At 57.9% G+C, this 68,201-nt stretch overlaps 3 protein-coding genes across 4 annotated transcripts; 2 read left to right on the forward strand and 1 right to left on the reverse strand.

Moving 5' to 3' along the window:
* Positions 1-4,717: 4,717 nt before the first annotated feature.
* Positions 4,718-11,493, reverse strand: tcp11l2 (t-complex 11, testis-specific-like 2). The gene is made up of 9 exons (XM_030113248.1): positions 11,355-11,493; positions 8,910-9,204; positions 8,459-8,579; positions 8,010-8,248; positions 7,798-7,934; positions 7,506-7,681; positions 6,575-6,756; positions 6,275-6,447; positions 4,718-6,197 (listed from the first exon to the last, which is right to left on the reverse strand). The coding sequence occupies exons 2-9, from the start codon at positions 9,191-9,193 to the stop codon at positions 5,824-5,826; spliced, it is 1,686 nt and encodes a 561-aa protein (XP_029969108.1). The 5' UTR covers positions 9,194-9,204; positions 11,355-11,493; the 3' UTR covers positions 4,718-5,823.
* Positions 11,494-20,822: 9,329 nt separating this feature from the next.
* Positions 20,823-26,529, forward strand: LOC115404602 (basic salivary proline-rich protein 2-like). The gene is made up of 11 exons (XM_030114010.1): positions 20,823-20,903; positions 21,860-22,058; positions 22,489-22,696; positions 22,834-22,907; positions 23,018-23,216; positions 23,277-23,475; positions 23,926-24,113; positions 24,945-25,052; positions 25,473-25,679; positions 25,791-25,938; positions 26,353-26,529. Exons 1-11 carry the CDS (start codon positions 20,823-20,825, stop codon positions 26,527-26,529), a joined length of 1,788 nt encoding a protein of 595 aa, XP_029969870.1.
* A 2,921-nt stretch (positions 26,530-29,450) lies between these two features.
* On the forward strand, positions 29,451-59,696 carry bltp3b (bridge-like lipid transfer protein family member 3B). Of its 2 annotated transcripts, XM_030113244.1 has the most exons (23): positions 29,451-29,831; positions 35,162-35,324; positions 35,584-35,622; positions 35,738-35,829; positions 38,677-38,866; positions 38,944-39,084; positions 39,326-39,493; positions 40,371-40,551; positions 40,697-40,780; positions 41,243-41,404; positions 41,990-42,105; positions 42,171-42,312; positions 42,460-42,653; positions 43,259-43,987; positions 44,065-44,702; positions 53,333-53,416; positions 56,572-56,729; positions 56,958-57,103; positions 57,230-57,380; positions 58,236-58,495; positions 58,563-58,671; positions 59,145-59,290; positions 59,351-59,696. In XM_030113244.1, the coding sequence occupies exons 1-23, from the start codon at positions 29,788-29,790 to the stop codon at positions 59,480-59,482; spliced, it is 4,269 nt and encodes a 1,422-aa protein (XP_029969104.1). In that variant the 5' UTR covers positions 29,451-29,787; the 3' UTR covers positions 59,483-59,696. The 2 variants fall into 2 exon arrangements, with proteins under 2 accessions (XP_029969104.1, XP_029969105.1); XM_030113245.1 differs by lacking the exon at positions 53,333-53,416 and having other exon boundaries at positions 29,452-29,831.
* The last annotated feature ends 8,505 nt before the right edge of the window (positions 59,697-68,201 follow it).

Genomic DNA, 68,201 nt, shown 5'->3' on the forward strand with positions numbered 1-68,201 from the left:
GCTCTGTTCTGGTTCAGAGTCTGTTCTGGTTCAGAGTCTGTTCTGGTTCAGAGTCTGTTCTGGTTCAGAGTGCGGCTCTGAGGCTCTGTTCTGGTTCAGAGTCTGTTCTGGTTCAGAGTCTGTTCTGGTTCAGAGTCTGTTCTGGTTCAGAGTCTGTTCTGGTTCAGAGTGCGGCTCTGAGGCTCTGTTCTGGTTCAGAGTCTGTTCTGGTTCAGAGTCTGTTCTGGTTCAGAGTGCGGCTCTGAGGCTCTGTTCTGGTTCAGAGTCTGTTCTGGTTTAGAGTCTGTTCTGGTTCAGAGTCTGTTCTGGTTCAGAGTGCGGCTCTGAGGCTCTGTTCTGGTTCAGAGTCTGTTCTGGTTCAGAGTCTGTTCTGGTTCAGAGTGCGGCTCTGAGGCTCTGTTCTGGTTCAGAGTCTGTTCTGGTTCAGAGTCTGTTCTGGTTCAGAGTCTGTTCTGGTTCAGAGTCTGTTCTGGTTCAGAGTCTGTTCTGGTTCAGAGTGCGGCTCTGAGGCTCTGTTCTGGTTCAGAGTCTGTTCTGGTTCAGAGTCTGTTCTGGTTCAGAGTGCGGCTCTGAGGCTCTGTTCTGGGCTTTGAGGTGGTCTCCAGTGTGTGGCTGCAGGTGGAAGTCGGGGAAATGCCGTTTGAGCTCCGGCGTCTGCGGCTGACTTTAGTGTTTTATGCTCATTTCTCCGGACGTCAGGACGACCATCCAGCTGATCTCGGACCAACATGGGAGAACTCGGAGGTCAAGAGAGAGACCTGTGGTCTCGGGGACTAGCAACAGCAGTTGAAGCCGGTGTTAGCAGTTTACAGTCTAGTCCGTCGATCTTGTGTCAGCCGGGGTTGTTCCAGCTCCGGAGGTTGAGTCTTCTTCACACGGGAAAGTTAAGAGTTTTAAGGGCCACAGTGGCCAATTAGCAATGAGATGTATAAATATTAACTGATGGCTCAAACGGCCGAGTCCGGGGCTGCTGCAGCACGTGGAACACCAGAGTCTGACATCAGGGTTTCTGCAGGTGTCTGACTTTGTATCTGTGATACCTCTGAGCTGGCAGAGGTTATTATGGGATTACGATGGCTGCAGCAGGTGAAACCGCTCAGAGCAACAGTCTGCACTGACTGGATGTCAGCATGAGAAACCTGTAAACCAGGTCATGCAGTGGAAGATGTGACCTTACTGGTGAAACACTGGTCCTTCTGCAGTCTGTTCAAAGCTCAGGGACTCACGTCAGACCGGTTTGGCTCCAGCTGTTTGGGCCTGACAGGATGAGCTGGAGGATGGGCGGGCTTCAGGACGAAGCCGTCTGTCCACTGGGAACTGTCTACATCAGAGGTCAAGTCAATGATTAAAAAACACTTCAGGACAGACGGGATGGAGAGTCCAGGGAGGCCTTATTACCGTCTGAATCCAAAGGCTGGTTTGGGACGTCAGAAGTAATATTCACAAGACTGCGAATGGAGAAGGACAGACCGGTCTGCACAGAGCGCTGCAGCTGATGAGGACACGGCGGTGGACGCTGTGACGAGTGTCCTGAAGCAGGAACCACGGAGCCGCTCTGATTGGGTGCAGAAGAGTTTTTCAAAGCCAGGCTGAGGACGGAGTGTGACCTTCAGGGTGAAGGAGATTTCAGACGAGCCGTCAGACCATGCAGCTCAGCATTGATTCGAATATCTCAGGAGGATTAAGGAGATTATCTCAGGAGATTAAGGAATAGAATCTAGTTTTTTCTGTAGCTTGCAAGCTGCAGATTTCATTGTTCGATCTGTGACTCGAACTGAGAGGTCATCCCTCAGACCGGTGATCAGGAGGGTGGCGGCAAAGCGCTTTGTAGTCCGCGTCTGCCGTACAGCTACCAACGAAGAAGAAGAAGCGACAGAGTGAGGTTCGGAGGACATGGTTTTAGAACTGGAGACGGTCTGGAGGGTCTCCTGGTTCAGCTGGAAGAACTGCTGCTGGGGGGCGACTGGACAGACCGCGTCCAGGGACCAAACCGGGACCTGTTGGGACGAGCAGGAGACGCCACAGCGTGACGGGCATGAGGAGAGACAGTAGATCTGAGCGGTCCAGCTTCGGTGTAGCGGTCTAACGGTGTAGCGGTCTAACGGTGTAGCAGTCTAAAGGTGTAGCAGTCTAACGTTGTAGCGGTCTAACAGTGTAGCGGTCTAACGGTGTAGCAGTCTAACGGTGTAGTAGTCTAACGGTGTAGCAGTCTAACGTTGTAGCGGTCTAACAGTGTAGCGGTCTAACGGTGTAGCAGTCTAACGGTGTAGTAGTCTAAAGGTGTAGCAGTCTAACGTTGTAGCGGTCTAACAGTGTAGCGGTCTAACGGTGTAGCAGTCTAACGGTGTAGTAGTCTAACGGTGTAGCAGTCTAACGTTGTAGCGGTCTAACAGTGTAGCGGTCTAACGGTGTAGCGGTCTAACGGTGTAGTAGTCTAACGGTGTAGCAGTCTAACGGTGTAGCAGTCTAACGGTGTAGTAGTCTAACGGTGTAGCAGTCTAACGGTGTAGTAGTCTAACGGTGTAGCAGTCTAACGGTGTAGTAGTCTAACGGTGTAGCAGTCTAACGGTGTAGCAGTCTAACGGTGTAGTAGTCTAACGGTGTAGCAGTCTAACGGTGTAGCAGTCTAAAGGTGTAGCAGTCTAACGTTGTAGCGGTCTAACAGTGTAGCGGTCTAACGGTGTAGCAGTCTAACGGTGTAGTAGTCTAACGGTGTAGCAGTCTAACGTTGTAGCGGTCTAACAGTGTAGCGGTCTAACGGTGTAGCAGTCTAACGGTGTAGTAGTCTAACGGTGTAGCAGTCTAACGTTGTAGCGGTCTAACAGTGTAGCGGTCTAACGGTGTAGCAGTCTAACGGTGTAGTAGTCTAACGGTGTAGCAGTCTAACGTTGTAGCGGTCTAACAGTGTAGCGGTCTAACGGTGTAGCAGTCTAACGGTGTAGTAGTCTAACGGTGTAGCAGTCTAACGGTGTAGTAGTCTAACGGTGTAGCAGTCTAACGTTGTAGTGGTGTAACGGTGTAGCAGTCTAATGGTGTAGCGGTCTAACGGTGTAACGGTGTAGCGGTCTAACGGTGTAACAGTTTAGCGGTCTAACGGTGTAACAGTGTAACGTGTAGCGGTCTAACGGTGTAACAGTGTAATGGTGTAGCGGTCTAACGGTCCGTCCTGTTTAAACCTGTCTCTGTCTGCTGGGAGCTGCTCTGGAGGAACTGAGATCCCAGCGTCTGCTGACAGGAGGACTCTTCCTTCCTGGCTGGGTCCAGACTGGTCTCAGGCCCAGACTGGTCTCAGGCCCAGACTGGTCTCAGGCCCAGACTGGTCTCAGGTCCAGACTGGTCTCAGGCCCGGTCTGCTCCCATTGAAGGACTTTCTCCTTATGGTCTGACTCCATGTGTCCCCAGGACTCCTCCTGGCTCGTCCGGCCTGCTGGTTCCTCCTACAGGAAGCCGGGCTGGGGAGGAACCGTCCCAGAGACCAGAGACCAGAGACCAGATCCACCAGAGACCAGATCCACAGTTGAGCTGAGACACGCCTGCAGCCCGAGGCCTCAGGGAGGAACCGGGTTCCTCTTCAGACGGATCTGGGGACGTCAGCCCGTCCTGACAGCTCTGGGACAGGGGGACAGGGGGACAGCAGCGGTGAGCAGCATGATGAGCGCCGGGCGGTTCCGTCACCACGGACACCAGAACTCTCTGGTCCCTCCAGGGGGGCCTGGATCCTGGACCAGGCAGTCTGGACCCTCCTGCTCTCAGACCAGCTCCAGGTCAGTCAGGGTCACTGGTTGGAGCCTGGGACGGTCCAGGGGTCCACCGGTCCTCAGGTGGGGGTTCTGGGACGTCCACAGCGTTGTACTGCTTCCTCTGCAGGACGTCTGCAGAGACCTGATCTGAGACGTCTGGACGTGGGAGCTGTTGCTGTGTTGGTGTGGGGGACAGCAGAGGGACAGCAGGGGGACAGCAGAGGGACAGCAGGGGGACAGCAGGGGGACAGCAGAGGGACAGCAGGCGGACAGCAGAGGGACAGCAGAGGGACAGCAGGGGGACAGCAGAGGGACAGCAGAGGGACAGCAGGGGGACAGCAGGCGGACAGCAGAGGGACAGCAGAGGGACAGCAGGCGGACAGCAGGCGGACAGCAGGGGGACAGCAGAGGGACAGCCGAGGGACAGCAGGGGGACAGCAGGCGGACAGCAGGCGGACAGCAGAGGGACAGCCGAGGGACAGCAGGGGGCGCTAGTCCTTCAAATCCCGCTGTCTTTCTGAGCGGTGAGCAGTGTCCTACATGGAGCGTCTCATGGAGCTGAAGACGCCTCTGGTGCAGCTGTCTCCGTGCACGTGTCCCTCTGTGGACGTGTCCCCCTGTACATTGACTCCCTCTGTGCATGTGTCCCTGTGCACATCTCTATTTGTGCACGTGTCCCTCTGTGGACGTGTCTGTCCCTCTGTACATTGCAGTGTGGAAGTGTCCCTCTGTATGTGCGTCCCACTGTGCACGTGTCCATGTGCACGTTTTCCTGTGTGCACATGTCCCTTTGTGGACGTGTCCCTCTTAGTTTGTCCCTCTGTGTGAATGTCAGGGTTCTAAAGGGTTCTAGAGAACCGTCCCTGTGTCCAGTGATGCTGAGTGTCCAGCGATTTGACCCCTGACCCCTGACCCCGTGCCGTGCTCAGAGCTCTGGGAGACGCTCCTCCTCAGTCAGTCACAAACTCGTCGCGTCTTTTACAGTTTTATTAAAGTCAACAGTTTAAACACAAACAAACGGTTTCAGGGAAACTTCTGGAAAACCAGGTTTCTGCTTTTTTCAGGGAAACAAACGTTTCTGTTCTTCCCGTCGGCGTTTCCGGAACCTGGCCCCGTTTCCACGGGAACCAGCACCAGACTGGAGCAGAGCGGATCGTAAACGGTTCATATGAACACCGAGAGGATCCGCCTCCCCACAGGCCTGATCCAGGTGGTCTACACTGATCCAGGTGGTCTACACTGATCCAGGTGGTCTACACTGATCCAGGTGGTCTACACTGATCCAGGTGGTCTACACTGATCCAGGTGGTCTACACTGATCCAGGTGGTCTACATGATCCATGATCTGCTCCGTGTCTCATAAACAGAACCTGACAGCCGAGCGGATTAAACGGGATTATTGGTTCTGCCAGGCGTTCCCTCGTACAGAGTGACATGACAGGAAACAGGAAGCAGGAAGTAGTAAACAGGAAACAGGAAGCAGGAAAGTCAGAAACCAGCAGAAGTGGACGGTTGTTGAGAAACTCTTTCTAATAAAAACCCAGACAGAACAAACCCTGGAGCAGAGGTGGAGCCGGGTGTTGAAAGAGCTCGGGGGTAGACTACCAGCGGACCGCCGCCCGGTGTGACGGGTTAACTGGTCGCCATGGTAACGAGTGACGGTTCCTGTAAACATGCTGGAAGCAGCAGATGTTAGAATCAGACTCACTAGAGACTCTGAACTGATGAATTTACTGGAACTGTAGAGAACCGGCGTCACTAGAACCTCGACAAGGCCACCAGTTAACACGGACACCAGTTCATCCGAAACACCGGCAGGCGTGGCGCCGGGCGGGGGAGGGGCTCTCTGAGCAGCTTCTGCTGCTGCAGAGACAAAGACCTGGAAGCTCCCGGAGAGACTCTGTCCTCATGTCACAGGACGCTGCATAATCCGCTTCACCAGGGTTCAGTGAACCAGGACTGGTCCTGGATCCTGGTCTGTCCTCCATGTAAACTCGGCTGTTTTCAGTCGGATTGAAAAACTCCATGGAAACGGGCCGGTGGAGCAGAAAATCCACTCAAGTCAAGTTTTTCCTCTGCAGCTTCAGCCGCTGGACTCGGCGTCTCCGGCGGGCTGGGCAGTGGACTGGGTGGCAGCGGCCCCGGTGGAGTGGGCGGCGGCCCCGGTGGAGTGGGCGGCGGCCCCGGTGGAGTGGGCGGCGGCCCCGGTGGAGTGGGCGGCGCCCCCGGTGGACGGCGTGCCGTGCGGCGGCTCCTGGCTGAACAGCAGCTTCCTGATGACGCTCATGTAGAACGGCGTGTAGACGGCCTTGTTGTAGCTGACGAGCGGCAGGAAGGCGGCGCCCAGCGCGGCGAGCTCCGCCCCGATGTCCGCCAGGCCGGACGGAACCTCCTGCAGCTTCACCCGGGGCTCCGAGCTGAAGACCAGCGTCTGGAAGTACTGCTGGACCCGGTCCTCTGGGGGGACACACGCTTTACACACTGGACACTCTGAGGACACCGAGGACACGCTGAACAGGGCTCTGGGTCCTCACCCACGAGGGTTCTGACGGGGTTCTCCGGCTGCGCCAGGCTGCAGATCTGGCCCCTCAGGGTGTCCTGCTGGGCGGGGCTTAGGGCCGGGTGGCCACGCCCCCTCAGCGAGTCGTTCAGCTCGCAGCAGACTTTGGCTCCGACGCCCTTCAGCGCCTCGTCAAGGTCGAAGCTCCTGCAGAGACACGAGCAGAGCTTAGCGCCACCGCCTGACGGAGGTAGGACGGAGACCCGGCGGAGACCCGGCGGAGACCCGCCAGACCCGCCAGACCCGCCTGGCTCTCGGGTGGAGGAGGACCTACGTCCGGTGCATCCCGTCCAGCAGCACCGCCACCATCCTCTTCAGGCGCTCCGTCAGGGCGGGCAGGTCCCGGACGGCGTCTCCGGCGCCGCTGGAGACCAGCAGCAGAACCTGGCACACGGCCCGGTTCTGCTGCAGCCGCCGCTGCAGGTCCTGCAGGCGCCGCTCCTCCGTCACCAGGGTCTGCAGAAAGACCAGCTCTGAGACTACGTCCCCGCAAGAGACCGTCCACACTGGCTTCAGACCGCTGCTCAGTCACTGGTTAGCTGGTCAGGTACTGGTTAGCTGGTTAGTTACTGGTTAGCTGGTCAGGTACTGGTTATCTGGTCAGTTACTAGTTAGCTGGTCAGGTACTGGTTAGGCTGGTTAGTTACTGGTTAGCTGGTCAGGTACTGCTTAGCTGGTCAGGTGCTGGTTAGCTGGTCAGGTGCTGGTTAGGCTGGTTAGTTACTGGTTAGCTGGTCAGGTACTGGTTAGCTGGTCAGGTACTGCTTAGCTGGTCAGGTGCTGGTTAGCTGGTCAGGTGCTGGTTAGGCTGGTTAGTTACTGGTTAGCTGGTCAGGTACTGGTTAGCTGGTCAGGTACTGGTTAGCTGGTCAGGTACTGGTTAGCGGGTCAGGTGCTGGTTAGCTGGTTAGTTACTGGTTAGCTGGTTAGTTACTGGTTAGCTGGTCAGGTGCTGGTTAGCTGGTCAGGTGCTGGTTAGCTGGTTAGTTACTGGTTAGCTGGTCAGGTACTGGTTAGCTGGTTAGTTACTGGTTAGCTGGTCAGGTACTGGTTAGCTGGTTAGTTACTGGTTAGCGGGTCAGGTGCTGGTTAGCTGGTTAGTTACTGGTTAGCTGGTTAGTTACTGGTTAGCTGGTCAGGTGCTGGTTAGCTGGTCAGTCTGTTACCCAGCGCTGTGCTGGGTCTGCTGCAGAACCCGGCCTCACCTCGGGCAGCGGGTTCCGGCTGTAGTCCCACCGGAGGAGCTGCAGGTAGGCGGTGTTGAGGATCTGGGCGGGTCCGGGCAGAGCCACCTGACCTTTGACCCCGTCGGACCCCCACCCGGACGGCAGCAGCTCCTCCATCGCCGAGCGGATCCAGGCGGTGGTCCGGTCCAGAGCGCCTGACCGGAGTCACAGAACCACCAGTGAGCAACACGGAGCCCAGAACCTTTCCGAGAACCCTCCTGGGGGGGGACGGGGACGGGGGGGACGGGGACGGGGGGGTGGGGGGACTCACTGGGGGTTCTCTCCAGAACCTTCTGGAACTTGTCCCTCTCGTAGGCGGCGCCGTGCTGCTGCAGGACTCGCCTCAGATCCATGATGGAGAAGTTGATCAGGTCCACCTTCATCATGTCCAGAACCCTGAAGATCTCCCTGGACACAGCAGAGGGGGGCGTGGTCACGGCAGCTCTCTGCCCTCTCATTGGCCGGCCGGGGTCGGGTGGTTACCTGAAAAGGGCGACGGCGTCGCTGGCGCCGGCGCGCTCCCTCAGCTTGCGGATCTCCGGGTCCCGGGCGGGGGCGCACAGCTGCCCCATGGCGTCCACGATGAAGACGGCCAGGCCCGGGATGTCCACGGCGCCGTGCTGCGCCTGCTGCCGGATCAGGTCCAGGTCCAGAACCTCCAGGATCTGGTCCTGCAGCGAGCGCATCTGACCTCCGCTCGGCTCCAGCAGCGACAGCAGCGCCTGTCAAAATAAAAGCCCCGGATTGTTTGAAAAGACCAAACAGGAGGGGGAGGGACGGAACAGCGACCAAAGACAACGGTCTGGAGGAACGGAGGATCCTGGATCCGGATCGGATCAGCTGGTCCGGGCTGGAACTCCAGCCTGAGACCGCTGAACCCACCGTCCCAGTTCTCTAGGTTCTAGCGGGTTCTGCGAGTCCTGCTCTCACACCTCTCGGATCTCCTGCAGCAAGCTGATGGCCTGTCCGTACTGAGGAGGGTCGTCGTTAAGCTCCGCCTCCAGGATGTCCCAGAATGCCTTGTGCAGGTTGTCTCTGACCGTCTTCCACAAACTGGAAAAAACAAAAGACTCCGAGAAGTTAACCTGCGCGACTCATCAGTCCCAGACTTCTGTCCAGTGCAGTGGAGTGTCCTGTGGGGTGTCCTGTGCAGTGGAGTGTCCTGTGGAGTGTCCTGTGCAGTGGAGTGTGCTGTGGAGTGTCCATGCAGTGGAGTGTCCTGTGGGGTGTCCTGTGCAGTGGAGTGTCCTGTGGGGTGTCCTGTGCAGTGGAGTGTCCTGTGGGGTGTCCTGTGCAGTGGAGTGTCCTGTGGGGTGTCCTGTGCAGTGGAGTGTCCTGTGGGGCGTCCTGTGCAGTGGAGTGTCCATGCAGTGGATGCTGTACCTGCCCTCAGGCAGAGGCTCCTCTGGTACTCTGAAGTGGCGGTCTGCCAGGATGTGGTGGGACAGGTGGAGGTTGAGCAGGTCTCTGGTGGAGTCCATCACCTGGTCCAGGGTCACGGCTCTGGGAGGACTGGAGGACGGCGAGCAGCTGCTGCTGGAGCTCTCGCTGGCGGAGGCGTCGCTGGCGGAGGCGTCGCTGGCGGAGGCGTCGCCGGCGGAGGCGTCGCCGGCGGAGGTTTCGTTGGCGCCGGGCGAGGAGGAGGGACGCTCGTCGTTCAGAGGCATCTCTGCTCCGGCTGCTCGTGAGAAGAAAGCCAGCTTCAGACACTCTGTGTCGCCACGGCAACAAACACACGGCAACACAAACAATCAACACAGCCCCCGTCACCGTGGTAACCGGCAGAGACACCGTGAGGCGGGCGGAGCTTCTCTGAGAGCGTCCACTGTGAGGCAGGAAGCTGCCAGCCAGGTGACAGGTCAGAGGTCAAAGGTTAGGTGACAGGTTACGGGTTAAAGGTTAGAGGTGATAGATGAGAGGTTAGGTTACAGGTTAAAGGTCAAAGGTTACATGTTAGAGGTTAAAGGTTAGGGGTTAGAGGTCAGCCAGCTGATTGATCTGACACGCTCTGGACAGCCTCCACCCCCTCCTCCGCCTCCACCCCCTCCTCCACCCCCTCCACCTCCACCCCCTCCTCCACCTCCTCCTCCTCCACCCCCTCCTCCTCCTCCACCCCCTCCTCTTCCTCCACCCCCTCCTCCTCCTCCACCCCCTCCTCCCCCTCCACCTCCACCCCCTCCTCCTCCTCCACCCCCTCCTCCCCCTCCACCTCCACCCCCTCCTCCTCCTCCACCCCCTCCTCCACCTCCACCCCCTCCTCCACCTCCTCCTCCACCCCCTCCTCCACCCCCTCCTCCTCCTCCACCCCCTCCTCCTCCCCCTCCTCCTCCTCCACCCCCTCCTCCTCCTCCACAGACCTGAAGCGGTTTGTTTTAACCTCTGGTGTCGGTCCGTCCTCACCCTGTCCAAACCCAAAGAGTCCACACTCTGCAGGTTAAAGATAGCTGCAGGGCCCCGTGTGTGTGTGTGTGTGTGTGTGTGTGTGTGTGTGTGTGTGTGTGTGTGTGCGTGCGTTCTTGTATTTCTATCCTTGTTGGGGCCAAATGTCCCCACAAGGATAGCAAAACGTGGAACGACGTGCCTTGTGGGACCTTTTTCCGGTCCTAAGTAGGAGAAACAGTGTTTTCTTGACCATGTTGTTGTTACTGAAAAAAGTAAAAGGTCAAAAACATTTCTTTAGGGTTAGGCTTTGTTGTGGTGTGGGTTAGGGTTAGGGTAAGGGTCAGGGTTAGGGGCTAGACATGAATGGGAGTCAATGGAAGGTCCCCACAAGGATAGAAATACAAGACTGTGCGTGTGTGTGTGTGTGTGTGTGTGTGTGTGTGTGTGTCCCATTCATCACACCCTGTCCTCCACTTGACAGCTGCTCACAGAAAAGCAGGACAGATAATCCCGAGTGACAGAGGAGGACCGGGGCCCCGGAACCTGAATAGGGACATTGAAATAGACCAGAACCAGATGGAACCAGATGGAACCAGGGGGAACCAGACAGAACCAGGTGGAACCTGAGGAAACCAGGGGAAACCAGGTGGAACCAGGGGAAACCCCCTGAGGCTGATCTGCAGACGTGGCTGGAGGTTCTCTGCAGCGTGGGAACCTTTCACCCGTCCAGGTTCCAGTTACACCGTTTTAAAGGAGAGGAGATGGAGTCAGTGAAACCCGAGCCTCCAGCTACACCCGAGCCTCCAGCTACACCCGAGCCCCCAGCTACACCCGAGCCTCCAGCTACACCCGAGCCTCCAGCTACACCCGAGCCTCCAGCTACACCCGAGCCTCCAGCTACACCCGAGCCCCCAGCTACACCCGAGCCCCCAGCTACACCCGAGCCTCCAGCTACACCCGAGCCCCCAGCTACACCCGAGCCTCCAGCTACACCCTCTCATCTCGGTGATGCGTTCAGGGTTTCCTGGGAGGAGGAAGAGTAACGAGATTACTGCTCAGAGACAAAGAGCTCCACAGCTGACTGCATGTCAACAGAGCCAGGGGCGGGGCCTCGGCCCAGCGGCGCTCCTGATTGGCCGAGCGGCCCGTCTGTCACCGAGGCACATGGATTAAAAACAGTCCCACACGTTCCGGGGCGAGTGACACGTGACCCGAGATGCAGCCCCAAACAGCAGCCCGAGCCCCGGAGGACACGAGCCCGACCTGGACACGTTAAAGACTCCAAACACGAGACACGCCAACCGGGGGACGCTGTCCAGAACGTCCTCTGAGAAAAACCCACTTTAACGGCCAACACGGCGTCCAGACGTGAGACATCAAAGCTCCGCTCCGACAGCCCGCAGAGGGACACCGAGCCGCGGGACACCCGGGGACAGACGGGCTTACCTCCAGCAGGTCTCCGGAGAGCGGACACGCGCTGGGAATGTCTCGGTCCTGAGGCGAAGACTGCTCCTGTCCCCCGTGTGTCTCACTTTGTCTTGAAATGTCCTTCTTCTCTGAGCTGCGATAAACAGCGGGACATACCACTTCACTTCGGGGTGGGGGGGGGGGGGGGGGGGGGGCAGAAGAACACCACCGGGAGGGGGGGGGGGGTCACTCCGCCTGCTGCTGGACACAGGGTTAGCTCTAAAGAACGACCCGGTTTCACACGAGAACCGAACTATCCAACAAGTTTAATATTATGACCGTGCGGAGAAGCGGGACACGTTCTCCCCCCGCACCGGAATGGTTCGGTCCGTCCGGGTTTGTTTACGGAAGTGACGTCAGCGAGGCCAGGACCGCGAGAACAGCGTTACGAACCGAATCACAGCAGCGGACCCGTTCAGCCTGCTCCCGAACCGGAACCAGCAGGCCTCCTGCAGGTCCGGACCTGAGCGGAACCGGCTGGTCCAGTCCGGTCCGCTCCGACAGGTTGGCGATTTGAATGAGATACATTTTTTTAAATACTGGTTAAAATGATCTTTATGACCCGATGGGAAACAATTCATAGCGTGTTCTTAAAGTAGTCTGGAAAATATCCGCTATCTACAGCAGGAGCAAAACGGGAAAAACAGCAACCAATCGTCTTGACGGGACACCTTTTTTTAAACCAATCAAATCCCTTCGCCGTTCGACCTGCCCCCTGCGCGTACATGTCAATGGCGTGCACTGACCCTGATTCAGTGCGCGTAGAAGGACGGAGCGTCGTTGCAGAATGGCGGAGAAGGATGTTTGGGGCTTTACTTACCGGTGAGTGCGCCATAACTTGGCTTAGTGCAAATAAAGAAAAACGAAGAAACGAAGCGCTGAGGACAGGTTACGCCAGGGACGCACTGGACGCGGAAGTGCTGCGCGCGCAACGTCTCTGCGTCTCCGCTCCCAACGGAGCTCCTCCAATGGGGTGGGAGCTGGGCGGAGCCTTGGGGAGATGCTACATTCGTGCTACATGCTAGTTTTCCAAGATCGCCAACCCTAGCTTTAATCTCTGCGTTTCACCAGGGGGAATCTAAAAACTTTACTTCATTCTTTAAGTAATTTCTGTTTGAGGTTTAATTTTATTTTTAGTTTCTTGAGTTAATTATGAACAAGAATTTTTTTTTACAATAATTATTTTTCACTCAGTCATTCAACAATTGAAATGTCACAAATAAAATTCTCCTTTTGCACAAAATTCTACCGTCTGCCACATTTTCTTTTTCTTTCTCCTTCTCTTCATCCCTGCTTAACAAACAACCAATCGAAGGTGTTTTCCTGCCATGGTACAGTCCTAGTTTCCTGATCCAGATGTCTCGGTTCTCTACAGGAGCTGACGTGCAGGAAACTCCTCTAAAGCTAAAGGTGAGCGTCTCCTTCTCATGGTTCCAGGACCAGACAGCTCATTTCTCTGAGACTTTATGGACGGGTTCATCCAGCCAGAGCTGCTGCTCTAACTGGAATTGTTACCTGTTAATTATCTTGAGTGAGTCTCAGTGAGTCAGAACGTCCCTGACTGTCTGTTGAAAAGCTGCAAAAAGCAACTCGGAGACAGAGCTGGGAACTTTCATTCATTAAAACTCTCCTGAGGAGGCGGGGCTTAATAGAGATTCCACCAATCACCAATTGGCAATGTCAACGACTGAGATGAAGGTTTGATGGCTGCCGGTTCAGAAACACCCGGGATGGAAGAGACCTTCCAGGCTCCCCTCACGGTGTCCAGGTTCTCTCTCTCCTCACCTGCACCTGGCTCGGCCAGCCTGCCAGCCAATCAGAGCCTCAGATGGGAGCTTGAGAGAACCAGAGGACCACAGTCTGATGTTCAGCTGTCATCTGTTGCCACTGTGTCTCTGATGAGAGAGAGACTCTAAGCCATGCTTTTGGACCAGGGCTGTCCTGGTCCCTGGTTCCTGGTCTCTGGTCTCTGGTCCCTTGTCCCTGGTTCCTGGTCTCTGGTCCCTGGTTCCTGGTCTCTGGTCCCTGGTCTCTGGTCTCTGGTCCCTTGTCCCTGGTTACTGGTCCCTGGTCTCTGGTCTCTGGTTCCTGGTCTCTGGTTCCTGGTCCCTGGTTCCTGGTTCCTGGTCTCTGGTTCCTGGTTTCTGTTTCCTGGTCTCTGGTTCCTGGTCTCTGGTCCCTGGTCTCTGGTTCCTGGTCTCTGGTCCCTGGTCTCTGGTCTCTGGTCCCTTGTCCCTGGTTACTGGTCCCTGGTCTCTGGTTCCTGGTCCCTGGTTCCTGGTCCCTGGTTCCTGGTCTCTGGTTCCTGGTCTCTGGTTCCTGGTCTCTGGTCCCTGGTCTCTGGTTCCTGGTCTCTGGTCCCTGGTCTCTGGTTCCTGGTCTCTGGTCCCTGGTCTCTGGTTCCTGGTTCCTGGTCTCTGGTTCCTGGTCTCTGGTTCCTGGTCTCTGGTTCCTGGTCCCTGGTCTCTGGTTCCTGGTCTCTGGTTCCTGGTCTCTGGTTCCTGGTCTCTGGTTCCTGGTTCCTGGTCTCTGGTCCCTGGTCTCTGGTTCCTGGTCTCTGGTTCCTGGTCTCTGGTTCCTGGTCCCTGGTTCCTGGTCTCTGGTTCCTGGTCTCTGGTTCCTGGTCCCTGGTCTCTGGTTCCTGGTCTCTGGTTCCTGGTCTCTGGTTCCTGGTCTCTGGTCTCTGGTTCCTGGTCTCTGGTTCCTGGTCTCTGGTTCCTGGTCTCTGGTTCCTGGTCCCTGGTCTCTGGTCTCTGGTTCCTGGTCCCTGGTCTCTGGTTCCTGGTCTCTGGTTCCTGGTCTCTGGTTCCTGGTCTCTGGTTCCTGGTTCCTGGTCTCTGGTCCCTGGTCTCTGGTCTCTGGTTCCTGGTCTCTGGTTCCTGGTCCCTGGTTCCTGGTCTCTGGTTCCTGGTCTCTGGTTCCTGGTCCCTGGTCTCTGGTTCCTGGTCTCTGGTCCCTGGTCTCTGGTTCCTGGTCTCTGGTCTCTGGTTCCTGGTCTCTGGTTCCTGGTCTCTGGTTCCTGGTCTCTGGTTCCTGGTCCCTGGTCTCTGGTCTCTGGTTCCTGGTTCCTGGTTCCTGGTCTCTGGTCCCTGGTCTCTGGTTCCTGGTCTCTGGTCCCTGGTCTCTGGTTCCTGGTCCCTGGTCTCTGGTTCCTGGTCTCTGGTCCCTGGTCTCTGGTTCCTGGTCTCTGGTCTCTGGTTCCTGGTCTCTGGTTCCTGGTCTCTGGTTCCTGGTCTCTGGTTCCTGGTCCCTGGTCTCTGGTCTCTGGTTCCTGGTTCCTGGTTCCTGGTCCCTGGTCTCTGGTCTCTGGTCCCTGGTCTCTGGTTCCTGGTCTCTGGTCCCTGGTCTCTGGTTCCTGGTCCCTGGTCTCTGGTTCCTGGTCTCTGGTTCCTGGTCTCTGGTTCCTGGTTCCTGGTTCCTGGTCTCTGGTTCCTGGTCCCTGGTCTCTGGTTCCTGGTCTCTGGTTGCCATCTGCAGCTGAATATGCTGATTGTCAGCTGATTGTTCCATGGTTTGTGTAGTTTTGTTGTGTGTTCGCTGCACGTGTGTTTTGCAGTTAATGGGGTTAACTGGACTTAATGTGGAGCGATGAGGCTTGTTGATCACGTGATCGCTGAGTTTTTCTGTGGTAGTTACTTCGGTGCACACTAGGTGGCAGCGATGGCCTTGTGCAGTCTAATGTTCAGGCGTCTGTTAGGTCCTTACTGAGTGTGTTATTGTATTGTGTGTGTGTTGTATCGTGTTATTGATCTGACATAATGTGGTAGAATAGGTTCGACTGATGCTCCTGTGTGTTCACACACACACACACACACACACACACACATCCATAAACCTGTCTCAGAGATCATCAGACAGCTGGAAATACAAGTGATTCTAACTTCCTGCGACCCGGTAATTCGGCACCAGCCTCCTGCGCACTGCGACACAGCTCCACTGCAGAACACACTCTTCTGCTTTCAGGCGCCAGAGACAGGAACACAGACCGTCTCCAGGAAGCTGGGCGGGACCGGGTCTGCTCCGGGACCGGAAGGACCTGAGAAGACGTCCATCAGGGAGGAGAGCTCTGCCTGGGGCTGGGCTCCAGGTCCAGGTTCCACTCGGTGGGATAAGATGCTGTGGCTCAAAGGTCTGTAACGTCCTGAACGTCCTCTCTGGGGTTCATCAAGAATTTAAAAGAAAAACGTATGGAACAAGTAGGAACTTGTGTTTGTTAGCATTGGTTCAGTTTTCTGGGACTTTTAAAGCGATACTTCAACATTTTGGCAAATTGGCCCATTTAGCGCAACTCCTCAGTCATTAGAACAGCAGACCGACTGTTTCTGTGAGGGCGAGCTGTTGTTTATTCAGACACGAGTCGGGGAAGGTTTTCGGGACGGACACAATGGAAGTGGATGGTATTTTTGTTCCCCCTCGTCAAACTCATCAAATACACAATCCAACAACCCCAAAACACTTTGGTGGACACGTTATAATCCACACATTCACTACGCTGTGGAACACCAACAAATAATATTGTAGCGTTACGACACTGAAGCAAATACTGGGAACTACTTTTTCTTTTGAAATCACTACGCCCAGACGCCATGTTTAGTAAGTAGTTCCGTCTTAACAATCTTCACATAAACAATTTAATCTGGTAATTTAGCATTAATATTTCACAGCGTAGTGAATGTGTGGATTATAACGTGTCCACCAAAGTGTTTTGGGGTTGTTGGATTGTGTATTTGATGAGTTTGACGAGGGGGAACAAAAATACCATCCACTTCCATTGTGTCCGTCCCGACGCCTTCCCCGACTCGCCTCTGAATAAACAACAGCTCGCCCTCACAATAAAACAGTCGGTCTGCTGTTCTAATGACTGAGGAATTGCGTTAAATAGGTCAATTTGCCAAAATGTTGAAGTATCCCTTTAATGCTGCGTTCACACCGGACGCGTCGCGGGCGTCGTCGACGCTTGGGACGCCTCGAAGCTGACGCTTGTGACGCTTCAAGCACGACGCTGACACCAGGTGGTCACAAAGCTCACGACGCTTGACGCGCGGGAGGCTGATTTCTGTTTCCAGCTATGGCGGATCGCATCAGGAGAGCGGCTCGGCTTTTTTTGTTAAATAAAGCTAGACCGTGTCGTCGTCGGAAAAGTGGCTGTTGGCTGCTCTGCTCCTCTCTGCTCTGCCTGCAGCAGGGGGCGCTGCTGAGACTGACCGCTTGTGAGAGCTTTGGGACGGGGGAGGGGCTCACGGCACCTGCTGCTCGTTGACGACAGCAGCGACACGTCCTGTCACGTCTCCACAGCACCAGAAAAGGTCGCTAGATTTGTAGCTAGTTGGTTTTGACAAAAAAAAAAAAGTCGCCAAGAGGCTTTGGAAAGTCGCCAGATTTAGCGAGAAAGTCGTCAAGTTGGTAACACTGGCTGGCCCGCATCGGTCCTCGGATCACTTGTAGTGGCGTAGCAGCGGAGGGATCGTCTCTGATTGGTTGACGCCCAGCGGCAGCGCGTCGAAAGTTCAGTTTTCCCAACTCTCAAAAAGCGACGCTCACGACGCTCCTGACGCCGGGGACGCGTGTCATGGGCGTCGACGCTTGAAACGCTCGAAATTCGACGCCCCTGACGCCCCTGATGCTCCTGACACGCCGCCCTGCCCTCCGCCGCTCCGCCCTCCGCCGCTCCGCCCTCCGCCGCTCCGCCCTCCGCCGCTCCGCAACGCTCGTCCACCATAGACTTTGCATAGAAAAGCGCCGCTCACGATGCCCGCGACGCGTCCGGTGTGAACGCACCATAAGAGTTTTAGTTTCTTTTTTATTGTATTTTAAATGTTGGCTCTGACAATAGAAACCAAGCAGCATTTCACCAAAGCAATGGAACATTCCAGTGTCTGTGTGTGTATGTATATAACCCCCCCAAATTCACTGTGACCTCTGACCTGAGATCAGCCATGACAATGAATCAGCAGTGTTTTCATCCAGTATGCATGGTTGAAGAAATGTCGTTTCTCAACAATAGAGAGATGAAATGTAAAAAATGTTTTTCACTGTCAGCGTGAGAAGCTTTTCATGGATTCATCCTGAGGTTTTCCTGTCTGTAGGATCATTCATATAGCGGGAAGCAGTTTGTAAAGATGTGTGAACTTTTTTAATTCGGGTGAGAAAATCTCTCTCCAAAATGCATTGGAGCGGATGGGAGAACGTTCTGCACTCTCCTCAAACAAATGCAGCTGGAGAGAGAACCGTTTGAGACAGAGACAAAATGAAAGCATTGTGAGAATCACAACAAAAATCCCTGCGTTTTGAGGGGTGGTTTGTTAATATTGAGCCAGAGGTGTGGCAACGACGGACGAGAGAAACACATTTTTGTTGTTTGAATGGAGGGTCTCTCTCACTCTAGCCTCTCCCATTATAAACTCCAGACACGGCTGAGATCCTCTCCTCACTTCAGAGCTCACAGCTTGAATTTGGTAGCAGATACTGAAATGAGGTTTTCAGCTGTGGATGGAGGACAAACACGGCTACGTCATGATATTTTAATGACATGTCTGTGTGAAAGTATGGCGAGACACGGTGGACTTGTTCGGGGAGGTTTTTCCCCCTGTTCTTCGCCCTGCTCCAGCTGTGTCCCTGGTTTCCATGGGAACCGATGACATCACAGCCACATGAGAGGCTGCTGATGACATCACCAGCTTCACAGGGGGTTTGGCGACAGGGAAGCAGAGCGGTCACAGTGAAACTTGCTTTCAGACAGACGCACAGCAGAGTTAGAGCAGAGCAGCAGATGGATTCCCGGGAGAAGGCGGAGCTAGCCAGGCTGCAGGAGGTGGCGCGCTTCATGGAGCGGGAGAACCACGCCGCTCGCATCCGGTTCCTGCAGCAGATCAAGAAGCAGCAGCACGAGATCGCACAGTTAGCCAGCAGGAAGGACACGCTGCTGGAGATCCAGCAGAAGAGGCAGCAGGACAGGGAGGCGATCCAGCGGATCACGGAGCAGCTGGAGCAGCTGGACGGTTTGAGGGAGGAGGTGAGGAAGCAGAGCCGGCGGGACGGCGAGCTGCAGGGGCAGGTGAGCAGGATGGAGGAGCAGGTGGCGCTGCTGAGAGGCAGCCTGAAGGCCGACCTACCCGACATCCAGCGGAGCCAGGCGGTCCTGCGCAAGTTGGAGGACAAGCTGCAGCTGGAGACCAGGCGCCTGAACGAGCTGCTGGGGAGGCGGAGCCAGCTGGCGGCGGTGGTGGAGGCGCTGCAGGCCGAGCGGGACGCCTTCCAGAAGGCCAAGGACCAGCTGAGCGCCGAGCTGCAGCAGCTGCAGGACCGCACCGCGGAGACCGTGTCCCGGTCCAACGCCGCCTTCAGCACGGGCAGCAGGATCCTGAGCGAGAGCAGCCAGGTGAGCGTCCGGGCGGAGCAGGAGGCGGAGCTCCACCAGGCCTACCTGCAGGAGCTGCAGCGAGCCGTGCAGCTGCACCAGGAGCGTCAGGCCGCCGCCGCCCGGCGCCACGAGGACCACGGCCCGGCGCCGGAGGAGGAGGAGGGGGAGGACCTGGACGCCGTGAGGAAGGCCCTGAGCAGCATGGCGGTGGCAGTGGCGGTGGCGGTGGCGGCGGCGGCGGCGGCGGTGGGCCGGCAGGACGGGACAGCCGTCCAGAGCGACCAGCTGTCCCAGCAGGTCTACCCTCTGGGTGCCGAGGCCTCGTACCTCAGAAGTCAGATCAGCCTGATCAGGGACCAGATGGACCGACTCCGAGTCCAGGACCGGGCCCACGAGCAGGACCTCCAGGACCGGCTGGCAGGCCTGGAGCGCCAGCTGCAGGAGGCCCGGGCCCGGACGGAGGAGGACGAGAAGCAGGCCGGCGTCCTGGGCGCCGTCCTGGACCACCTCGCCGGGGAGGTGAGCGGCGCTCTGTCCGGCCTGGAGGGGGACGGCCGGGCGCCGCCCCCCTCCGGGCGGGACGCGGCGGCTTGTCTGGGCGCCATGGAGGAGAAGACGGACCTGCTGCTCCGGGTGCGGGCCCTGCTGTTCGCCCGGGACGCAGCCGACGACGGCGCCGCCTCCCAGCTGGCCCACTTCCTGCTGGGCCAGGACGCCGCCGTCCTGGCACGCCAGCCGAGCGCCGCGGCTGACGGCGGCTTCCTGTTCAGGACCGAGTCCAACACCACCGAGGAGCAGCAGCAGCTGAGCCGGGAGGAGCTCCAGAGGATGTTCTCCACCCACCACTGAGACCACCGGGGGGAACCGCAGCCCAGAACCACAGAAACAGTGAGACCACCGTAGTGGAACCGCAGCCCAGAACCACAGAAACAGTGAGACCACCGTAGTGGAACCGCAGCCCAGAACCACAGAAACAGTGAGACCACCGGGGGGGGAACCGCATCCCAGAACCACAGAAACAGTGAGACCACCGGGGGGGGAACCGCATCCCAGAACCACAGAAACAGTGAGACCACCGGGGGGGGAACCGCATCCCAGAACCACAGAAACAGTGAGACCACCGGGGGGGGAACCGCATCCCAGAACCACAGAAACAGTGAGACCACCGGGGGGGGAACCGCATCCCAGAACCACAGAAACAGTGAGACCACCGGGGGGGGAACCGCATCCCAGAACCACAGAAACAGTGAGACCACCGGGGGGGGAACCGCATCCCAGAGGCCTGCAGGTTCTCCACGTTCTCTACGTTCTCTGCATTCTTCAGCACAGGTGGGTTGAATGAGGCTGGTTCTCAGCCGTTCTCAGGCTGGTGATGGACCCTTCCTGAGATTCAGCTGTGTTGGAGCAGGGAGAACATGGAGAACATCTGGAGCATGCTGTAGGGGGGGGGGGGGGGCAGTCAGACATAAAATGAAAAGAGAAAGGCCAATCAGTTAATTAACTCAACCAGAGGGAGGGAGCAACACAACAACACATAACAAAACACAAAGAGACACTTTGACAAGAACAAAATCACAAAGAGATTCACCTGACTGCAGTGCTGCTGCTGGGTGGGGGTGCATGTCCCAGACGACTACCCAGGGACCCCGGTGACCGCCCAGGGACCCTGACAGCCCCTCAGGGCCCCTACGGCCGCCCAGGACTCCCGACGGCCACCCAGGGACTCCAGTGACCGCCCAGGACCCCCAACGGCTGCCTGGGGCCCCCAACGGCCCTAATCCAGCATGTTCTAGCCCTCCCCCTGCTTCAACACACCTGGATCCAGTGATTCTGTCTTCACCAAGCACCTAACAGAACCCAGTGAGGAGCCGGTCGCTGCATCCAGGAGTTCTGAAGCAGGTAGAGAGCTAGAGCATTTTGGATAGGGACTCTGCAGGAACAGGACGCCAGGCCCCCGACAGCCGCCCAGGGCCCCTGATAGCCACTCATAGCCCCTGGTGACCGCCCAGGGTCTTCTGTGACTGCTCAGGGCCCCAGACGACTGCCCAGGGACCCTGGTGACTGCCCAGGGCCCCTGACAGTGCCTCATGGCCACCGACAACCACCCAGGACCCCCAACGGCCGCCTGGGGCCCCCTATGGCCGCCCAGGACCCCCGATGGCCGCCTAGTACCCCCGACGGCCACCCAGGGCAACCGATGACCGCCCGGGGCTCCCGACAACCGCTTAAGGCAAGGGTTTCCTAGTCCTATTCCTGCAGAGCCCCTAATCCAGCATGTTCAGCTCTCTCCCTGCTTCAACACACCTGATTCCAGTGATTCTGTCTTCACCAAGCACCTAACAGAACCCAGTGAGGAGCCGGTCGCTGCATCCAGAAGTGCTGGAGCAGGTAGAGAGCTAGAACATGCTGGATAGGGGCCCTGCTGGAACATGACTGGGAACCCCTGGCCTAGGGCAAGGCCCTGACGACCGCCCAGGGTCTTCTGTGACCGCCCAGGGCCCCAGACGACTGCCCAAGGACCCCGGTTACCGCCCAGGGTTCCCGACAGCCGCCCAGAGCCTCGAACGGCCACTCAGGGCCCTTAGAGACCACCTAAGGCTCCTGGTGATCACCCAAGGCGCGCGACAACCGCCCAGGGCTCCAAGCGACCGCCCAGGGCGCCCAGTGACTGCCCAGGGCTCCCCACGACCACCCAGGGCTACCGGTGAACGTCCTGGTTCGTTGGTGCCCGCCCAAAGCCATTGACGACTGCCTATGGCAAGGGGTTCCCAGTCCTGCTCCTGCAGAGCCCCTAATTCAGAATGTTCAGCTCTGTCGCTGCTTCAACACACCTGGATCCAGTGATTCTGTCTTCACCAAGCACCTAACAGAACCCAGTGAGGAGCCGGTCGCTGCATCCAGGAGTTCTGAAGCAGGTAGAGAGCTAGAGCATGTTGGATAGGGACTCTGCAGGAACAGGACGCCAGGCCCCCGACAGCCGCCCAGGGCCCCTGATAGCCACTCATAGCCCCTGGTGACCGCCCAGGGTCTTCTGTGACTGCTCAGGGCCCCAGACGACTGCCCAGGGACCCCAGTGACTGCCCAGGACCCCTGACAGCCTCTCAGGGCCCCGACGGTTGCCCAGGACGCCGACGGCCGCCTCGGGCCCCCAACGGCCGCCCAGGAACTCCGACGGCCACTCAGGAACCCCGACGGCCGCCCAGGGCCCCCGACGGCCGCCCAGGACCCCCAACGGCCGCCCAGGAACCCCGACGGCCACTCAGGAACCCCGACGGCCAACCAGGGCCCCCAACGGCCAACCAGGGCCCCAGACAACCGCCCAGGCAACCTGGTGACCACCAAGGGCCCCTGACAGCCATCCAGGGCCTCCAACAACCACCCAGGGCCCCAGACGACTGCCCAAGGACCCCGGTGACCGACCAGGGCTCCTGACAGCCATCCAGGGCCTCCAGTGACCGCCCAGGGCTCCCGACAACCGCTTAAGGCAGAGGTTTCCTAGTCCTATTCCTGCAGAGCCCCTAATCCAGCATGTTCTAGCTCTCTCCCTGCTTCAACACACCTGATTCCAGTGATTCTGTCTTCACCAAGCACCTAACAGAACCCAGTGAGGAGCCGGTCGCTGCATCCAGGAGTTCTGAAGCAGCGAGAGAGCTACAACATGCTGGATGGGGGCCCTGCAGGAACAGGACGCCAGGCCCCCGACAGCCGCCCAGGGCCCCTGATAGCCACTCATAGACCCTGGTGACCGCCCAGGGTCTTCTTTGACCGCCCAGGGCCCCAGACGACTGCCCAGGGACCCCGGTGACCGCCCAGGGCCCCTGACAGCCGCCCAGGGCCTCCAACAACCACCCAGGGCCCCAGACGACTGCCCAGGGACCCCGGTTACCGCCCAGGGCTCCCGACAGCCGCCCAGGGCGCCCAATGACTGCCCAGGGCCCCCCACGACCACCCAGGGCTACCGGTGAACGTCCTGGTTCCTTGGTGCCCGCCCAAGGCCATTGACGACTGCCTATGGCAAGGGGTTCCCAGTCCTGCTCCTGCAGAGCCCCTAATTCAGAATGTTCAGCTCTGTCGCTGCTTCAACACGCCTGGATCCAGTGATTCTGTCTTCACCAAGCACCTAACAGAACCCAGTGAGGAGCCGGTCGCTGCATCCAGGAGTTCTGAAGCAGGTAGAGAGCTAGAGCATGCTGGATAGGGACTCTGCAGGAACAGGACGCCAGGCCCCCGACAGCCGCCCAGGGCCCCTGATTGCCACTCATAGCCCCTGGTGACCGCCCAGGGTCTTCTGTGGCCGCCCAGGGCCCCAGACGACTGCCCAGGGACCCTGGTGACCACCCAGGACCCCTGACAGCCTCTCAGGGCCCCGACGGCCGCCCAGGACCCCCAACGGCCGCCCAGGAACCCCGACGGCCACTCAGGAACCCCGACGGCCGCCCAGGGCCCCCGACGGCCAACCAGGGCCCCAGACAACCGCCCAGGCAACCTGGTGACTGCCCAGGGCCCCTGACAGTGCCTCATGGCCACCGACAACCGCCCAGGACCCCCAACGGCCGCCTCGGGCCCCCGACGGCCACTCAGGACCCCCAACGGCCGCCTCGGGCCCCCGACGGCCGCCCAGGACCCCCAACGGCCGCCCAGGACCCCAACGGCCGCCCAGGAACCCCGACGGCCACTCAGGAACCCCGACGGCCGCCCAGGGCCCCCGACGGCCAACCAGGGCCCCAGACAACCGCCCAGGCAACCTGGTGACCACCAAGGGCCCCTGACAGCCACCCAGGGCCTCCAACAACCACCCAGGGCCCCAGACGACTGGCCAAGGACCCCGGTGACCGACCAGAGCTCCTGACAGCCATCCAGGGCCTCCAGTGACCGCCCAGGGCTCCCGACAACCGCTTAAGGCAAGGGTTTCCTAGTCCTATTCCTGCAGAGCCCCTAATCCAGCATGTTCTAGCTCTCTCCCTGCTTCAACACACCTGATTCCAGTGATTCTGTCTTCACCAAGCACCTAACAGAACCCAGTGAGGAGCCGGTCGCTGCATCCAGGAGTTCTGAAGCAGCGAGAGAGCTACAACATGCTGGATGGGGCCCCTGCAGGAACAGGACGCCAGGCCCCCGACAGCCGCCCAGGGCCCCTGATAGCCACTCATAGACCCTGGTGACCGCCCAGGGTCTTCTTTGACCGCCCAGGGCCCCAGACGACTGCCCAGGGACCCCGGTGACCGCCCAGGGCCCCTGACAGCCGCCCAGGGCCTCCAACAACCACCCAGGGCCCCAGACGACTGCCCAGGGACCCCGGTTACCGCCCAGGGCTCCCGACAGCCGCCCAGGGCGCCCAATGACTGCCCAGGGCCCCCCACGACCACCCAGGGCTACCGGTGAACGTCCTGGTTCCTTGGTGCCCGCCCAAGGCCATTGACGACTGCCTATGGCAAGGGGTTCCCAGTCCTGCTCCTGCAGAGCCCCTAATTCAGAATGTTCAGCTCTGTCGCTGCTTCAACACGCCTGGATCCAGTGATTCTGTCTTCACCAAGCACCTAACAGAACCCAGTGAGGAGCCGGTCGCTGCATCCAGGAGTTCTGAAGCAGGTAGAGAGCTAGAGCATGCTGGATAGGGACTCTGCAGGAACAGGACGCCAGGCCCCCCGACAGCCGCCCAGGGCCCCTGATAGCCACTCATAGCCCCTGGTGACCGCCCAGGGTCTTCTGTGGCCGCCCAGGGCCCCAGACGACTGCCCAGGGACCCTGGTGACTGCCCAGGGCCCCTGACAGTGCCTCATGGCCACCGACGACCGCCCAGGACCCCCAACGGCCGCCTAGGGCCCCCGACGGCCACTCAGGACCCCCAACGGCCGCCTGGGGCCCCCAACGGCCACCCAGGGCAACCGATGACCGCCCGGGGCTCCCGACAACCGCTTAAGGCAAGGGTTTCCTCGTCCTATTCCTGCAGAGCCCCTAATCCAGCATGTTCAGCTCTCTCCCTGCTTCAACACACCTGATTCCAGTGATTCTGTCTTCACCAAGCACCTAACAGAACCCAGTGAGGAGACGGTCGCTGCATCCAGGAGTTCTGAAGCAGGTAGAGAGCTAGAACATGCTGGATGGGGGCCCTGCAGGAACAGGACGCCAGGCCCCCGACAGCCGCCCAGGGCCCCTGATAGCCACTCATAGACCCTGGTGACCGCCCAGGGTCTTCTTTGACCGCCCAGGGCCCCAGACGACTGCCCAGGGACCCTGGTTATCGCCCAGGGCTCCCGACAGCCGCCCAGGGCGCCCAATGACTGCCCAGGGCCCCCCACGACCACCCAGGGCTACCGGTGAACGTCCTGGTTCCTTGGTGCCCGCCCAAGGCCACTGACGACTGCCTATGGCAAGGGGTTCCCAGTCCCGCTCCTGCAGAGGCCCTAATTCAGAATGTTCAGCTCTGTCGCTGCTTCAACACGCCTGGATCCAGTGATTCTGTCTTCACCAAGCACCTAACAGAACCCAGTGAGGAGCCGGTCGCTGCATCCAGGAGTTCTGAAGCAGGTAGAGAGCTAGAGCATGTTGGATAGGGACTCTGCAGGAACAGGACGCCAGGCCCCCGACAGCCGCCCAGGGCCCCTGATAGCCACTCATAGCCCCTGGTGACCGCCCAGGGTCTTCTGTGACTGCTCAGGGCCCAGACGACTGCCCCAGGGACCCCAGTGACTGCCCAGGACCCCTGACAGCCTCTCAGGGCCCCGACGGTTGCCCAGGACGCCGACGGCCGCCTCGGGCCCCCGACGGCCGCCCAGGACGCCGATGGCCGCCTCGGGCCCCCGACGGCCGCCCAGGACCCCCAACGGCCGCCAAGGCCCCTCAACGCCTGCACAGGAACCCCAACAGCCGCTCAGGAACCCCGACGGCCGCCCAGAGCCCCCGACGGCCAACTACGGGCCCCAGACGACTGCCCAAGGACCCCGGTGACCGCCCAGGACCCCTGACAGCCCCTCAGGGCCCCGACGGCCGCCCAGGACCCCCAGCGGCCGTCCAGGACCCTCAATGGCCGCCCAGGAACCCCAACGCCCACCCAGGGACCCCGACGGCCGCTCAGGAACCCCGACGGCCAACTGGGGCCCCAGACAACCGCCCAGGCAACCTGGTGACCGCCAAGGGCCCCTGACAGCCACCCAGGGCCTCCAACAACCACCCAGGGCCCCAGACGACTGCCCAAGGACCCCGGTGACCGCCCAGGGCTCCTGACAGCTGTCCAGGGCCTCCAGTGACCGCCCAGGGCTCCCGACAACCGCTTAAGGCATGGGTTTCCTAGTCCTATTCCTGCAGAGCCCCTAATCCAGCATGTTCTAGCTCTCTCCCTGCTTCAACACACCTGATTCCAGTGATTCTGTCTTCACCAAGCACCTAACAGAACCCAGTGAGGAGCCGGTCGCTGCATCCAGGAGTGCTGAAAGAGGTCGAGAGCCAGATCATGCTGGATGGGGGCCCTGCTGGAACAGGACGCCATTCCCCCGACAGCCGCCCAGGGCCCCTGATAGTCACTCATAGCCCCTGGTGACCGCCCAGGGTCTTCTGTGACCGCCCAGGGCCCCAGACGACTGCCCAGGGACACTGGTGACTGCCCAGGGCCCCTGACAGTGCCTCATGGCCACCAACGACCGCCCAGGACCCCCAACGGCCGCCTGGGGCCCTCGACGGCCGCCCAGGGCCCCCAACGGCTGTCTGGGTCCCCCAACGGCCGCCCAGGACCCCCGATGGCCGCCCAGGACCCCCGACGGCCACCCAGGGCAACCGATGACTGCCCAGGGCCCTTGACGACTGCCAAAGGGCCCGCAACGACCGCCCAGGGCCTCTGACAGCCACCCAGGGCCCCCGACAGCCATCCAGGGCCCCAGACAACTGCCCAGGGACCCCGGTGACCGCCCAGGGCTCCCGACAACCGCTTAAGGCAAGGGTTTTCCTTGTCCTATTCCTGCAGAGCCCCTAATCCAGCATGTTCTAGCTCTCCCCCTGCTTCAACACACCTGATTCCAGTGATTCTGTCTTCACCAAGCACCCAACAGAACCCAGTGAGGAGCCAGTCGCTGCATCCAGGAGTTCTGAAGCAGGTAGAGAGCTAGAACATGCTGGATGGGGACTCTGCAGGAAAATGACTGGGAAGCCCTGGCCTAGGGCAAGGCCCTGACGACAACCCTACCCCCCAGTGTCCGCCCAGGGCCCCCAATGACCGCCCAGGGCCCCCCAGTGACCGCCCAGGGCCCTCCACCACCACCCAGAGCTCCCAATGATCGTCCAGGGTCCCCAATGACCGCCCAGGGCCCCACACCACCACCCAGAGGCCCCAATGACCGCCCAGGGCCCCCCACGACCACCCTGGGCCACTGGCGACCATCCTGGTTCCTTGGTGACCGCCCAAGGCCATTGATGACTGCCCATGGCAAGGGGTTCCCAGTCCTGCTCCTGCAGAGCCCCTGTCCAGCATGTTCAGCTCTCTCCCTGCTTCAACACACCTGATTCCAGTGATTCTGTCTTCACCAAGCACCTAACAGAACCCAGTGAGGAGCCGGTCGCTGCATCCAGGAGTGCTAAAGCAGGTAGAGAGCTAGAACATGCGGGATGGGGGCCCTGCTGGAACAGGACTGAGCCCCCCTGGCCTACTGCCTGGCCCCGACGACCGCCCCGGGACCCAACATCTGGAGAATGCTGGATGCCCCCCTGGAGGAACGATGGTCAAGAAAAAGTTAATCCATGAACAAATGACAAAAAGAAAGCAATAAAATAAACTAAAAATAAAATATAAGCCCAAGTTCATTTGTAGACGATGTGTTGACATGGAGACGCTTCGAGACGAGCTGTCTCCAGGCTGATTACAGTTCTGAAAACACAGCACGAGGGAACCGACAGCGAAGCTGCAGTCAAGCCAACATTTCCTCACAGCAACGAACCTGCTGAGCCTCCAGACAGCAGGAGGCGGCGGCGAGTCCAGACCTGCTGCCGGCCCTCTCCGCTGGACAGCCAGAGGACAGGATGGACGTCTGGAGAGCAGCGGAGGAACGGTTCCACTGCTGGGAGGACTGCTAGTGGACGGAGCCCTGTTCGGTCTCCAGAGCAGGGCGTCACCGGGTTTTCAGTTGAGCATGTCGGCTGCAACGCACCAACGAACTAGTCCCTCCCACAGCTGTGGACCAATAGGAGCTCTGACCATCTCTACTCCTGTGATCAGTCTTTTGCCCTCGCTCTCGAGTAAAGGTTTGAGATGTTCCCCTGCTGCGGTGGAACCGGGACCTGCTGTGACCGGGTGGAACCGGGACCTGCTGTGACCGGGTGGAACCGGGACCTGCTGTGACCGGGTGGAACCGGGACCTGCTGTGACCGGGTGGAACCGGACCCTGCTGTGACCGGGTGGAACCGGACCCTGCTGTGACCGGGTGGAACCGGGACCTGCTGTGACCGGGTGGAACCGGACCCTGCTGTGACCGGGTGGAACCGGACCCTGCTGTGACCGGGTGGAACCGGACCCTGCTGTGACCAGCTGTGACTGGGACGAGGATCTCACTTTCCTTAATAAGATAATTATTGTATGTTGCTCGCTGACGAACATGAGCCCAAGCTGCTGAAATGAAGGCCTGTTAAGTGGAGCTATAAATGTCTGTGGTGTCCTTACCCACTATTTTTTAAATAAACACACTGAAATGTATTTCAGATGTTTGATTTTTTTGGGGGTGTTTATTGATATGAAGTGTCTCGTAACAAATGCAGCCTGCAGTCATAAATATATTCTGTCAAAATGAACAAAATGACCGTAGTGCAAACAAAATATAAACAATAATATTAAGAGGAGAAAATAAAGTTAATAATATAGAATAAATAGTAGTTTTTCAAAACTACATAAAAGGGCGTGTGTAAAACTTGCAAAATGTTTGACATGAAAAAAAATGTGCATATTAACACGTTATTTGTAAAAATACTATCAAAATGAACACAAACAACAGCAGTGCAAACAGAAAAATAGAATAAAAGGAGAAAATACAAATACAAAAGGAGAACATTTCTAAATATATCCTATAAACACAGCAAACAACACAAACGAAGAAAATACAGTAAGTTGATAGCTGTTCAAACGTTAATAACTGCGATTTTTTTTTTCAAGATGACGGCTCCTGGCTTCCTTATTAAGCAAAAGTTGATACATATAGACTCTTTTCGGCATTTCAGCATTTTTTCTTGCTTTCTGCAGCTCTGCTCGTCTGTCTTCTCCTGCTCCTGTCTGGTTTTGTTACGTGTTTGTTTACACTCGTGAGCGGTCAACATGTCCGCCACTCCCCACAATGCAAAGCGTGATCCCAAGCCCTATAACATATTCTGAATATGTTCTTCTCAGCGAGCCTGTTCTTTGGTGTATGTTACTCTAAACATTCTCTATTTTCTCTCTCTCTGGCATACGTTCTCACTCTTAGGTGATATTTTATGTGTGTGCTTTGCATACTGTCTTCTGCGTGTCAGAATTATTTGTGCAAATAGAATTTTAAAACTGTCACAAAACACCTGGAACAAAAACGCATTGAATGGCACCTCCACAAGATGGCCGCCGCGCGTGCACGTCGGCTTCTGTCCGCGGCAGCGTGAACGATGTCTGCGCTGCCGTTTCCCTGACAACCTCCACAAGATGGCGGTGCGCGGGCACGTCCCGCTCTGTCCGCGTGGCGTCGGCGGCTCCTCCCCGCCTGCAGACGTCGCTGCTCGCCGCCTCCGCTCCTCCCGCGCCCCGCCGTCCCGGCCAGGTGAGCTCAGGCTGAGATAACCGACGCTCGGGCCGCTTTCGGATCGTTTGCCCGTCGGTTCCGCCACGGAATGGCCTAACCGGAGCCGCTCCGCCTCGGACCCGCGGCCGTCACCCGGAGCCCGGCAGTGTGTGATGCTGTCAGCCGCCCCGTCCCTCCGTCTGTCAGCCGGACTGAAGCGGGAGCGCCGCTGAAATGAGGACCGAGCCGCGGCGGGTCTGAGCCGCTCGGCACCTCCAGTCTCCGGGGAAGCAGCTCGGCGGCGGCGGCTCGTCCTCGGACCGTCCCGGACATGGCGGGGCTCATCAAGAAGCAGATCCTCAAGCATCTCTCCAGGTCGGTGCTAGCTAGCTCCGGTCCGCCGGCTTCACGGTACCGGGACCCGCCCGGGCAGCGGGTGGCGCTGCGGGTGCGTGCGAGTCGTCTGCCGGGCCGCAGGGCCCGGCTCCGGTCCGGGACGGCTCCCCGGACCGGAGCCGTGGCTGGCGCGGCTAACACGCTAGCATGGGGCTAGCCGGGCTAATCCCGGAGCTCCGGGCAGGTCGGACCGGTCGAGTGGAGCAGCCAGATTATCAGCAGCAATCTCAGTCTGCCCTGGAGGCGGACCCGCCCGGGTTAGCCCGGACCGGCCCGGGTTGGCCCGGAACCGCCCGGGTTGGCCCGGAACCGCCCGGGTTAGTCCGGACCCGTCCGGGTCAGTCCGGACCGGCCCAGGTTCGCCCTGCTCGGGCACGGTACTCAGATTCCAGGTTTACTATCAGGGTCGGGGTGAAAGTCCAGCAGCAGGTGACACGTTGGTTCAGCCTGAGGCCGCCGGTCCCTCAGGACGACCTTATCTGAACCGTGTGAGGCCGTCTGACTGGAGGCTGCAGCTGGAGGGTTTCTGGAGGGTTTCTGTGGGGTAACCGTGGGGTGTCTGGGGACAGACCAGACCCAGTCCATGCTGCCGGGTGGAGCAGCAGCCGGGTGGAGCAGCAGGGTGGATCCTCCAGGAAGGCAGTGTGTCTACTGTTGGCGTTTAGATCTGGTGTCCTTCAGTGCTGTGTGTGTGTGTGTGTGTGTGTGTGTGTGTGTGTGTGTGAGTGTGTGTGAGAGTGAAGAGAAGCCACTCCACCTCCTCTGGACCCCATGTGATTGGAGCGGGTGCAGCAGGTGGAGCCGGGACTGCAGCTCTTGTCTCCACCCGCTGGCTGGTCCACACCAGGACCAGAGTCCTGGAGAGACCGGACTGGTTCACTGTCTGGGCTTTGAGTCAGGAGTCCATCATCCTGAAGTCCAGCTCCAAGGGGTCAGGTTCTGTCTGAATCTGGACCGGACCGGACCGGACCAGCTCCCCTGGACCGGACTGGACTGAACCCACATTTAAATGTCTCCATCAGCATTGAATTTTTAATTTTGAAAAACCTTTCCCAGTTGAATTGTCCCCCTCACAGTTCCCTGACCCCCCCCCACGCGGTTCCCTGATCTCCCCCCCTCGTTCCCTGACCCCCCTTACACCCCCCCTCATTCCCTGACACCCCCCCCCCCCGTTCCCTCACCCCCCTCACGCCCCCCTGACCCCCCCTCGTGGTCTGGATTGTCATTCTGTCGTTTCTTTATCTGCTGAAGCTGTAAATTTCCCGTTGTCCCTGAACGCCTCACAGCCCTGAAGGTCCTGGTCTGAGCTCAGCCCTGCTGCTCCGCTGTCTGGTCCCTCAGGTTCCAGTGGCTTCAGGGAACTAGATCCCTCCAGATCCTCTTGCCCCCCCCCCCCCCCCCCCCCCCGCCCCCCCCCCAGTGGAGGAGCCTTCCTGGACTGGTCTTCCTGGTCCTGGAAGGTGCACCGTCCGTCCGCCAGCCCCGGGAAGCTGCTGCCGTCCACCGCATGGGCGCACAGAGTGGAGGTCAGCTTTAGCTCCGCCTCCTGGGAGCAGCTGGAGGACCTGCGGCGGTGGACCTGGACTCGGCTCCAGTCTGGGTTTTTCCTGCTGCGGTCTGTTCTGGTCCTGAGCCGGTCCAGTAGGAGGAAACCAGATTACCTGAAGGTAACCCACACGTGCACAGGAGCAGCGTGCACAGGAGCAGCGTGCACAGGAGCAGCGTGCACAGGAGCAGCGTGCACAGGAGGAGCAGCAGTGGAGCAGAGGTCCTTCCTACAAGCCAGAGACCGACCACTGCCCCCCATCCCCCCAACCCCCCGGCCCCCCGGCCCCCCGGCCCCCAGGTCTGAGGTTTGAAACAGAGGACAGCAGCAGGACTGACACAGATCCTGGACCCAGACCTGGACCTGGTCCACTAAGCTTGGGCCTGCAGGCTGAGGTGTGGTGAGCAGAACTTCATCCCCTCAGCCTGGTTCTGCTTCAGCCGCCGCGTTCTGCCGCGTTCCGCCGCGTTCGGATCAGCTGATGACGGAGCTCCGTCTGGTTCCAGTCTTGGTTTATTGATGGGGACCGGAGGGGGCGGAGCCAAACAGCCGCTTGATACTTGATCAGCAGCTCCTGAATATTTCACTGACCAGACGCTGCTCCTCCTCCTCTTCCTCCTCCTCCTCTTCCTCCTCCTCCTCCTCCTCTTCCTCCTCCTCCTCCTCCTCCTCCTCCTCTTCCTCCTCCTCCTCTTCCTCCTCCTATTCCTCCTCCTCCTCCTCCTCCTCCTCCTCCTCCTCCTCCTCTTCCTCCTCCTCCTCCTCCTCCTCCTCCTCTTCCTCCTCTTCTTCCTCCTCCTCTTCCTCCTCCTCCTCCTCCTCCTCTTCCTCCTCCTCTTCCTCCTCCTCCTCCTCCTCCTCTTCCTCCTCCTCTTCCTCCTCCTCTTCCTCCTCCTCCTCCTCCTCTCCTCCTCCTCCTCCTCCTCCTCTTCCTCCTCCTCCTCCTCCTCTCCTCCTCCTCCTCCTCCTCTCCTCCTCCTCCTCCTCCTCTTCCTCCTCCTCTTCCTCCTCCTCCTCCTCCTCCTCCTTCTCCTCCTCTTCCTCCTCTTCCTCCTCCTCTTCCTCCTCCTCTTCCTCCTCCTATTCCTCCTCCTCCTCTTCCTCCTCCTCCTCTTCCTCCTCCTCTTCCTCCTCCTCTCTGTTTCCAGCTCAGCACCACAGAGAAGCCCTGAAGTCTGGATCAGTCCAGAATCAGTCTTCAGACCCCGTGGAGCCGGGGGTGGGGTGGGGGGTTGGGGTGGGTGGGGGTGGGGCAAATGGGGCTTTAAAAGGTTAAAACATTGACCACGTTGACATGCAGCTAATATCTGGGTTCTGAAACATCAGGAAAACCCCGTTTCCATGCCGTAGCAGACAGAGTTCCCCGTTTACAAGTCGGCGCATTCAGTCAGGATCTCCCTTTCCAAACCACGGCGCACGTCATGCTGTTCTCAAAACAAAAGCTCTGACCGGAGCGGCTCTGTGTTGCCAGGTTGGGTGGGGTTCAAACCAAAGCTAGCTTCTTTTTGAAGACGTTGGACGGGTTGATTAAATGATGATGTGTTCATGACGTGTTCTTTAATCATACAAATACGGTTTAACCTGCATTTTCAACCGAGATGGAGGTTTGGGCTGCTTCCTACGAGTTTCTGATGTTTTTACGGACTAGATCGACAGATCTGGCAACCTCCTCCACTGGCCTGCAGAGGCAGACGCTGCGGTGACTCCGTTCTGCTGACGGAACGCAGACAGAACGGTTGTTCTGCTGTTCATGATTTCTCTGCAGGCCGTACAAGTCGCCGACTTTCAGAAGGAAGCATGTGCGACGTGCGCGCTCAGAATAACAGTTCGTATCGTGCGTTACGGAAGCCTCACACGGACAAAAGTGAGGTGAGTTTGGCGCCTACTCGTTGCTGGACTCAAAAGACCATGATTCATTGCGGTGGGAGCATGCGCAGAACCAAAAACAACGTTCCTAACTCGTTATCTGTTCACACGGCGGCACTGCGGGGTGTGAAAAGGAGGAACCCAGCGGGCTTTATCGGGTTTTACAAATCTCGAAAATGAGCTTTTCCGGGTTTTGGCGGGTGTTTACACGGCCACGCGCTGCTGGCTTCCTGCCAACATTCCAGTGTGAAAAGAGTTTGAAAGAGTTATTGGCTGCATGGAAACGAGCTGAGTGGGTTCAGAGCCCGGAGAGCAGGTTCCAGCGGTGCACAGGTCAGGGTGGAATCACTGCCTCTGTTTGCTCAGATCAATAAAACTCAGAGAGCCGGGTCAGAGGTCACGGCACAGGCACTGGGTCAGGGGTCACGGCACAGGCACTGGGTAGGTCACGGCACAGGCACTGGGTCAGGGGTCACGGTAGAGGCACTGGGTCAGGGGTCACGGCCAGCCAAGGGTCAGAGGTCATGGCCAGCCGGGTCAGGGGTCACGGGGGCTGCAGGTTCAGACGGGCTCTACCAGATCAGACGCCGTCCGGGTGGTCCAGCTGATCCCTCTGGATCGGGATCTCACTTCAGAGTCCTGGCTCCTGGTCCCATCATGCATTGCGGGTCCGGAGCGCCACGTAGGGCTGCACGATTAACCGACACCTCGTCGAAATTGAGGTTTCAACTCCTGCGGTAACCAAACCGCACAGAGCTGAGGTTTTTCGAGGCATGTGAGTGACAGACCTATCCGCCAATCAAAGCGTTCGAGTCTCTCGTTCCGGGCCACCGGCCAATCAGAAATGACAACAGGAAGCAAGTATGTCTGCACTGCACCGCCGCAGCGTCAGGTTGCTAATAACAAACCCTGCGCTTGTGCTTTGCGGTGTCGTGAGGAGCAAAAAGTTTTCAGTGTGACTCGATGACGGTGTGAAAATGGCTGAGATGACAGCAGGAGAGGGGGCGGAGCCGCTTTTTAAAAGAGAATCGTAGTTCAGTTGTTTGGACTGACTTTGGGTTTGAAAAAAAACGACGTGAATCCAAATGTCCCAGATTGTGTCGCCGTGCAGCAGCCAGATCCAGAGGAAATACATGTAATTTGTACCGACACCTGAAGACTCGCCGCTACACGTTACAGAGACGTCGACAAGTCGCAGGTTATTCTCTCTCACCTGATCGCCCCACAGCTCAGCCTTCATCCAGCATGTGATGCTCTCTCTCTCTCCATGAAAACATGAAGCGCAGCCCAAGAATGAGAGGGAAGACGACCCCGAGTAGGATTACTAAACTGACTGTGATCTAAAAATATTACAGCAACAAGGATTCATTTTTTTACCCTTTATCTGTAGAGGCTGGCCAGTTCTTTTTTTTTTTCGAGTTGAAGTTGGTTTCACAGTGGCGCCTATTTGCGGTTCTTTTTTTTATTTCCATTTATTTCACGTTGAAAACTGTTGTCTAAGTAATTTTCTGTGAACCATGCAAGCAAGACCAGTATTGAATTCCAATTTCGACAGCATTGGGTTTTGACTCTTTTATTTCATTAAAACGACGCACTCTTTTTTTTTTTTCAAGCGTGACGCAGACAGCACGGCGGCGTCTCGCTGCCGCTGCCTGAAGCTTTGTCAAGTTAGTTTACATTCGGTTATTTTATGTGTCAACTTGAGCAAGACCGTGTAAAAGTAACAAGAATTTTTTTCGCCCATAATTTTGGCTGTTTTCTGCATTTGAAAGAATAAAATGTGACAATCGCAAATCGAATTGCAATCGCATTATTGGTCAGGAAAATCGCAATTAGGTTTTTTGTCAAAATCGTGCAGCCCTACCGCCACGGATCCTGACCCTCCGTTCTGTTGCAGGTTCGCCAAGAACCTTTCGCCCGACAAGATCAACCTGAGCACCCTGAAGGGCGAAGGTCAGCTGACCAACCTGGAGCTGGACGAGGACGTCCTGCAGAGCCTGCTGGACCTGCCCACCTGGCTCGCCATCCGCCGCGTGGAGTGCAACAAGGCCGCCATCCGGGTGAGTCCAGGACTTCCTCTTCCTGCTGGGTCCAGACCTCCGAGGGCCGTTTCCACGGCGACGCTGCTGGAAACGCAACGTTCATAAGACTGCTGAAGGACCGTCTGCCGGCGGAGGCTGGACCAGGATCCAGGACCTCGGGTTCACCTCAGGACCGGAGGTGTAACTGAACCCAGTCTGGTCCTCGGTGCTGCTGGTCCTCGGTCCAGACCCTGGTCCTCGGTCCAGACCCTGGTCTCACGTTGTCTCTCGTCCTCAGATCCCCTGGACCAAGCTGAAGACTCACCCCATCTCTCTGGTGAGTTCCGGGTCCCGCTCTCTGGTGGTTGGGGACCAGGTCCGGCCCTCGCCGCCGGTCCCGGCTGGTGGGCGGAGCCTGGTCCCGCTGAGTGACGGCGCCGCTCTGCTTTCAGACGCTGGACAAGGTGGTGATGGAGATGAGCACCTGTGACGAGCCTCGGCCGCCCAACGGCCCGTCCCCCCTGGCCACGCCGTCGGGTCAAAGGTCAGCTCCTCACTCCTCTCGTGTGATGTCAGTATGGGGCTGCAGTGCAACCAGCTCAACTAAATAAATCTTCGAATAATTACTTTTCAGTAACTTAAAGCGACTCTGAGGAACTTTCAGTTTTGGTTGATCTTGGCGGCGCCAGTGGACAAAGCGGTAGTGCTTTGCCTGAAGGAATACGACAGCTCCCATGAGGCCTAGCGCCTGGCGTGCTGCGGGACTGAACTCGCCTACAGGCTGACAGGGGGTCATTCAGCTGCTGGAGGTCGATGTATCGTCACTGAAGATATGGAAATGTTCTATTAAGGTTGAAAAGTTCCTTAGTGTCGTTTTGAAGTGCAGCAACAGTATTTTAGAAAATAAAAATTGAAAAATATTTACATAGAATTTAAACAGAACAATATAAAAGAGGCGTGCAGCGACAAGTTATATGTTGTGTTTTTAAATTAAAATGCAGACTCAATATTCAAAGTGAAGGCATTTAGATAAAACAGTATAAATAACAGTAACTAAATAAACATAAAGGTACAAACATAATGAACAGAAAATAAAAAAAACAAACTTCAGCAGCAACTTTACAGATTTCTTTCTAAATGTTCGGGTCCAACACCAACCTGTAAAGTTTCACTCAGAACCAGAACTCCAGCCAGCAGAAGCTGCTCAGTGAACAGAGTCCAGGCTTGTTGAGGCGCTGAGCGTCTGTCGCCTGATCAGCAGCAGGAGCCGTCACAGCGACCGGCCAGCAGGGGGCGGCAAAGCAAGCTGCCTCAAAACATCGCAGAAGAAGAAGTGTTGGAGCTAACAGAGCTAGCGGAGCTAATGGAGCTAACAGAGCTAGCAGAGCTAATGGAGCTAACAGAGCTAGCGGCGCTAACAGAGCTTACGGAGCTAGCAGCGCTAACAGAACTAGCAGAGCTAATAGAGCTAATGGAGCTAACAGAGCTAGCGGAGCTAACAGAGCTAACGAAGGTGATGGAGCTAACGGAGCTAGCAGAGCTAACGGAGCTAGCAGAGCTAATGGAGCTAACAGAGCTAGCAGCGCTAACAGAGCTAATGGAGCTTATGGAGCTAATGGAGCTAACAGAGCTAATGGAGCTAACTGAGCTCATGGGACTAACGGAGCTAACAGAGCTTACGGAGCTAGCAGCGCTAACAGAACTAGCAGAGCTAATAGAGCTAATGGAGCTAACAGAGCTAGCGGAGCTAACAGAGCTAACGAAGGTGATGGAGCTAACGGAGCTAGCAGAGCTAACGGAGCTAGCAGAGCTAATGGAGCTAACAGAGCTAGCAGCGCTAACAGAGCTAATGGAGCTTATGGAGCTAATGGAGCTAACAGAGCTAATGGAGCTAACTGAGCTCATGGGACTAACGGAGCTAACAGAGCTTACGGAGCTAGCAGCGCTAACAGAACTAGCAGAGCTAATAGAGCTAATGGAGCTAACAGAGCTAGCGGAGCTAACAGAGCTAACGAAGGTGATGGAGCTAACGGAGCTAGCAGAGCTAACGGAGCTAGCAGAGCTAATGGAGCTAACAGAGCTAGCGGCGCTAACAGAGCTAATGGAGCTTATGGAGCTAATGGAGCTAACAGAGCTAATGGAGCTAACTGAGCTCATGGGACTAACGGAGCTAACAGAGCTTACGGAGCTAGCAGCGCTAACAGAACTAGCAGAGCTAATAGAGCTAATGGAGCTAACAGAGCTAGCGGAGCTAACAGAGCTAACGAAGGTGATGGAGCTAACGGAGCTAGCAGAGCTAACGGAGCTAGCAGAGCTAACGGAGCTAGCAGAGCTAACGGAGCTAGCAGAGCTAACGAAGGTAATGGAGCTAACGGAGCTAGCAGAGCTAACGAAGGTAACGGAGCTAGCAGAGCTAACGAAGGTAACGGAGCTAGCAGAGCTAACAAAAGTAACGGAGCTAGCAGAGCTAACGAAGGTAATGGAGCTAACGGAGCTAGCAGAGCTAACAGAACTAGCAGAGCTAACGGAGCTAACTTTAATAACTGATCAGTATCGGATCGGTGCCTGGACTCCAGTATCTGGCATCAGAACCGGAAAAACTCTATTCTCAGTCCGGTTCGCCTCATGTCTCCATGTCCGTCTACATCTGTCCACGTCCGTCCACGTCCGTCCTGACCGCCTCGCGCTCTAAAGCTTTCAGCTCTTTCAAGGACATGTTGGATCAGACCGGTCTGAGCTGCTGAGACGGTTTTAGTCACTGGAGATCTGGATGCTGACTCTGCTGTCCCCCCTCTGTCCCCCCCCCTGTCCCCCTCGTCTCCCCTCTGTCCCCCTCTGTCTCCCTCTGTCCCCCCAATCCCCCCTGCTGTCCCCCTCTGTCCCCCTCTGTCTCCCTCTGTCCCCCCAATCCCCCCTGCTGTCCCCCTCTGTCCCCCCCATCCCCCCTGCTGTCCCCCTCTGTCTCCCTCTGTCCCCCCCATCCCCCCTGCTGTCCCCCTCTGTCTCCCTCTGTCCCCCCGTCCCCCCTGCTGTCCCCATCTGTCTCCCTCTGTCCTCCCCGTCCCCCCTGCTGTCCCCCTCTGTCTCCCTGTCCCCCCCGTCCCCCCTGCTGCCCCCCTCTGTCTCCCTCTGTCCCCCCATCCCCCCTGCTGTCCCCCTCTGTCCCCCCCATCCCCCCTGCTGTCCCCCTCTGTCTCCCTCTGTCCCCCCCGTCCCCCCTGCTGTCCCCATCTGTCTCCCTCTGTCCCCCCCGTCCCCCCTGCTGTCCCCCTCTGTCTCCCTCTGTCCCCCCGTCCCCCCTGCTGTCCCCCTCTGTCCCCCCTGCTGTCCCCCTCTGTCTCCCTCTGTCCCCCCTGTGTCCCCCCCGTCCCCCCGCCGTCCCTGGCTCCAGTGAGTACGGCTTTGCGGAGAAGGTGGTGGAGGGGATGTCTCTGTCCATCAACTCCATCGTGATCCGGATCAGCGCCAAGGCCTTCAACGCGTCCTTCGAGCTGTCCCAGCTGCAGGTCTACAGCGTCAACACCAGCTGGAGCGTCAGCGACCTGCGCTTCACCCGGATCCACGACCCCCAGCGGGGAGAGGTGGGCCGGGTCCCGGCGGAGCCGCGTCCCCCGCGCCGCCCGCCCGTCCGTCTCTGACGCCGCTGTCCCCCGCCCAGGTCCTGACCTTCAAGGAGATCAGCTGGCAGATGATCCGGATCGAGGCGGACGCCATCCAGAGCGCCGAGCACGACATGCTGAGCGCCCCCATCCGCCTGATCACCAACCAGTCCAAGATCCGGGTCACGCTCAAGAGACGGGTCAGTGGGACACGCCGGGGGACAGACTGACTGACGGACACAGAGGGACGGGGGGGGGGGATGGACAGACAGAGGGACAGAGTCTGATTTCCTGAGGGTCGGCCTGTGGCTGGTTTACGAGGAACCAGTCTGGACTTGTCAGATATTTTTATGAAGTCCCAGTTCCCAGTCCCCTGTCCCCTGTCCTCCATCCCCATGTCCCCTGTCCCCCGCTGGACTCACCCCCTGTCCTCTCTGTCAGGTGAAGGACTGTAACGTTGTGGCGTCCAAGCTGATCCTGATCCTGGACGACCTGCTGTGGGTCCTGACCGACTCGCAGCTGAAGGCCATGGTCCAGTACGCCAAGTCCCTGAGCGAGGCCATGGACCGCTCGGCCCAGCAGAGGAAGAGCCGGGCCCCCGAGGACCAGGTGCCGTCAGCCCGCCGTCCTCCGTCCTCTCCGTCCTCCCCGTCCTCTCTGTCCTCCCCGTCCTCCCCGTCCTCTCTGTCCTCCCCGTCCTCCCCGTCCTCCCCGTCCTCCCCGTCCTCCCCGTCCTCTCTGTCCTCCCCGTCCTCCCCGTCCTCCCCGTCCTCTCTGTCCTCCCCGTCCTCCCCGTCCTCTCCGTCCTCTCTGTCCTCCCCGTCCTCCCCGTCCTCTCCGTCCTCTCCGTCCTCCCCATCCTCCCCGTCCTCCCCGTCCTCTCCGTCCTCTCCGTCCTCCCCATCCTCCCCGTCCTCCCCGTCCTCTCCGTCCTCCCCGTCCTCTCTGTCCTCCCCGTCCTCCCCGTCCTCTCCGTCCTCTCCGTCCTCTCTGTCTGGTGTCTCCAGGCTGTGTTCACGTCTCCTCCTCTCAGCCTGCTGTCTGGAGCCCCCTGGTGGAGCTTCAGGGAACTGCAGGCGTCTGGACAGACGGAGACGCAGCTTCCAGAGGACAGCTGGACAGTCTGTCTTTGTTGAAAGATATTTGAACCCTAAACTTTCCTCCCTCCTGATCTGATCCCATCTGATCTGATGTGATCCAGTCTGCTTAGGGATCCAGTCTTCTAGAAGCATCTGACCAGATCTCTGCTGTATGAGGATCTGGTGTGGATTTAGAGACGAATGTTGTTCAACACACCGTCAACACACACACCTGAACACACACCTGAACACACACACCCACACACACACACCGTCAACACACCGTGATCCGATAGGATTCCTGTAAACGGGACGACCTGATTGGTCCGCTGGCACAGTCATCGCACTCACGGCGTGACGGCAGCCGGTCGTCACGGTGAAGCGGTAACGCCCTCCTCGCCCCCCAGGTGTCGCCGACGCCCCCCTCGGCCCAGCAGGTCCGGACCCAGCAGGCGTCCACGGCGGCCGACCAGAGCGCCACCATGGCCAAGCTGTTCTCCGCCTACGACGTGTGCGAGACGTCGCACCACCTGCAGATCACTCACCTGGACCTGCACATCTGCGACGACCTCCACGCCACGGACAAAGGTTCCTGCACAGCGCTCGCACACGCCACGCCCCCTGAACACGCCACGCCCCCGAACACGCCGCGCCTCCTGCACACACTACACCTCCTGACCACGCCCCCTGACCACGCCCCCTTCCTGTCCTCACGGCTGCCTCTCCTTCCCAGCGATCAACAAGAGGATCATGGGAGGAGCCATGCAGCTGTCCTTCTCCTCCATCACCCTGGACTACTACCCTTTCCACAGAGCAGGTACTCCAGCACACCCCACCCGCTGCCCCCGGACCAGGACCAGATCCACGCAGAGTCAGGACCGCAGACCAGGACCAGATCCACATACAGTCAGGACCATAGACCAGGACCAGATCCACATAGAGTCAGGACCATAGACCAGGACCAGATCCACGTACAGTCAGGACCGTAGACCAGGACCAGATCCACGTAGAGTCAGGACCGTAGACCAGGACCAGATCCACATACAGTCAGGACCATAGACCAGGACCAGATCCACATAGAGTCAGGACCATAGACCAGGACCAGATCCACGTACAGTCAGGACCGTAGACCAGGACCAGATCCACGCAGAGTGAGAACCGTAGACCAGGACCGGACCCATGTAGACTCGGTACCAGTGTGGACTTTCCCTGCAGAGGACTGAGTGTCTGGGGTCCACCGTGACGCCTCCTGTCTGTAATTTGTCTCCTGCCTCTCCAGGGGACAGCTGTGTCCACTGGATGCATTACAGCGAGGCCACCAAGACCCGGGAGGTCTGGGTCCGGAGCCTGCTGGACGAGTTCCGGGCCAACGTGGACCTGCTGAAGACCACGGTCCGGGACCAGCAGGGCCCCGGGCCAGGAGGGGGCTCCCCGCAGCACGGTAACTCCACCCACAGCATGTTAACTCCACCCACAGCGCGGTAACTCCACCCACAGCGTGGTAACTCCACCCACAGCGCGGTAACTCCACCCACAGCGCGGTAACTCCACCCACAGCGCGGTAACTCCACCCACAGCGCGGTAACTCCACCCACAGCGCGGTAACTCCACCCACAGCGCGTTAACTCCACCCACAGCACGGTAACTCCACCCACAGCACGGTAACTCCACCCACAGCGCGGTAACTCCACCCACAGCGCGGTAACTCCACCCACAGCGCGGTAACTCCACCCACAGCACGGTAACTCCACCCACAGCGTGGTAACTCCACCCACAGCACGGTAACTCCACCCACAGCGCGGTAACTCCACCCACAGCACGGTAACTCCACCCACAGCGCGGTAACTCCACCCACAGCGCGGTAACTCCACCCACAGCGCGTTAACTCAGTAACCGGTGCTGCTGGCGCCTGGACCCGGGTCCCGCGGGGTGTGTGTGTGTGTGTGTGTGTGTGTGTGTGTGTGTGTGTGTGTGTGTGTGTGTGTGTGTGTGTGTGTGTGTGGTGACTCTGTCTCCGTCCGTCCAGGGAAGATCAGCACCTCCGCCTCCTCCGTCAGCCCCCCTCCGCCCCCCCACGGCCCCCGGGCGCAGCTCATGTCCAGCTCCGTGGTTCTGCGGATGGCCGACTTCACCGTCTACCAGGTGGGGGCGCCGCGACCCCGGCCCCGCCCCCTGCCCCGCCCCCGCTCAGCTGTGCTGCGTTGCAGGTGTCCCTGGCGGAGCAGCGGCGCTGTAGCCCCGCCCCCATGCTGTCCTGCAACAAGAAGGCCCTGTACCTGCCGGCCGACATGCCGGCGCTCCACCTGGAGGTCACCGAGTACTACTACCCCGACGGCACCGAGCGGCCCGGTGAGGCCCCGCCCACTGGGGGGGCGGAGCTCCTCCTCCTCTTGATTGAGTTTCCGAACTGAAATAAAGAAAAGAATCAATTTTTGACGATCAAAGTTCCAGTCTATGAAGCTGTCCCCGTCTCCCCCCTGTCCCCCGTCCCCCCAGTCCCCTGTCCCAACCTGTACGTGCAGCTGAACGCCCTGCAGCTGGTCCTGGACCCCCGCAGCCTGGTCTGGATCAACCTGTTCGGCCTGGACCTGCGGCAGAGCCTGGAGCAGTTCATGGAGGTCTACAAGCTCAACGACTCGCAGAAACCCGACGAGCACGTAGACGTCAAGGTGGACGGCCTCATGCTCAAGGTACGCCGGGGGGGGGCTCCTGGTCCTGGTCCTGGTCCTGGTTCTGGTCGTGGTTGGGCCCCGGTGCTGTTGTATGTGTTGCTGCTGGAGGCTCCTGCTGGTCCCCGTCTCCTGTTCGGACCTGGTCTCAGACCAGAGGAAGCTTCAGTCCTCCTGGTCTGCCCAGCTCCCACTGTGACCGAGAACCGACAGGAAACCAGTAACCCCGCCCCCATCCAATAACCCCGCCCCAACTGATAACCCGGCCCCCAACCGATAACCCCGCCCCAACTGATAACCCCGCCCCCATCCAATAACCCCACTCCACAACAGTAATGCCGCCTCCAACCGATAACCCCGCCCCAACTGATAATCCCACTCCCATTGGATAACCCCGCCCCCAGTAGGTAACTCCACCCCATCAGTAACCCCGCCCTCAGTAATAACCCCGCCCCCAGCCGTTGACAGGCCGTGCTCTGCTCTGGTCCCTCAGGCCTGGAACCGGCCCGGTGTGGCTTCTGGACCCTTGATGGAGGAATGATGGCTTCCTGAAGCTTTTATTTTGACAGTTCTTCAGCTGGGACTTCCTGTGAAGGTCTGACCTCTTCCTGTTGTGGGTCTGTCAGGTGGTGATTCCCTCCGACCGGGACGCCTCCGCCCCCCCCGACCTGCCGCGCTCCCTGTCGGTGCAGACGTCGGAGATGGTGGCGACCAACACCCGGCAGCCGGCGCAGTGCGGCCGCGGCCAGCTGGGGGCGCTGCTGCAGGCCTTCCAGGAGGAGCCCTTCTTCTGCTCCGCCTCCTTCCCCCGCTCCGCCTCCTCGCCGCCCGTCCTGCACCCCGCCTTCCGGCGCCACGCTCACGAGCGGGACACCAGGCTGCACGACGTGTACCGCGGCCTGGCGGCGCTGGGCGCGGCCGCCGACGCCCTGAAGACGCCCGCCGCCGCCGACTTCTGGGCGCTGCACTTCGCCCAGTTCTGGGTGGACTACGAGGGCGGCCGGGGGGGGCGGGGCCGGCCGCAGCCCTGCGTGGACTCCTTCCCGCTGGCCGTGTGGGCGTGCCAGCCGGCCAAGCTGGCGCGGCTGCAGGAGGCGCGGCGCGGCGCCGCGGAGGGCGGGGCCGGGGGCGTGGCCGGGGGCGGGCTCTCCCGCAGCGCGTCGGCCGAGGCGCTGGGCCGGCTGCAGAGGAAGCGGCTGCTGAAGGAGTACTACAGCTCCGACGGCGCTCCGTCCCCGCCGCCGCCGCCGCCGCCCAGTAACGGCCTCCTGGACGGCCCGCCCCCCCCGGCGGCCGCGGCTCAGGACCCCGACGTGCACGTGTTGGTGCACGTGCAGAAACCCGTCAGTGCTCAGGTACTGGACTCCCACAGCGAGAGAGAGCCTGTCCAGACCAGATCGAGACCTGTCTCTGAAGTTCTGTCCCCCCCCAGGTGAGCCACCGGCAGTACCAGTTCCTGATGCAGCTGCAGCGCAGCGTCAAGACCCTGCAGCAGACTCTGCAGCAGGACCTGGAGGACATGGGGTCCAGGCGGGACCGTACAGACCCGGGGGAGGGGCCGGCCGGCCCCCCCCGCCCCTTCACCGTCTGCCTGGGCCTCCTGCTCCAGAGCGCCGAGGTGTCCCTCCTCCTCCGGCCCGTCCCCGAGCCCCGGGGATCGGGGTCCCCCCCGGGCTCGGACCTGTCGCCCTCCGAGAGCCGGGGGACGCTGGAGCCGGGGGGCGAGGCGGGCGACGGGGCCCCCGGGGGGTCCGAGGGGTCCGGCCCGGACGGGGTCAAGCGGCCCAGCGCCGCGGACCGGCTGCCGTGCCGAGACGGATCGGAGTCCGGAGTCCCGCCGGGTCCCTCTCCTCCCGTCCTCACCTCCTCCACTGAGGAGAGAACTCCCTCCGGGACCCCCGGGAGGGGGGGCTCAGAGGACGGGGGCGAGGCCCCCGAGGACAAGCTGCCTGGAGGAGACGACCCGGGACCAGGACCAGGACCAGGACCAGACCCCAGAGCCCAGCTGAGCGACCCGCTGTGTGACGGCGACAAAGACAAACCTGCAAAGATGCAACAGTCCGTCTCCAGGTACACAGCCGCCTGACACACAGCCGCCTGACACACAGCCGGCTGACACACAGCCGGCTGACACACAGCCGGCTGACACACAGCCGGCTGACACACAACAGTCTGACACACAGCCGGCTGACACACAGCCGCCTGACACTCTGCTGCTAAAATGAATGAAGACTAGAAGCCTCTAGAAACCAAGCTGAGCTGGAGAACAGCGCCAAGAGAAAGAACACTGTGATTCCGTGGAGCGTTGTCATGACGACGCTCGGCTGTGGTCTGCAGCTTCAGGCCGTCAGGAGTTTTCTTGCTGATTCAGCGGTTTAGTCTCTGAGTCTCAGAACTCGAACCTCCAACCCCGACGCTTGTCTTCATCCTAACCTTCATCCTGTCACTCTGACCTCTAACCTTCATCCTGTCACTCTGACCTCTAACCTTCATCCTGTCACTCTGACCTCTAACCTTCATCCTGTCACTCTGACCTCTCTAACCTTCATCCTGTCACTCTGACCTCTCTAACCTTCATCCTGTCACTCTGACCTCTAACCTTCATCCTGTCACTCTGACCTCTAACCTTCATCCTGTCACTCTGACCTCTAACCTTCATCCTGTCACTCTGACCTCTAACCTTCATCCTGTCGCTCTGACCTCTAACCTTCATCCTGTCACTCTGACCTCTAACCTTCATCCTGTCACTCTGACCTCTAACCTTCATCCTGTCACTCTGACCTCTAACCTTCATCCTGTCGCTCTGACCTCTAACCTTCATCCTGTCGCTCTGACCTCTAACCTTCATCCTGTCACTCTGACCTCTAACCTTCATCCTGTCACTCTGACCTCTCTAACCTTCATCCTGTCACTCTGACCTCTAACCTTCATCCTGTCACTCTGACCTCTCTAACCTTCATCCTGTCACTCTGACCTCTCTAACCTTCATCCTGTCACTCTGACCTCTCTAACCTTCATCCTGTCGCTCTGACCTCTAACCTTCATCCTGTCACTCTGACCTCTAACCTTCATCCTGTCACTCTGACCTCTCTAACCTTCATCCTGTCACTCTGACCTCTCTAACCTTCATCCTGTCACTCTGACCTCTAACCTTCATCCTGTCACTCTGACCTCTCTAACCTTCATCCTGTCACTCTGACCTCTCTAACCTTCATCCTGTCACTCTGACCTCTAACCTTCATCCTGTCACTCTGACCTCTCTAACCTTCATCCTGTCACTCTGACCTCTAACCTTCATCCTGTCACTCTGACCTCTAACCTTCATCCTGTCGCTCTGACCTCTAACCTTCATCCTGTCGCTCTGACCTCTAACCTTCATCCTGTCACTCTGACCTCTAACCTTCATCCTGTCACTCTGACCTCTCTAACCTTCATCCTGTCACTCTGACCTCTAACCTTCATCCTGTCACTCTGACCTCTAACCTTCATCCTGTCACTCTGACCTCTAACCTTCATCCTGTCACTCTGACCTCTAACCTTCATCCTGTCACTCTGACCTCTCTAACCTTCATCCTGTCACTCTGACCTCTCTAACCTTCATCCTGTCACTCTGACCTCTCTAACCTTCATCCTGTCGCTCTGACCTCTAACCTTCATCCTGTCACTCTGACCTCTAACCTTCATCCTGTCACTCTGACCTCTCTAACCTTCATCCTGTCACTCTGACCTCTCTAACCTTCATCCTGTCACTCTGACCCTCTAACCTTCATCCTGTCACTCTGACCTCTCTAACCTTCATCCTGTCACTCTGACCTCTCTAACCTTCAACCTGTCACTCTGACCTCTAACCTTCATCCTGTCACTCTGACCTCTCTAACCTTCATCCTGTCACTCTGACCTCTAACCTTCATCCTGTCACTCTGACCTCTAACCTTCATCCTGTCACTCTGACCTCTCTAACCTTCATCCTGTCACTCTGACCTCTAACCTTCATCCTGTCACTCTGACCTCTCTAACCTTCATCCTGTCACTCTGACCTCTAACCTTCATCCTGTCACTCTGACCTCTAACCTTCATCCTGTCGCTCTGACCTCTAACCTTCATCCTGTCGCTCTGACCTCTAACCTTCATCCTGTCACTCTGACCTCTAACCTTCATCCTGTCACTCTGACCTCTCTAACCTTCATCCTGTCACTCTGACCTCTAACCTTCATCCTGTCACTCTGACCTCTAACCTTCATCCTGTCACTCTGACCTCTCTAACCTTCATCCTGTCACTCTGACCTCTCTAACCTTCATCCTGTCGCTCTGACCTCTAACCTTCATCCTGTCACTCTGACCTCTAACCTTCATCCTGTCACTCTGACCTCTCTAACCTTCATCCTGTCACTCTGACCTCTCTAACCTTCATCCTGTCACTCTGACCTCTAACCTTCATCCTGTCACTCTGACCTCTCTAACCTTCATCCTGTCACTCTGACCTCTAACCTTCATCCTGTCACTCTGACCTCTCTAACCTTCATCCTGTCACTCTGACCTCTAACCTTCATCCTGTCACTCTGACCTCTAACCTTCATCCTGTCACTCTGACCTCTCTAACCTTCATCCTGTCACTCTGACCTCTCTAACCTTCATCCTGTCGCTCTGACCTCTAACCTTCATCCTGTCACTCTGACCTCTAACCTTCATCCTGTCACTCTGCCCTCTCTAACCTTCATCCTGTCACTCTGACCTCTCTAACCTTCATCCTGTCACTCTGACCTCTACCTTCATCCTGTCACTCTGACCTCTCTAACCTTCATCCTGTCACTCTGACCTCTAACCTTCATCCTGTCACTCTGACCTCTCTAACCTTCATCCTGTCACTCTGACCTCTAACCTTCATCCTGTCACTCTGACCTCTCTAACCTTCATCCTGTCACTCTGACCTCTAACCTTCATCCTGTCACTCTGACCTCTAACCTTCATCCTGTCACTCTGACCTCTAACCTTCATCCTGTCACTCTGACCTCTCTAACCTTCATCCTGTCACTCTGACCTCTAACCTTCATCCTGTCACTCTGACCTCTCTAACCTTCATCCTGTCACTCTGACCTCTAACCTTCATCCTGTCACTCTGACCTCTAACCTTCATCCTGTCACTCTGACCTCTCTAACCTTCATCCTGTCACTCTGACCTCTCTAACCTTCATCCTGTCACTCTGACCTCTCTAACCTTCATCCTGTCACTCTGACCTCTAACCTTCATCCTGTCACTCTGACCTCTAACCTTCATCCTGTCACTCTGACCTCTAACCTTCATCCTGTCACTCTGACCTCTCTAACCTTCATCCTGTCACTCTGACCTCTCTAACCTTCATCCTGTCACTCTGACCTCTAACCTTCATCCTGTCACTCTGACCTCTAACCTTCATCCTGTCACTCTGACCTCTCTAACCTTCATCCTGTCACTCTGACCTCTAACCTTCATCCTGTCACTCTGACCTCTCTAACCTTCATCCTGTCACTCTGACCTCTAACCTTCATCCTGTCACTCTGACCTCTAACCTTCATCCTGTCACTCTGACCTCTCTAACCTTCATCCTGTCACTCTGACCTCTAACCTTCATCCTGTCACTCTGACCTCTAACCTTCATCCTGTCGCTCTGACCTCTAACCTTCATCCTGTCGCTCTGACCTCTAACCTTCATCCTGTCACTCTGACCTCTCTAACCTTCATCCTGTCACTCTGACCTCTAACCTTCATCCTGTCACTCTGACCTCTCTAACCTTCATCCTGTCACTCTGACCTCTCTAACCTTCATCCTGTCACTCTGACCTCTCTAACCTTCATCCTGTCGCTCTGACCTCTAACCTTCATCCTGTCGCTCTGACCTCTAACCTTCATCCTGTCACTCTGACCTCTCTAACCTTCATCCTGTCACTCTGACCTCTCTAACCTTCATCCTGTCACTCTGACCTCTAACCTTCATCCTGTCACTCTGACCTCTCTAACCTTCATCCTGTCACTCTGACCTCTCTAACCTTCATCCTGTCACTCTGACCTCTAACCTTCATCCTGTCACTCTGACCTCTCTAACCTTCATCCTGTCACTCTGACCTCTAACCTTCATCCTGTCACTCTGACCTCTAACCTTCATCCTGTCACTCTGACCTCTAACCTTCATCCTGTCACTCTGACCTCTCTAACCTTCATCCTGTCACTCTGACCTCTAACCTTCATCCTGTCACTCTGACCTCTCTAACCTTCATCCTGTCACTCTGACCTCTAACCTTCATCCTGTCACTCTGACCTCTAACCTTCATCCTGTCGCTCTGACCTCTAACCTTCATCCTGTCGCTCTGACCTCTAACCTTCATCCTGTCACTCTGACCTCTAACCTTCATCCTGTCACTCTGACCTCTCTAACCTTCATCCTGTCACTCTGACCTCTAACCTTCATCCTGTCACTCTGACCTCTAACCTTCATCCTGTCACTCTGACCTCTCTAACCTTCATCCTGTCACTCTGACCTCTCTAACCTTCATCCTGTCGCTCTGACCTCTAACCTTCATCCTGTCACTCTGACCTCTAACCTTCATCCTGTCACTCTGACCTCTCTAACCTTCATCCTGTCACTCTGACCTCTCTAACCTTCATCCTGTCACTCTGACCTCTAACCTTCATCCTGTCACTCTGCCCTCTCTAACCTTCATCCTCTCACTCTGACCTCTAACCTTCATCCTGTCACTCTGACCTCTCTAACCTTCATCCTGTCACTCTGACCTCTAACCTTCATCCTGTCACTCTGACCTCTAACCTTCATCCTGTCACTCTGACCTCTCTAACCTTCATCCTGTCACTCTGACCTCTCTAACCTTCATCCTGTCGCTCTGACCTCTAACCTTCATCCTGTCACTCTGACCTCTCTAACCTTCATCCTGTCACTCTGACCTCTCTAACCTTCATCCTGTCACTCTGACCTCTAACCTTCATCCTGTCACTCTGACCTCTCTAACCTTCATCCTGTCACTCTGACCTCTAACCTTCATCCTGTCACTCTGACCTCTCTAACCTTCATCCTGTCACTCTGACCTCTAACCTTCATCCTGTCACTCTGACCTCTCTAACCTTCATCCTGTCACTCTGACCTCTAACCTTCATCCTGTCACTCTGACCTCTAACCTTCATCCTGTCACTCTGACCTCTAACCTTCATCCTGTCACTCTGACCTCTAACCTTCATCCTGTCACTCTGACCTCTCTAACCTTCATCCTGTCACTCTGACCTCTAACCTTCATCCTGTCACTCTGACCTCTAACCTTCATCCTGTCACTCTGACCTCTCTAACCTTCATCCTGTCACTCTGACCTCTCTAACCTTCATCCTGTCACTCTGACCTCTCTAACCTTCATCCTGTCACTCTGACCTCTAACCTTCATCCTGTCACTCTGACCTCTAACCTTCATCCTGTCACTCTGACCTCTAACCTTCATCCTGTCACTCTGACCTCTAACCTTCATCCTGTCACTCTCTCCTCTCTAACCTTCATCCTGTCACTCTGACCTCTCTAACCTTCATCCTGTCACTCTGACCTCTAACCTTCATCCTGTCACTCTGACCTCTAACCTTCATCCTGTCACTCTGACCTCTCTAACCTTCATCCTGTCACTCTGACCTCTAACCTTCATCCTGTCACTCTGACCTCTAACCTTCATCCTGTCACTCTGACCTCTAACCTTCATCCTGTCACTCTGACCTCCTGATGGGTCGTTGCTGAACCTTGCCCTGTTGTCTCCGTCGGTCTGGGGACTCGGGGTTTGAACCGGGGGTCTTCCGTCTGGGCGCTGCAGCGCCGCCGGGGCTGTAGCAGATGAGCTCTCTGCAGTGTGGCTGGGATGTCCACCGTCTCGGCTGTCTGTCTGTCCTCCCCCAGCGGGTGTCTCGTCTCTGCTGTTGTGAGGACACTCTGGGTGGAGGTCCGGTCGGAGCGGCGGGCTCGGGGTCGGAGGGGTCGCAGCCTCGGCCTTGAGGTCACGCTTGCAGACGTCCTTGACCCTGAGAGCTGGACGTCCTCTGACCTGTCTCCAGCAGCAGCTCCCCGGACAGTCGGTCTTTAGGGACGCGGCCGTCGTCCGTTCGGGGGACGTGGCCAGGCCGTCGCAGGCGCCTCTGGGTCGGGACGGAGGACATCCTGGACATCTGCTCTGGCAGGACGTCCATGTTGGAGACACGGTCCTGCCGAGTGATGTCCAGCAGTCTGCGAGGACAGCGTTGGTGGACGGGAGTAGAGGGTCCAGGGCTCACTGCTCAGGACCAGGCCTGGTGGACTCTTGTCCCGGTGGTGGTCTGCATGGAGCTGTCCCAGACCCGCTTCGCCAGGCGCCCGTCGCTGTCCACGCCGTGCCGATGCCGGGGTTCAGTTCGGCGTCTGGGAGACGTCGTGGAGCTGATCAGACCGAGCTGGGGGACATGTCCAGCACCTCCAGGGTCTGGACACCGATGTTAATGCTGGGAGCTCTACTGAAGTCCTGGACCAGGACCTCGGTCTTTTTAAGGCTGATGGTGAGGCCAGACCCAGACCGGCACCAGACGCCGGAGCGTCTCCTCAGTGTGGACAACAAGACCAGCATGGTCAGCAGAGACCAGATCCCTGATGAGGACTCTCACCGTGGTCTCTGCTCCGAGGCCAGCCGGGTTACAGAGGCCTCCGTCGCTCCTGGTCTGGAGGAAGACGCCGTCTTCAGAGTCCTTGAAGGTGTCGGCAGGAGCAGGGAGCCAGGACCCAGCCCCGCTTCACACCGGTCTTGATCGGGAAAGGGTCTGACGCCGTTCATGTCCTGATGGAACCACTTGATCCTGCTCAGAAGCCTGGGGGGATCCGGGTCGCTGGAGGAGGACTAACAGTCCGTCCCCGCTGACCGAGTCCACAGCCTGGGTCAGGTGGATGAAGACCAGATAGAGGGGTGTCTCTGCTCCAGTCCCACAGAGAGACCAGGTCTATGGTGGACCTGGGTCTGAACCCACGCTGCGCCTCTGGACACACATTCGGCGAGTAGTTCCCGTCTGTTGAGGACGACGGTCCTCAGGAGCGAGACGCCGCGGGCGCCGTGAGTCCTGAGGACGACGGTCCTCAGGAGCGAGACGCCGCGGGCGCCGTGAGTCCTGAGGACGACGGTCCTCAGGAGCGAGACGCCGCGGGCGCCGTGAGTCCTGAGGACGACGGTGCTCAGGAGCGAGACGCCGCGGGCGCCGTGAGTCCTGAGGACGACGGTCCTCAGGAGCGAGACGCCGCGGGCGCCGTGAGTCCTGAGGACGACGGTCCTCAGGAGCGAGACGCCGCGGGCGCCTTGTTTTTATGGAGGTGATCATTTGGCGTCATGTCTCGGGGTCCAGCCCTGTCCTCCCGGCGCTGCAGAGCCAGCTCCTATGTGGTTTTGATGATTTCAGGGGGGCGTGGTCCCTGGCGGAGCCTTGCTGTTTGAGACGGTGGTTTCTCTCGAGGAGGGGTCTGGGTCGAGCTCAGCCCGTCTCTCCAGCCGTTTGCCGCGATCCTGAATGGCGCCGCCGGCAGCTGGTCTGAGCGGGCGGTCCGGGACCGACGGCCTTCTTCGTGCCTTCTACATTTCTGCGGAGTCCAGCCGGGCTCGGCACAGCGCCTGCTGTCTTTAGAGCGTGGTTCCTCGCCGCTCCCGCCGCCTCGCTCGTCCCGTAAACCTCAAGCTACCCAACGCCAGAAGAGCAGAGCTCATCACCGCTCCGGGGTCACCCTGGGGTCACCCTGGGGTCACGGCTGACTGCGCAGGGCGGAGGGAGCCTCCAGTGCTGCCAGCGCCGCCTCCTGGTGGTCAGGAGGGATGAGTGCAGCCCAGAGGAGCAGGAAGCGCTACCAGCTGTGGTCTCTGAGGGGATTGGACGGAGCCTGTAGGGTCAGGTTAAAGCTCCTGTCCGGAGTTTCATTCGTTTCCAACGTATGAATCATTTTTCAACAGAGCTTCAATGTGTCAGTCTGGTTCATACTACAATATAATATCAGCATAAAGCAATATAAAAATGTATTTATGAGCCCCGCCTTCGTCTCATAGACCCCCATGTTATCCGAAAAAGCGCCGGTCAGCTTCAGCCAATAGACTTCGAGCTTCCGTCTTGTCCTGCTGTCAATCAGCGTGTGGAGCAGCCAGAGAGCACGTCGCTCGCCCAGCAGAGGAGAGTTAGCTCTGCAGCAGATATATCCACCGTCTGCTGAACATCCACCGGAAGCAGCTGAACATGGAGGATGCTGCAGGACTGGAGGCTCTCATTTTCACCCCACGGATAATTTGCGTGCACAATAAAAGGGGCGTGGCTTGGTCGCCCATGAAAGCAGAGGGAGGGCGGAACCTGAGACGTTGGATTAAAAAAACCCTCTCTCTTTCAAAACTCCGGACACGAGCTTTAAGGTCATGGTCCCCTGAACCCGGACCCGGACCCGGACCCGGACCCAGCCTGAGGGGGACCTCCACTCGGCTCACAGCTGGAAAAGCTCCCGGCAGCTTCCGTCCCCGTATTTCCTCTTCCTGTCCCTGACCTCCAGGAGTCCAGTCCACCGACTCCGTCTGAACACAAGAGCCGTCTCACTCCCGAGTGTGTGAGCATTCACTCCTCTCCCTCCACACACTGAACTGCTGTGTGAAGTGTGTGTGTGTGTGTGTGTGTGTGTGTGTGTTCTCTCTCCACCAAGGAAAGGAAGCTTGTCTGTGGTTTCTGACCTGCTCAGCTCCTCAAACTCCAGCAGATCCGCCTCCCTTTATTCCATGTCCAACATGTAAGACTCTGGATCTGCGACCGGTGTCCCAGTGTCCCCAGTGTCCCCAGTGGTCCCGGTGTCCTCAGTGTCCTGTGTGACCCTCCATCTGCATGACTGCATGAGTGTTCCATGTAGCTGTGATGATCTGATGAATGAGACCTGCTTCCTCCTTCCTGCTTCCTCCTTCCTGCTTCCTCCTTCCTCCTTCCTCCTTCCTCCTTCCTGCTTCCTCCTTCCTCCTTCCTGCTTCCTGCTTCCTCCTTCCTGCTTCCTGCTTCCTCCTTCCTGCTTCCTCCTTCCTGCTTCCTCCTTCCTGCTTCCTCCTTCCTGCTTCCTCCTTCCTCCTTCCTGCTTCCTGCTTCCTCCTTCCTCCTTCCTCCTTCCTGCTTCCTGCTTCCTCCTTCCTGCTTCCTCCTTCCTGCTTCCTGCTTCCTCCTTCCTGCTTCCTCCTTCCTGCTTCCTCCTTCCTGCTTCCTGCTTCCTCCTTCCTGCTTCCTCCTTCCTGCTTCCTCCTTCCTGCTTCCTCCTTCCTCCTTCCTCCTTCCTGCTTCCTGCTTCCTCCTTCCTCCTTCCTCCTTCCTGCTTCCTGCTTCCTGCTTCCTCCTTCCTGCTTCCTCCTTCCTCCTTCCTGCTTCCTCCTTCCTGCTTCCTCCTTCCTGCTTCCTCCTTCCTCCTTCCTGCTTCCTCTTTCCTCCTTCCTGCTTCCTCCTTCCTCCTTCCTGCTTCCTCCTTCCTGCTTCCTCCTTCCTCCTTCCTGCTTCCTGCTTCCTCCTTCCTGCTTCCTCCTTCCTGCTTCCTCCTTCCTGCTTCCTCCTTCCTGCTTCCTCCTTCCTGCTTCCTGCTTCCTCCTTCCTGCTTCCTCCTTCCTGCTTCCTCCTTCCTCCTTCCTGCTTCCTCCTTCCTGCTTCCTCCTTCCTCCTTCCTGCTTCCTGCTTCCTCCTTCCTGCTTCCTCCTTCCTGCTTCCTCCTTCCTCCTTCCTGCTTCCTCCTTCCTCCTTCCTGCTTCCTCCTTCCTGCTTCCTGCCTTGTGTTCTGACTCTTGTAGTTTTGGTCTGTTGGTGACAGGATTGACAAACCGGTGACTTTAACCTGCTGAGCAGAAAGGACTCAGTGTTAGTTCATGATCAGCTTCCAGATCGCATTTAGCCTGACCCGGTTTAGGATTAGCTGGGCGGTATGTCCTAAGACTCATATCACGGTATAAATCAAATCTCTTCACGGTAACCGTATGTAACCCTTGTTTACTCACTGAATTAATTGAGTGGGCTTTGGGTTCGTTTTCAGCGTACTCATGTACTTTCAAATATTTAAGCTTTACTTTCTCTCTCATGAATTGGATCTAAACAGTGGGTTTAAAATTGGCACTAAATACTAATATTGACTCCACTAATCAATTAGCAAGAATTAACGTCAAACACAAGGTAAAGTGAACAATGAATAACAATTTAATTAGAAAACTAGAAAAAAATAATATAAAATAAATAAAACAGTAGTTTTAGGTCACAATAAGCACAGTAAACAGCTTCCCCAAGCAGATGAATCCTCCCCACTCCAGGCGGTTCAAATGCAAGGGCAAATACTGGCCTATAAACGAATTATAAGCCGGCACAAACAACCTACGATGCAGGCCTGTGACGATGCTCGTGGGCGTTGAGACCAAAAACCACGAAGAGGTCGCTTCACTCAGAGAGCTAAAACAAAATTAATTACAGTACCTTGTGAAAGAGTATCCAAAAGATTAGGCCAAGAAAGGGATGCACTTGGTTCCACAGGAGCAAATCCAGGCTCAGGAAACGGCACAGCACGATGATGACGACTCTCCAGGTCCTCCGTCAGGCACATCCGGGTTCAGGAAACAGCAGTCACCATGGCAATGGTCCTCACGGTCCGCTCTCTCGTTGTCTAGCTGGCAACGATCCTCCACAAACTCCCTGGTCCCACCAAGTCGGCGAAAACGGCAGCTCACGGTCTCTTTAGCTTAGCTTAGCTGTGTTAGCAAGCCTCCGTGCTAACTGGCATGTCCTAAAGCAGCAAAACACCGTCCTGAAGCTTCGTGCTGAAACTACACGGGTTCTTCCACCTTAGTCCATCAGTCTCAAAAGCGGCCTTGTCCAACCTTAGCAAAAGCCCACTTCATCCAACAAATGTCCAAAAAGTAAGCTAGCACATGCACAGCACTGCAGCCGTCCCTCGCAGGCTGAACGGACTCTTCCCGTTTTGCCCCGTGGTGCCTTCACTGACCGTCTGTAAATTGGAAAAACATTTCACAGATACAATATAAATGCAATATTATTTAACAATAACAATTTTTTTAACCTTGTAAATATATTTATTAAACACTTTACCATGAACTTGACGTTTATGAAACAAATGAATTTGTGCTTTCTATTTAACTTGCACTTTACAGCGTTTCACTACATAATTATGTGGGTTACACGTATATATCGCAGTGTACAACCTATCATGAAGTGTTTCTGAATGGGTTTGGTAGTTGTTTAGTTCACCTGCATTTGCACTTCCTGCCACTAGGGGTGCTGTTTGCATGTTCAACCTTATTTCACACAGACACCACAGAAGAAGAAGGGCCTTGAAGCCGGGCTCTCTCTGCATGTTGTTAGAAAAAGAGTGTTAGTCGACAGGAGCGCGCCACAAGAGAACCGAACCGTCGTTCTGCACATTTTATTTAGGTAGCAGGTAAACTGGATCTGCAAATCTCTACCGAGGCCAAATTTATATCGTTTCCACCGTCATACCGTTTAACGCGCAGCCCTAACCTTACCCTGTGCCCAGGGCTGTACCACAACCCTACCCTGTACCCGTACCACAACTGTAACCTGTACCCATACCACAACCCTACCCTGTGCCCATACCGCAACCATACCCTGTACCCGTACCACAACCCTACCCTGTGCCCGTACCACAACCCTACCCTGTGCCCGTACCACAACCCTACCCTGTGCCCATACCGCAACCCTACCCTGTGCCCGTACCACAACCCTACCCTGTGCCCATACCGCAACCATACCCTGTACCTGTATCACAACCCTAACGTCTCATCAGTTAGAAGACAGGGATGCATAAAAAAAGCAAACTTCTCCTGATTTAAAACTGTGTGTGTGTGTGTGTGTGTGTGTGTGTGTGTGTGTGTGTGTGTGTGTGTGTGTGTGTGGTAGTGGTCGTCTGATGCGGGATCGCTCCCAGTCCAGTTTCTCTGTGTCCTATAAGAACATGAAGAAGAGTCCGTCCCTGCAGTCTCTGGACAACGTCTCCATCGACAGCTACCTGCTGGAGGACGGAGACGCCGGAGACACTTACAGCCTGCTGGAGAGAGGTGCAGACACACACACACACACACACACACACACACACTGGGCACCAGCTGACAGGGAGACCAGATAGTGTGAAACACCGGCGGCTCAGCTGACAGCTGGATTGTGCTGAAGTGTCCTGACTGTGTGTGTGTGTGTGTGTGTGTGTGTGTGTGTGTGTGTGTGTGTGTGTGTGTGTGTGTGTGTGTGTGTGTGTGTGTGTGTGTGTGTGTGTGTGTGTGTGTGTCCAGACGACGTCTCCATCTCGGGCTTCAAGGACGCCGTCAGCGAGCAGAGCGCCGCTGAAGCCCTGGCGGCTCCGGAGCCGGAGGGGGCGGCGTCGCCCGACACCGTCAGCGCCGCGTCCCAGAGCCTGGACGAGCCCGGCAAGGACACGGTGAGACCCGGGACCGGACCGGGCTGGACCGGACCGGGCTGCATCTGTGAAGTGGTTCAGAACTTCATCTTGAGTTCTGTGTTGCTGACTGTGTCCCCGTCCCCGTCCCCGTCCCCGTCCCCGCAGGTGTCGGTGCTGGTCCTGAAGGTCCAGTCGGTGTGTGTGAGCATGGAGGCGGTGGGGGACAGCTCGGTCGTGGCTCTGGAGGTGGACCGGGTCACTCCGACCCAGCTGGGCAACGTGAGCCTGAGGCAGTACCTGAGCAACCGCAGCCTGGGTAAGACTCACCTGGACCTGGTCCTGCTGGTCCACCTGGTCCTGCTAGTCCACCTAGTCCTGCTGGTCCACTTGTTCCACCTGGTCTTGCTGGTCCTGCTAGTCCACCTGGTCCTGCTGGTCCACCTGGTCCTGCTAGTCCACCTGGTCCTGCTAGTCCACCTGGTCCTGCTGGTCCACCTGGTCCTGCTAGTCCACCTGGTCCTGCTAGTCCACCTGGTCCACCTGGTCTTGCTGGTCCTGCTAGTCCACCTAGTCCTCCTGGTCCACTTGTTCCACCTGGTCTTGCTGGTCCTGCTGGTCCACCTGGTCCTGCTGGTCCTGCTGGTCCACCTAGTCCACCTAGTCCTCCTGGTCCTGCTGGTCCACCTGGTCCTGCTGGTCCTGCTGGTCCTGCTAGTCCACCTAGTCCTCCTGGTCTTGCTGGTCCTGCTAGTCCACCTAGTCCTCCTGGTCCTGCTGGTCTTGCTGGTCCTGCTAGTCCACCTAGTCCTCCTGGTCCTGCTGGTCCTGCTAGTCCACCTAGTCCTCCTGGTCTTGCTGGTCCTGCTGGTCCTGCTGGTCCACCTGGGCGGCTGTGGGTCGGTGGTCTTGCTGGTTCGATTCTTCCGCTGGTCCTTGGGCCAGGCGCTGCCCCCGGTGGACGGACTGCAGAATGCACGGCGGCCTCCACTGGTGTGTGAAAGACCAGAACCTCAGACCAGAACTCCGGACCTGGACCTGTGATGTCCTCACAGCCGGACTCCTGGACTGAGGTCCAGACCCGGTTGGACCCAGACAGCACTTCCTGTTTGAGCAGGAGCCGGACCAGCTGGTCCTGCGGTGCAGTGGACTGAGTGTGTTTGTGCTCCGCCAGGCGGCGCCGGCCCCGCCCCCTCCTCCGCCCGCGGCCTCCGCCGCCCGGAGGTCAGGGCTCGCCTGGAGAGCGGGCCCTGCGCCGCCGCCCGCTCGCCGCTGGCCGAGCGCAACGGCTTCCTGCAGCTGCGTCTCCACGGTTACCGGGCCGGCCTGCTGACGTCCACCCTGCAGAACCTGGCCCACTTCCTGGAGGACGACTCGGCGCCGCAGGTGCTGCCGATGGAGATCAGCGTCCGGGACTCGCAGGTCCACCTGCAGGTGAGAGGACCGGGGTCTGCTTCCCGTCCCGCCCGCACCTGACCTCTGACCCCCGGTGTCTGTGCAGGACGACGGTAGCCGTGACAACCCGTCGGACCCGGAGCCTTCGCCCGTCAGCCTCCATGTGGACAGTCTGCTGGTCCTCCGCCGGGACGACGGCTCCTTCTGCATCGGAGGTGACCGAAAGCAGCGCTCCCTGTGACCTCTGACCCACAGCTGCTCCTTCACCCCCCCTCCTCTGCTGATTCCCACAGACATGCTGTCAGTATATTCACTGAAACCTCCTCCTCTTCCTCCTCCTCTTCCTCTTCCTCCTCCTCTTCCTCCTCCTCCTCCTCCTCTTCCTCCTCCTCTTCCTCCTCCTCCTCCTCCTCCTCCTCCTCCTCATCCTCCTCATCCGCTTCCTCCTCCTCCTCTTCCTCCTCCTCCTCCTCATCCTCTTCCTCCTCCTCCTCTTCCTCCTCCTCCTCCTCCTCTTCCTCTTCCTCTTCCTCCTCCTCCTCCTCCTCCTCTTCCTCCTCCTCCTCCTCCTCCTCCTCTTCCTCCTCCTCCTCTTCCTCCTCCTCCTCTTCCTCTTCCTCCTCCTCCTCTTCCTCCTCCTCCTCCTCCTCCTCCTCTTCCTCCTCCTCCTCCTCCTCTTCCTCCTCAGACTCTACACCCAGGAAGTCCGTCTCCTCGACTGACAGCTCCGCCCTGAGTCCCGTCCGTGAGACGGTGGGCGGAGCCTGTGGCGTCCCCAAGGCGACGCAGACTGAAGCCCCGCCCACCAGCCCTCCTCCATCCGGCAGGGAAACGGTGAGAGAGCCGGACGGCGCCCCCAGTGGGCGGAGTCTTCACGCTGCTTCTCGTTGCCAGGCGCTGATGGAGGAGAACGAGTGCCTGAAGGTGGAGCTCTCTCGGGCCAAGATGGCGCTGGCCGAGGCGCAGATGGAGAAGGACTCCCTGCTCCACCAGATGAAGAGCCTGAAGCTCAGCAGCTCCACCTGACGGAGGAACAGCTCGTCCTGCGGGTGGAGGAGCCGGCCAGCGGCGGCGGGCGGAGCCAGGCCCGGCCGGACGAGCCAGCGGAAGGTTCAAACAACCTGACAATGATCCAGAACACAGACACACACACACACACACACACACACACACACACACCACACACACACACACACACACACACACACACACACACACACACACACACACACACACACACTGCGTCTCCGCCGAGCTGGACTCTCTGGACTCTGAATGTCTTCACGGACGGACGCTGCTCAGCGGCTGCACGGCTGCTCTTATTTTGTAGTTTCATACTCCAGATCCCTCAGGCCCCGCCCCCGAGGCTCCAGGCCCCACCCCCGGGAATCTTCAGGCCCCGCCTCCAGGAGCCTTCATTCCCCGCCCCCAGAAAACTTCAGGCCCCGCCCCAGTAAAGCCTCATGCCCCGCCCCATTAGGATTCATACCCTGCTCCCTGGAGTCTTCAGGCCCCGCCCCCTAGATTCTTCAGGCCCCGCCCCTGGATTCTTCAAGCCCCGCTCCCTGGATTCTTCAGGCCCCGCCCCCTGGATTCTTCAGGCCCCGCCCCCTTGATTCTTCAGGCCCCGCCCCCTTGGTTGGTGGGGTATCCAGAGCTGAATGTAAAGAACACAGGAGTGTTCTGCTGACACTGACTGCTTGAATGTTTCATTCAGAACAAGAAGAACTGCATTATGGGTAACGGCGTGTTTCCATCTGCACCAGCAGAGCAGCGCGCTCCGTCCTGTCAGTTACTGCCCCCTGTTGGGGGGGTTTGGGGGCGTTTCAGGGCTTCTGGGGTATTTCTGGGGTTTGGGAGTATATAGGGGAGTTTGGGGTATTTTGGGGGTTTTGCTGGGTTCTGGGGGTATTTCGGGGCATTTGGGATATTTTGAGCATTTCGGGGGATTTGGGGCATTTTGGGGGTTTGGGTTATTTTGGGCATTTCGGGCAATTTTTGGGGTTTGGGTGGTTCTGGGGGCATTTGGGTGTTTCGGGGTATATCGGGGTTTCGGGGCATTGGGGATCATGAGGCACACTCGTACCTTGTCCGTCTTCTGTTTGGAGGAACAGAGTAGTTGGTACCCAGGTGGTACCCGGGTACGGCCGGGACCAGGAGGCCGTCCCCGGTCTGGATCCAGGCGGTACCCGGGTACGGCCGGGACAAAGAGGCCGTCCCCAGTCTGGATCCAGGCGGTACCCGGGTACGGCCGGGACAAAGAGGCCGTCCCCAGTCTGGATCCAGGCGGTACCCGGGTACGGCCGGGACAAAGAGGCCGTCCCCAGTCTGGATCCAGGCGGTACCCGGGTACAGCCGGGACAAAGAGGCCGTCCCCAGTCTGGATCCAGGCGGTACCCGGGTACGGCCTCCTGGTCCCGGCCGTCCCCGGTCTGGATCCAGCAGAGACTCGTGAACGAGAAGCGGGACTCGTTTCTGCTTCTCAGGTTTTGTAGAAAGTGAACAAAGGAACCGTGGAGTGTTGAACTGAAGCAATACGGCGTCTGAGCACCGGGGGGCAGCAGCGAGTCTCCCTCCAGACCCGGACCGACCGCTGAATGTCAGAACCGCAGACCGTTTGTGGGTTCTTTATTTTCCTAGCCTGTACAGAACCAGATGAGTGTGAAGTTGAGAATGTGAGAAACCGCAGAGGGAACCGGCGCCGGGTCTGGACCAACTGGATCCAGATCCTGCTGCTGGAGCGACGCGTTCCAAACAACCGAGACAGAACCTTCAGAATCCGGAGTAAAGATCATGGGCTCACCCGGAGAACATCCCCAGCTGATCTGACGTTCTTTTGCAGCTTCTGAGGTTCTAATTCTAATTAAAACGTTTCTGACTCAACGTTCTGCGACTTGGTCTGAATTCATGACAGAACCGATAAAAACCGCCAGGTTCTGGAAGTCCAGGAAGATCCCAGAGTGAAGACAGAACCATGAGAACCACAGTAGAACCATGGCAGAACCACAGTAGAACCATGGCAGAACCACAGTAGAACCATGGCAGAACCACAGTAGAACCATGGCAGAACCGCGGGCGAATCTTTCATCTATAGAACGGTTCCCGGAGCTCTGGTGCTTTAAAGTTCTGCTGCAGAACGTGGAACCAGCAGAACGTGGTTCTGTCTTCCTGCAGCAGCAGATTCAGACTCTGCACATAAATGGGCATTTCTGGCTCTGTGTGTGTGTGTGTGTGTGTGTGTGTGTGTGTGTGTGTGTGTGTGTGTGTGTGTGTGTGTGTGTGTGTGTGTGTGTGTGTGTGTGTGTGTGTGTGTGTGGAAACAGAGCTTGTTTACATTCTGGTTCCTGATGTTTCTCAGATGACGCCAGCTGTGAGCGTTCCGCTCGCAGGGATCCGGACCCGGCGGGTTCTGGGTGGAACCTGGTTCCCTGGTTCTGGGTGGAACCGGATCGAGGCCTCGTCAGTCAGAACCAGTTCAATAAACCGAATGAAGGAACCTTTCAGAACATGTGGAACAGCTGCAGGGACAAAGGCCCTGCCTCTGGCTCTGTTCTCTCACCGAGAGTCGCCGGAAACTCCGGAGTCAGACTTTCAGAATAAAGGTCGGAGCTGCAGACGTTTCAGAGTTAAAGTGCAGAAAAACACGAAATCGTCAGTAAATCAGCCACAGGAACGGTTCTGTTTCAGTCCCACAACCCTCTGAAGCCAACAAATTCAAACCGTTTGAATAAAATCCGAAACGAGGCGTCAAACCAAACTGATTCCATCTCTTCAAATTAAAACATGTTTCTAAATCTGGGACTTCCGTCTGTGTCATTCAACTCTGAGTTCTCCTGACAGGAATCTTTAAATGATCGACTGGAAGGAATCGATCCGTAGATGAAGCTCAGAACTCCGCTCTCCTGTTTAACTGACGGTGTTTTGATTAATCTCGGTGAGAAACGTCTGGCTCGGATCCAGCGGTGTTCTCAGTGAACACAGAGGTTTGAATTGGAGTTGATTTTTTCCTCTCATTCAGCAGGTTTTATTTTGAAAGGTGCGGCCGGAAGCGGAGCCCGGCCCCGCCGCTGCCTTGACGCCGCCTGTCCGCCGCTCAGACCGGCTGGAGGAGCCCGGACGGAGCGGAGTCAGCGGGCTGGAGCTCCCGACACCCCGGCACCGGAAACTCGCTGCTGACCCGCGGCTCACCCGCGGCGGTCACGCGCCTCGCTCCGGAGCGTCCCGGGTCTCCCCCCGCGGCTCCCGGCGGCGCTCACGCCGAGGACAGGCGCTCGTCGGCGGCGTCAGCCCGGAGCGGCGCCCGCTGTGGAGGAACCGAGGCTGCGGAGCTCCGAGGGGGGGCCGGGGAGTACCGCGGAGAACCGGGGAGTACCGGGGGAGTACCGGGGGAGTACCGGGGGAGGACCGGGGAGGACCGGGGAGGACCGGGGAGGACCGGGGAGGACCGGGGAGTACCGGGGAGAACCAGGGGACCAGAGGACCAGGGAGGACCGGGGGACCGTGCAGGAGCTGCTCTGCAGCAGCAGGATGCAAACAGAGGGAAGATCCTCCACGCTGCCCTGCAGACACTGAGGACCAGCAGGAGGACCGGGACCGGACCAGGACCGGGACGTGTGCATGGGACTGCCGGGTGTCCCTGGGCTCTAGCGGGTCTCGGGATGGGGAAGGAGCAGGAGCTGCTGGAAGCCGCCCGGACCGGGAACGTGGGCCTGGTGGAGAAGCTGCTGACGGCCCGGAGGGGGATCCTGGGCTCCGGGTCCGGGTCCGGGTCCGGGTCCATCCCTCTGCCCAGCCTCCTCAGGTGAGTCTGCTGAGCCTGCTGGGGGTTCTCTGCTGGGGGGGTCCCTCCTGGGGGGGTCCCTCTCTGGAAGGGGGTTCCCTGGTGGAGGTTCCCTCCTGATGGAGCGGTTCTCAGCTGATGGGGGGGGGGGGGGGGGGGGGGTTCTCCTGGGGGGGTCCAGGACGATGTGAGGTGTCTTCTCTCAGTGGTTCAGCAGTGGTGCAGTGGTTTGCTGTCCGGTTGACTCTGAGGGGGGTCAGCATGTTCTACCTGAGTGCGGCTGTGTGGTTCTGGTTCTCCTGGTTCTCCTGGACGGAGAGCTGTCCGGGTGGAGCCACAGTGAGCAGGACCCCGAGCTGATGATTTCCCAGAATTCAGCGGGGTTCTGACCCGCTCCGGCCTGGCCAGTCCTCCTCCACCTGGCTGCTCCAGCAGGTGGCGCAGTGAGTCGGTGTGGGCGGAGCTCGGTCTCCAGCTCTCTTCTGATTGGCTGTTTGGTCCCAGTGGAGCAGTGGTAAGATGCTTTTGGAGCACAGGTTCGAGCCCATCAGCTACACCCGACACTCCACGCTGCCCCCTGCTGTGCAGCAGTGGCACGACGCTCCGGGGAGCCCTGCAGACGGTTCCATTCCACATTCAGCCATGTGCCCTTTAGCAAGGCTCTGAAGCCCCAGCTGTGTGTGTGTGTGTGTGTGTGTGTGTGTGTGTGTGTGTGTGTGTGTGTGTGTGTGTGTGTGTGTGTGTGTGTGTGATAACTGACAGACGGTGACTCTGGTCTGACAGTGTTGTCACCGTAATGGTCACCGTGAAAGATGGACGGAAGGAAGAAAACTCTTCTTCCCCCTCCTCCTCCTCCTCCTCCTCCTCCTCCTCCTCCTCCTCCTCCTCTTCCTCCTCCTCCTCCTCCTCCTCCTACTCGTGGCGCTCTATCAGAGTTCGTCCTGTCCAGATCAGGGCCTCCGATGGGCCGGATTTGGCCTCAGGCCTTATGTTTGACCCCTCGCTCAAAGCAAACAGCGATCGATGAGCAGAGGAAGTGAGGCGGCCGATATTCTGCTGCTGTATGAAGCCAGGCCCCGCCCCCAGGCCCCGCCCCCAGGACCACCACCCCAACAGGCCCCGCCCCCAGGACTGCCACCTGACAGGCCCCGCCCCCAGGACCACCCCCGCCTCCAGGACTGAAACCCCGACAGGCCCCGCCCCCAGTACCACCACTGTGACAGGCCCCGCCCCCGGAACCGCGTCACGGTCCAGTCGAGCCGAGAGAAAGAGCACTGGGAGAAGAGTCCAGACTGGGTTTCAGGACCTTCAGGGACCAGCGGGGTCAGAGGTCAGGACCTGTTCCACATCATGTGACTCGCTTCTTCTTCTTCTGACTGATTTACCATCACGTTCAAACCTTCTGCTTCCTGGTTTGAGTTCAAATGAATCTTTTTCATTCACCCCCTGCTGCTGCCCCGCCCCCTGCTGCTGCTGCCCCGCCCCCTGCTGCTGCCCCGCCCCCTGCTGCTGCTGCCCCGCCCCCTGCTGCTGCTGCCCCGCCCCCTGCTGCTGCTGCCCCGCCCCCTGCTGCTGCTGCCCCGCCCTGGATCGATGATCCTCTGGAAGGGTGGCTGGTTGGTTCTCTGGTTCGTTAGTTGGTTCTCTGGTTGGTTAGTTGGTTCTCTGGTTGGTTAGTTGGTTCTCTGGTTAGTTGGTTCTTTGGTTGGTTGGTTCTCTGGTTAGTTAGTTGCTTCTCTGGCTGGTTAGTTGGTTCTCTGGTTGGTTAGTTGGTTGGTTCTCTGGTTAGTTGCTTCTCTGGCTGGTTAGGTAGTTGGTTCTCTGGTTAGTTGGTTCTCTGGTTGGTTGGTTAGTTAGTTGGTTCTCCGGTTAGTTAGTTGGTTCTCTGGTTGGTTAGTTAGTTGGTTCTCTGGTTAGTTAGTTGCTTCTCTGGCTGGTTAGGTAGTTGGTTCTCTGGTTAGTTAGTTGGTTCTGTGGTTGGTTAGTTGATGGTTATCTGGTTAGTTGGATCTCTGGCTGGTTAGTTAGTTGGTTCACTGGTTGGTTAGTTGGTTATCTGGTTAGTTGGATCTCTGGCTGGTTAGTTAGTTGGTTCACTGGTTGGTTAGTTGGTTATCCGGTTAGTTGGATCTCTGGCTGGTTAGTTAGTTGGTTCACTGGTTGGTTAGTTGGTTATCTGGTTAGTTGATCTGTGGCTGGTTACCGTTCTAACTCGAACCTTGCAGCCGTGGTTTGACGGACGCTGTCGACAGACGATGGAATCAGGAGTTTTTTCTGGAACCAGTGAAACTAATCCTGAGAACCTGCAGGCGGCAGATGGACCCGATCCAGAACCGTCAGACCGGGAGAACCGGGAACCGGACTCCGGTCGGTTCTGCCTGTTGAGATGTGAAGAATGTTTCTCCAAACCTGATTGGTCTGCTGGGCTTTACATCTGCTGTGTGTGTGTGTGTGTGTGTGTGTGTGTGTGTGTGTGTGTGTGTGTGTGTGTGTGTGTGTGTGTGTGTGTGTGTGTGCCCTAGTTCCACTCCACACATCGATTCCTTCCACACTGTCATAATTACCCAGCAGGCTTCAGGGCTTCTGTCTGTGACCTTTGACCCACATCTGAAAACCTGCATCTGAGTTCCGCAGAGAACCAGGTCTAGGGAGAACCAGGTCCAGAGAGAACCAGGTCCAGAGAGAACCAGGTCCAGAGAGAACCAGGTCTGTTTCCATGGCAACGCCAGACGCCCTGAGGGGCTGTAGGTATTCAGACGGGGTGATGGGGTGACGGGTGAGGGAGTGACGGGGTGAGGGAGTGACGGGGTGAGGGAGTGACGGGGTGATGGGGTGATGGGGTGAGGGAGTGACGGGGTGACGGGGTGACGGGGTGGGGTTGGTGACGGAGTGATGGGGTGACGGGGTGGGGTTGGTGACGGAGTGATGGGGTGATGGGGTGATGGGGTGACGGGGTGACGGAGTGACGGAGTGACGGGGTGACGGAGTGACGGGGTGACGGGGTGACGGGGTGAGGGAGTGACGGGGTGATGGGGTGATGGGGTGAGGGAGTGACGGGGTGACGGGGTGGGGTTGGTGACGGAGTGATGGGGTGACGGGGTGACGGGGTGACGGAGTGACGGGGTGACGGGGTGAGGGAGTGACGGGGTGACGGGGTGACGGGGTGAGGGAGTGACGGGGTGATGGGGTGACGGGGTGGGGTTGGTGACGGAGTGATGGGGTGACGGGGTGACGGAGTGACGGGGTGGTGGGGTGGTGGGGTGGGGTTGGTGACGGAGTGATGGGGTGACGGGGTGACGGAGTGACGGGGTGATGGGGTGATGGGGTGGGGTTGGTGACGGAGTGATGGGGTGACGGGGTGACGGAGTGACGGGGTGATGGGGTGATGGGGTGGGGTTGGTGACGGAGTGACGGGGTGACGGGGTGAGGGAGTGATGGGGTGACGGGGTGACGGAGTGACGGGGTGATGGGGTGATGGGGTGGGGTTGGTGAGGGAGTGACGGGGTGATGGGGTGACGGGGTGGGGTTGGTGACGGAGTGATGGTCGGTTCAGGAGCTGTTCAGGATGAAAGGTGGATGAAAAGAAAACAAACCAAATGAGGGTGGAGTTTATGAAGAGATTAAACAACGAACCAAGCCCGGACAGATGCATTATGGGAGCAGATAAGTCAGGGAGCTGATGTGCTACACACTTACACACTCACACACACTCACACACTCACTCACTCACTCACTCACTCACAGTGTTGGTGCTGCGGCGGCGGTCCGGGTGGAGGAGGCGGGTCGGTCGCTGAGCTCCACCGTCAGGCTCTGAGCCGCTCAGCATTCCTGAGTCACGAGGAATCACGCTGAACATGGACCACACACACACACACACACACACACGCCCAGTCTTGTATTTCTATCCTTGTGGGGACCGTCCATTGACTCCCATTCATGTCTAGCCCCTAACCCTGACCCTTACCCTAACCCTAACCCACACCACAATAAAGCCTAACCCTAAAGAAATGTTTTTGCACTTTTACTTTTTTCAGTAACAACAACATGGTCAAGAAAACACTGTTTCTCCTACTTAGGACCGGAAAAAGGTCCCCACAAGGCACGTCGTTCCACGTTTTGCTATCCTTGTGGGGACATTTGGCCCCAACAAGGATAGAAATACGAGAACGCACACGCACACGCACACGCACACACACACACACACACACACACACACACACACACACACACACACACACACACACACACACACGGCCTCAGTGGAAAATCGATGCTGCTGCGCTGGTTGCAGTGTAGCGGGTCGGCCCCCGGTCCTGTTAGCGGTGGAGCTCCGTCTACGTAGCATCACATGGTTTGTGGACGGCGCCGAGGCTCCGGGCGTTTCTGTCGATCTGAGCTGCAGAATCCTGGGTCAGCTCCTTAACAGGGATGCTAGCCGGCGCTAGGGGGCGCTAGGTGAGGCTATTTGATGCTTGCTAAGGCTAGGTGAGATGATTTGATGCTAGGCGATACTAGGTGAAGCGGTTTGATGCTCAGTGAGACCATTTCCTAGGTGATCCTAGGTGAGCTCATCATGCTAACGCTGAGCCCTCCTGACCTGCTGCTGATGCTCCCCATCCCCTCACACACACACACACACACACACACACACACACACACACACACACACACCTGCCTGCCTGCCCTCACACACTACCTGAAGCATAGCATCATTAGGTTAGCTGTAGATTAGCGTCTTTAGCGTTGAAGCTAGCAGAGCAGCATTAGGTTAGCTGTAGATTAGCGTCTTTAGCGTTGAAGCTAGCAGAGCAGCATTAGGTTAGCTGTAGATTAGCGTCTTTAGCGTTGAAGCTAGCAGAGCAGCATTAGGTTAGCTGTAGATTAGCGTCTTTAGCGTTGAAGCAAGCAGAGCAGCTTTGGGTTCTGGGAAGTTTCTGTTCTGTGGTTTCGAGCGCTTGTTTTTGT

The sequence above is a fragment of the Salarias fasciatus genome, chromosome 17 (assembly GCF_902148845.1).
Source record: "Salarias fasciatus chromosome 17, fSalaFa1.1, whole genome shotgun sequence".
Taxonomy (NCBI): Eukaryota; Metazoa; Chordata; class Actinopteri; order Blenniiformes; family Blenniidae; genus Salarias; species Salarias fasciatus.

Coding starts and splice junctions, on each gene's coding strand:
- LOC115404602 (XM_030114010.1), top strand. CDS start 20,823: ATGGCCACCGACAACCACCCAGGACCCCCAACGGCCGCCTGGGGCCCC. Junction 22,697..22,833: donor ACGACCACCCAGGGCTACCG/GTGAACGTCCTG, acceptor GCCTGGATCCAG/TGATTCTGTCTTCACCAAGC. Junction 25,939..26,352: donor ACGACTGCCCAAGGACCCCG/GTGACCGCCCAG, acceptor GGCCCCTGACAG/TGCCTCATGGCCACCAACGA.
- tcp11l2 (XM_030113248.1), bottom strand. CDS start 9,193: ATGCCTCTGAACGACGAGCGTCCCTCCTCCTCGCCCGGCGCCAACGAA. Junction 8,580..8,909: donor GAGCCTCTGCCTGAGGGCAG/GTACAGCATCCA, acceptor TGTTTTTTCCAG/TTTGTGGAAGACGGTCAGAG. Junction 8,249..8,458: donor TGCTGCAGGAGATCCGAGAG/GTGTGAGAGCAG, acceptor TTATTTTGACAG/GCGCTGCTGTCGCTGCTGGA.
- bltp3b (XM_030113244.1), top strand. CDS start 29,788: ATGGCGGGGCTCATCAAGAAGCAGATCCTCAAGCATCTCTCCAG. Junction 41,405..41,989: donor AGGGGGCTCCCCGCAGCACG/GTAACTCCACCC, acceptor CCGTCCGTCCAG/GGAAGATCAGCACCTCCGCC. Junction 42,313..42,459: donor CGACGGCACCGAGCGGCCCG/GTGAGGCCCCGC, acceptor CCGTCCCCCCAG/TCCCCTGTCCCAACCTGTAC.